Genomic DNA, 72,089 nt, shown 5'->3' on the forward strand with positions numbered 1-72,089 from the left:
GAGCTAGGATACACATCCTTCAACAGGAGAGCTATTGAGCCTGGGTGAGAGGACAATAGCCTGCCTCTGAGCCCAGGAAGAGCGGATGGGTGATTTTGGGATTAGCTATCTTGGAGTGGACCAGAAAAGCTGGCAGAACAAAGGACAGTTTAGCACTATCTCTTTGTACTTAGAGAGGCTAAGGAGGGCTTCTCCTATTCCTTTCCCAGACCCTCCTAGATAGCCAGGCTCCACTCACATGGGTGATGGGGGGTGGGGTGGAGAACCGGTTTGTACCCTCTTAGGTGGGAGGAGAGCTAATCTAAATAGAGGTATGGCTAAGGCGCCAAAGACAGGTCTGCCTGGTGACAGAATGGGTCTGCCATTTTGAAGCAAGGGATCCTGAGTAATTATGTAGGAAATCAAAGGGAAACTGCTGCAAAATGGGATGGGGGGACTGTGTATGAGATAAGCCTGGCACCTCGGCCACCACCTCCTCAGTACATTCCTGGACCTAGAAATACTCCACCTGAACAACAAGGCTCTGCTGGAAGAAGGCTCCTAACTACCAGAGGCTTCCTGGCTCCTACTGCACCCACGGCTGGAATAGCTATCCAGGGTCATATGGTTGATCTCCTGTGTCCCTGTTGCAGGGACACTGAAAAGTAAATGAACTCCTGACTTCAACAGGGCCCAGCTGATGATAGAGGACTGAACCCAACAGGAAAATAATGGCAGCACAATTGCTCCCAACTTTATCCTATGGTTTGGAAATAGGGCATGGCCAAGAAATTAACATTTTAAATGAACTGCAGAGTAAAGTATTTAAAGCAGTTTTCAACCTCTTTAACCCCTTGGCTGCGGGGCGTTTTCCCCCAGCTGTGCGGGGGGAAGGGGGGCCGTGCGCGGCGCCGCTCTGCTGTTGACGAGCTTCGGCTCGTGATGAGGCACAGCGGAGCTGCCCTCGTGATGAGCTGAGCTCGTCACACCACACTCCCGTTTTTAGAACGTTCAGCACAGCGTGGAAATTATCCCCGCGTGCGAACGTTTCAACGGCTGTGACTAGCTCAGCTCGTCATGAGGACAGCTCAACCGTCCCTCATGACGAGCTGAGCTCATCAACAGCTCACAAGGGGTTAAAGGATCATCTCCAGCACAGATACGCTTGGAATTCGGTCTTCAGAACCAAGAATATCAAAGAAAAGCAATGTTTGCAAAACTGAGCTGGAAATTCAGAGCATCGGAACCGGGATCGTTGAACAACTTATGTTGGATGGAAATAAAGACGCATTTGACCAAAAAAAGCAAATACTTGGGGTTACTGTGTACAGCCCTAGAGGTATTAGAGATCGAGGAAGCCTGGAACAGCAACCTGGAAAGAACAACATTTAACAGGGTGTGTAACACCAGGGCCAAGACATTATCCTTCGTGGAAGATAAAAGAAGACTGACCAAACATCGTCACGCCTGGGTGGTAATAAATTCATATATAAAGCCAAAACCGCAACTTTATTTAGCGGCCCACTTTTGTCTATCATTAAAAAGGGGGTTCATGGCATACAGATTAGGTGATTACAACTCGAAGGACCTGGTCCCCACCTGGAAAAGTAAACAGCAAGCGAAGATTTGCCGTCTATGTGGGTATCATACAGAAACCATATGCCACTTAATGTGCGTTTGTGAGACCGTAAAAGTTGAAAGAAGGAAGCTGCTAAAAATAGCCTTAAATGACTTAAATATTCGCACTTGCAGACAGGCGGTAACAAGCTGGATGGGGGGCTCATCAAACATTTTAATATGCCGTGGAGTAACACTTGTGGATAAAATACTAGCGAAAGTGGAAAAAGATCAAATGCTTGGGGTTGGAACGGGTCTGGGAATTTTACAGAAACTGTAAATATTTTTAAAGTATTATTGAAAATATGTGATTTTTTATATTCTGACGGTTACACATTTTTACCATGTGCTTTATGGTTGTGACAAACCAAATAAAGTTATTTTTTGACTGACTGACTGAACCCAACAGGAGATCTGGCTCGAAAGAAACCTGGAAGCTTACCCAGGGAAAAAGGGGCTGCAGGACTGACAAGGAAGAACTATTCCAGAACTATTAAAAAAAAAAAAGGAGGACTTAGTCATTTGTTGAGGACTGGGGCAAAATTAAAAGCAGGTTTGTCTCACTCAAAGCTTTGGTTTGTCCCCCTCGTAGCTTTTTTGCCATGCTTAAAACTGTTTCAGCTGGACCTGGCGACGAATTTATTCGGCTGCATGTAGATGAAGACCTTTGCTTTAACAACTTCCAGCCCTGATAGTGTAATATCGAACTGGGTATATGCTTGGAACCCATTGGGTCCTAAATAGAGGTTTGTGCTTAGGTGCTGCACAAGTGTTGCGTAACACACTGCATCGAGGCATCCAGCAGGGGTTTTCACCTCAATGGAGATGCTTATTTAATTACTTAACATTTAGGTATGGACTGATGGACATAACCATCTCAGATTTAGGAAAGGACTGAAGACTCTACTCTTCCCCTGAGCGCTCCCTCACTTGACTTCCCACCCTTCAGGATGTGTTCATCAGCGCCGGGATGCCTAAGGGCAGCTGAGCGCTCTACAAAACCCTAAATCAAATCAAATCAATCAAATCAAATCATGTCGAAGAGGAGGGCACTTTCAATGCAGAGCAGCAACATGGACATCTATACGCACCCTGATTCTATTTTGGGTCAAGTCTAACTCATTAGCGAGTTTTAGTAGAGTACTGTATTGCTAAAGTCACATTTCAAAAAGGTGTTAACTGAAGGGAATACTAATTTAAAGCAAATTACTTTAGAGTGGATTGCATTAATTTCTAGAGAAGGAAAAGTGTTTCCCCTGTACAATAGTTTTCCAGCGTTGGTGATCTTCTCCGCTTAATATGACCCACCCTGTCTGTCTGGTCCCCGGGCAGGGAAACAGATCATGAATGCGGCAAAATCAAATTGTAAAAAAAAAAGAGAACTCCCCTCACCTGCTTTAAAATATTTCTTAAAGTAACAAGAGTTCAGGAAAAATGGAAGCACGCCATTTGTTAAAAAGACCATCCAGTGAATAATATCACAATACATCTCAAAACCCAAGCAGACGTCACCAGATAAAGCAACATTCTAGAATGCCTATTCTTGCTGATTGCTAGAGATGCAGGGCTAGCTACAGAGACTCGTATTTGTTCTCTACATTGGATGGCCCCTTTAAAATTATGAAAGTGTAAATACATAGGGCATTATTTAGAGTTTGGGGAGGCTATATACTGTAAAAACATGATGGATATTCATCCACCGCATTACAAGTGCCATAGGTAATAATGCACTTATAATACCACAGATGGGGCTTCTGCCATGTTTGTGATCGAGTATCCTTTCTGCCAAACTCTAAATAAGGCCTGAAGTGTTGGGGAAATGTCTTGGTGGCCCCTCCTTAACTGAGGGAGGGGACCTGCACATCTTATATTTCTGGAAAGGGTACCCACACTCTTGAACCAGTCTTACAGTTGAATACTGTTCCGTGCTATCTAGTCACTAAAATAAGTAAATGCATACCAATGATCTCGCTCTACAATGGTGAAATGGGTGAAAATAATGGACTGGCATGTGGCTCAGTGTGGTCGTCGGCCCTGATTAATTCAAGCATTCATTCCATCATTTTGTTGTATATATTCTTATGGTATTTGTATTGCACGAACCTAGACATCAAGCATCAAAACACTTTTGTTTGTCTCCTAGGGGCAAACCAAGTCAGAATAATAATTACTACACAGTGTAAATAGAAGCCTCCATGTTGTGGCTAAAAACGTAAACAAAAATACGGAAGAAGCCATAATAGCAAGAGTGGGTGTTACTGCACGGACTGAAAGGGAGCCCTGTGCCCTTGTATCACTCATAGGCCCAGCCTAGACAGGATAGAAAGAGCAGGATTAGGGTTTATTGAGTGTTCTGCTCTCTTAGATATTTGGCCAGCACTCAAGGCCAAGCCTAGATGGGATGCTTAATTTGTGCGGGTGGTGGGCACCATCAGTTATATTTGGGACCAGAACTTATTTTTCATCATCAGACTTTGACTCAGCATGAGAGAGAACAGCCGAAACAGGTATGGGATGGAGAAAGAGAAAGACAGGACAACAGTGAGAAAGGGAGTAAGCGGATAGACAAACCTGTAGGAGTAAGATAGAGGCAGGTCGTTTAGGGTGGTGGAGGAGGTAAGAACTAGGCAGTGGATTTCAGACTAGGTAGTCTTGATGTCAGCAAACCTAGCATTTGCTGCAGGCTCCCAAAATACTTTTGGCCCATCCACTTTTTTCCCACACAATACGCATTCCCTGGAAGGAGCCATTATTGTAGAATTGGGGATTACTTCCGGCCCGGGGAATAAGTGAAGGAAAAGGCACAGGGTGCAAGGTACCTTGTGCCAAAGGCATTCTTAATTCTTCCCTCCCATCAGACAAAAATGAAAAGGCATTGTTTAGGCACTAAATTGCACAAAGAGGCAAGTCATCTTACCCGTCTAGCACATTGCCACTTGGGTTGGGGGTCACGCCGGGGGCTGCTGGCCATTCCCTGTGGTCATGGCACACATGAAAGGTGGGCTGCTTGACCGGTGACCCTCTGTGAATCTCGGCGTGCTGGAGACTGTGGATGCTTGGACCTGCTATCAAATCCCACCCCACTATAAGCAATGTTAAATTTAGCAACAACATCTCTGCCAATATTCCTCGACTCAAGTCTCTTGTTCGGGGGGGGGGGGGACGAACGTGAGAGCGAGTTGACTGTCTTCGCTATTTTGAGGCTAGGCATAGGCCAGCACAATATATTTACTGAATAGCAGAGCTGCTTAGAGCAGTAAAAAACACACATTCACTGTGAAAACTGACAACGCACAAATCCCCCGTAGATCCTCTGTTAACACATTTCCCATGAGCTTTCCTCAAGTGATCGAGTACAAACAAAATAGGGAAATCTGTGAAAGTTGTTTATTTCCGGTTGATAAGTACTGGTAAATAAATATTCTTTCACTCAGGGAACGATTGCAAAAATCATTGTTGTTAAATGAATAAATTAGAGACTCTTCACAAAATTTATAGAGAGAGTGGGTGTAGGAAAGTGCCCCTTTTTGCATGGTTGCCCCCAATTTTGCCTTATGTTGATGTACTTTGTCAGAGTATGACCTGGGTTCCTGCCAACCAGGTACCCAGGGCCTATGTTCTTTCCCTAAAATGTACTGTTGCAAAACCCAATTGTCAACTCTCTGGTCACATGTAAGTCCCTTGTAAAGGGTACCATAGGTACCAAAGGCACTGTGACCAGGGAAGGCAGCTAAGGGCTGCAGCACATAGAGGCCCTGTGCCTTCACACACACACACTGCCATTGCAGGCTGTGTGTTTTGGTGCAGAACAAAGTGAAGAGTTGACATGGCACACTTCCCTGTGGGCCATGCCTACAACCCACTGCCCTGGCATAGGTAGGCCACCCCTCTGGCTAGGCGCCCTATACCAATGGTGAGGGTACAGGTGAATGAGCTCTGTGGCCCGACAGTGTCTAAGTCAGTTCTTGGACATTGTGAATGCAGTAATGCCATAAAGTGTACATGGTAGGGGAGGTCAACATTTTGAACTCCACAGCACCATAATGGCCTTACTGAAAACTGGGAAGTTTGGTATCACACATGTCAGCACATTAAAGCCACTGTTGTGTATCGATTTAGACTCCGTATGCATTTTTCCACATTCATGCCCTTATATAGGTATAATTCACATTGCCCTTATGTAGGCATAGAAATCCAGCCCTTATTTAGGCATAGCACATGCTACCCCAATACAGGCATGGCTACTTCCATCCGTTTATCGACGTCACAACAAATTCTAGGAAAACCAGACTCTTAAGCTGTTAGGGACTTCCCCTTGCTTGAATATTGTTTTCTCCAAGAACTCATTTATTATGCATGAACAACTATTCCTTAGGGGTTCATCCATGACGTTCATATGCCCTACTTTACGTCAAAGCTGGCATTCCTAAACACCTTCAAGGTATAAATATACCTTCACTTGGTATAGCAAAGCACGGTGTGGTTCGGTGCAGTTCGACTACCTACTTGCCCGACGCAGCTCGCTACAGCAAGTGCAGAAGGAAGCCGACTCTCCAGCTGATGCACTGATCAGAAGCTGACATCCTCCTGCCGAGAATCCAGCTCCAGTGTTTCTGACTCCCCTTGCGGGGAGTTGGGAAATCGAGTCCTGAGACAGAGATATCAACCTCTTTCATTCTAAAGGTATGGAGCTGATTAGAACCTAGAGAAACCTTTGGCAATTCTTGGCAGAACTAAAACTTATGCTAAGCAACACTTACTTCTTCCCTGGTACTAGACCTAGGTTAGGTACATTGGGGTAGGCGTATTTTAGAAGCACCAGTTGAGTATTTTAGCCTGTGTTATTTATGTATGTATTTTTTATATATATATCATAACAGCAGGCAATGCTATTAGAGTATTATTTTATATTACTGTTTGCGCTGTACGCATTATACTTTGCATTCTGGCTAACGATTATAGCAGTTCACCTCTCTTGCACGAGAAAGAAGACTGTTCAATAAACCCTTTTATTGAAAACGCCCGTCTCACTATTTCTCTGCAACTCTGTAGAAACTAAGCATGCACGATTAACTGAGTAAAATAGTTATCTATTGTTTCCCATGACTCTGAAGATATTTGTTCCAGTCCTAGGGAAACAAAGTTGTCATGTTTATGTGGTTGTCAGAAACGAATCCCTTCTTGTTTATTCGAGAAAGTTTCTAGTGACCTCTGAGTTAGTCGGCACACACAATTAAGATTAATATACTTGATAGAGACATACTGTCCTCAGTCCTATGTCACATCTATAGTGTATATTATTCCAATGTGCAGAGCCTATTGGGAATATAGGAACTACACTACAGCACACTGATGCCAGTGTAGGATTTAATAAAAAATGCACTCAGAGGGCATCTTAGAGGTACCCCCTGTAAAACGACTCAACTCTAGTGTCCTGGCTGGGTGACTGCTCACCAACTGCAACCACCAGACATGTTTCTGGACCCTTGGGTTGAGAGCCTGCCACTCTCATGGTCCTGTAACAAAACACATCCTGGATTGAGGTACCACGCCTTCTCCCCCAGGATGGGCAGGGTCCACCAAGGGGAAGCTTCAAAGGCTCACCACCTTTGTGAGCTACCCCAGCTATTTGCTGCTCTCAGCAACTGGCTCCCACTGGTTCAGACCCACATTTTGGGCGGGAGAATCGGCAGGAAAACCATGTGGGGAGGAGACATGTACCCACCTCTGCCAACCCCAACCCTAAAGTGGGGCAGGCGAAGTGAAGCATAACTCTCAGTCCCTGCCATCTTGCAGATAGGGGGACCCAACCAATTAGAGTGAGGCCTACACCCCCCACTGGAGGGTGGCATAATAGGGGGTGTACCTACGCCCAAGGAAGGGACCCACTGGTCCTGACCTGTACCTACCTGTAACACCCCTAATTTATTATTTAGGGGCAACCCTGAACGTTGCCTCCTCATATCAACAAGAAGAAACCAGAAGAAGAAGTACTGAACAGCCACGCAGAGAAAGGAAGAGGAGGACACCCACTCACTTGGCCTCAGCTCTACTGGCCTGTCTCAACCTCAGACTCCTCCTGCAAAACCTTGATGTGTCCTGCAGCCAGCAGTCCTCAAAAACCCAGAGAACCCGCACTGCCTTCAAAACCACACAGACTATGTTTCCCATGAGCACCAGACTTACTCAAAACCAACCGACTCCGGCGGATTCCGAGAGTCTCCAACACTCCGCTCCCGGCGGCCTAGCCTGATTCACCCAATAACCTTGGAAGGTCCTACTGAGGATCCTAGCCTGGATCGGAGTATCCCCTGGACTTTTACTAGCTTCAAGATCAAACCTGCAGCCAACAACTGAAAGGTCCCCTCAACCGCGAACGAAGGTGAGACCCGGACCAGCTTTGTAACGGAATCAGGCCAGAAAAACCCAACCGCGGCTGTCCAACCGACTCCATCCTCGAACGCTTGTGGTCACAAAACGATGACTGCCAAAGACCCCACTCGCCTCGTCAGCCAATGACTGACTCCGAGGGATCCTCGAACAAACCTGCAGCTTCAGCCTAGACCGCATCCTACACCCGGCCGCCTCTGTACCACTGGCAATGTAGTTCTTGTATTGGCCATTGGGCCTCACCGTGCTGACCTTGACCCCAGAAGCTTTTGTTTCCTAATCTGGAGGCCTGCTTGCTGCAGTCCCCAAGCCCCGACCGTACTTAGCCCGTTGGCTAACGTGTGGTCCCAGCACTCTGAACCCGGCTGCCTCTGTGCCGCTGGTGGTGCAACTCGAGTGCCCATTTGACCTTATCCTACCCACGGACCCATAAATCCAGTTCTGTTTTCTTAGGAATAAGTGTGGCTCATGAGTACTGTAAACCTGTACTGAGCTTAAAAAATGCATTACCTCCTTCTTCCTTTCCTCAGGAAATGCACCAGCCTAATATCTAGAGATACTCGCGTAAGAAAAGTAACTGAAAAGTAATTCTGCCTATTTGCAAAAACAAAGTAAACCTTCTTTAAAAATTCCTTACATTCAAATTGTATTTTAACTGCATATGCTTGCAAAGTATTTTTATGCTTACTTTGTTGGTTGTAGAAAATAAATATCACTAAATAATATTTTATACAAAACAAATTGGTCAAAGTTCAGTCCTTGACTGTGTGAAATAATTTGTTGCCTGAGTGTGGATAATAAATGCTTAGCACTCCCCTCTGATAAGGATTTTCTGCTTTCCCACCCTACCACAAAAAGAGAGTAAGGTACTATCTACTTTAACCTCTGCCTACCTTTGGGGTACCCATTGGACTCTGTGCAGCCTAGCCCTTACTTTGGTATAGTATATACAGAGCCAGCTTCCTACAGTGGGGAGTTCCACTTAGCTGTAAAAGTGTATGAAAATTGACAAGAACAAAAATAAAAATGTAGACTCTTCTGCTTCCAGGCCACAGAGAGTATACATAACTTTACTGTAGCTGCTAAATAACTCCATATCATGCACGATACCTCTCCCCATTCTCTTTCCTTGCCATCTTCTATTTATATAGTGGTTGTTTAAAACGCGTATTTTGAATGAGGTACAAAAACCACAAGTTTCAGAAATGCAATTCGTGTTGCATTGTAATCCAGGACTGGTTAAAAGAGTAACTTGTTTAATTTTAAAGTTTACGAAACCACAAAACATACATACAATGTATACAAGCAGACATTTACAGTACATAGTGGACTCCAATTTATTAAAATGCCACATCATTAATCATATATAAATCAACATTATATTTGGGTACGTTCTTGATATATGCAATCTTGTTATAGAAAAATTATCAATGGCTTTGTAACAGGGAAATCCAATAAAGACATGTATAAAAAAAAATGTAATGTTTGATTAACATTTGTTGCAAAACAGTAATCATATTAAGTTCAAATTAGTAACTTAATTTTGGATAATGTTTGTAGAAAACATGCATAGCTCCTTTCCTTACAAAAGGGTTCATTGGGAAGTTTTGAAAACACGTGCGCCCTTCTCTCTCACTGAGATCGACATAGCCACTTCAACCCACCTCATACTGTCAGATCAACCAAACTCCTTGTGTAGTTTGCCGTTTGGGAGCTCCTTCTAGCAACAGTGCAATGATTTCAGTCATTACTAATCATGCAAAAAGTAGATGTCCTCGGTGCTGTGCTAGTTACTAAATGTCAGGAACCACCTAAACAAAGTACCCTGGTAGATGCGTTTTTTTTGTTTGTTTTTTACAGAAGTCAACAAATTGTTCCTATGCGGGATACAGTTGAGAGGGTAATCACGAAATCAGTACCTCTGCAGTTGATTTTTTGTGTGTGTCTGAGCTTAAAAAATGCATTACCTCCTTCTTCATTCCCTCAGGAAATGCACCAGCCTAATATCTAGAGATACTCGCGTAAGAAAAGTAACTGAAAAGTAATTTTCAATGCTTTCAATAGGAAAGTATATTTAGTGCCATACAAAGTGTAATGGCCACGATGTCAATCTTTGCATGTGCTGACCAATGCACTGTTGCCCTGTTATCATTAATATTGGCCTTTCAACGTGTTGGCACAAATGGGTAAGAAAGGTGTCCTTTCTACTACTCGCGCCCAGCAGTGAAGCGAAACACTCTTTTTCGAAGCGTCCTCCTTGATGCATCTGATCTTTGGGGGGAGAAGTTAAGACTTCAGTAGTTTGTGTAGGCATCTTTCTCATGCTAAGGTTGTGGATTTACATAGTAAAGACTCATTGTTGGCCATTAACCCATCAGATAATTAGATGGATTTAAAATCATACGTGTTAATGCTCTATGTTAATGGCTGAAGTGTAACGCACGCTGACAGGTACATTTGGCCTCAATCAGCTGGAATTTGTCTGTGCTAAGAGCGAATAAGATAAAGTGTGTTTTTTAGGTTTCTCAACTACAAGTGTGAAGATGCTATTTAGGGGGTGGCATCAATAATGACAGTGCACAGGGCAGTGTGGCCGCAGTCTGCTCGCCTGGAGGGAGCACACCCACCAGGCGGCCTACCCTGGCACCGCCATGGGTCCGTCAATGTCATGATGCCCTCAAGAGACAAATATCCCCAGGAACATACGCTTCTGGCAGATAGAGTTATATATCATACATAGGGCATACTTCACGCCAGTAAAAATCGGGCGATTCTTTAATCGCGGAGATGCTAAAGGTCCAAGATGCGAGGAACTAGGGGCTGACTTTACTTCACACGTTCTGGAGTTGCCATAGAGTGGGCACATACTGGAGGGAGGTGGCTGCATTGTTACACACTTGCACTGGTCAGGAGTTGCCGTTCGAATGGCCTACATATCTATTACATAAGTTATGCAGGACACCAGCCACGAAAGTCACGTCCAGGTTTCTAGATCTGGGATTGATATTGTCCAAGAGACTGATTAGTAAGAAGTGGAAAGCACCTGACTCCATCTCCCCAACCCCCCATATACGCGCTTGGCGTAATTCTATGCTTGCATGGCCCAAAACAGAAAGTTTCGCAATTAAACGCGAGGAAACTCTGGGGATACGTAAGATCCCTTTCGCCACGTACTGGGACGCTATATACCCTGAACTGCAGCATAATGCAGGCATGCCGCCTGTAGATCTACCCGACCCCCAGGCCATAGACCACTACTGCATGTATTGATTGTTGCAGTGTATGCACCACACCACACTCCTCAAGTCAAGCATATACTGGTTCACATAACACACATATGCGCCTCTTAGAAACGGAGAAGCAGCTTGTACATGTACATCGTCTGGACCACATGAAACGCTGTCTATGCAACTATGAGGGATTACGGGTTATATAAATGTTTTATATGTTTTGTTGCACATGTTATTCGCCTGATTATCTGTGAATCTCTTACTGACGCCTAACTGTGCACGAGCGCCAGTGCAACCAAGGACTTAGCATGGTCACATGGGAGCACGCATGCTGAGGCCAAAATCTTCCAATATCCATGTTCCAATGGCCACTTAAGACTGCGAGATATGGATGGACTACCATATCCATATGAGCCCCCTCTTCCCTTCCCTTTTTCCATCTCTTACCAAAGTATTGGAAATGCGATGGTAATGCACATATTGACATTTGTCCTAGGTTGCTTATGCTGCTTTGTGTCATGTACTGATATTATGTAAGCATCTACATGCGGCGCAAACTGTAAAAGCTGAAACGCCAAACTGTGTGCATATATGTAATCGTCATGATGTACTTATGTGAAAATTCACCCAAAAAATGATGCCCTCAAGAGCAAGATCACTGACCTGGTCAGTGTGACTGCTCTCCCCCGTGCAGTTCTACCACTAAGTGCTGCCCCCTGAGCTCTGTTGCAGGGTGTTCTCAGCCCTCCTCCACCCGAAGGCTCCTGCCTGCACCTCATCCCTGTTGGTCCATTGGGAGATCACTCTGCTCTTCTGCTGATCTGACTCTGCCTCTCTTGCCTCTTTCTGTTTATGCCCCTTTTCCTCTTTCCTTCGTTCTGCCCTAGTGTCAGCTTTCTCCTTTTCACTTCTCACTCTTTCCTTCTTTTTCCTTTGTTTTCACTTTTCACTTCTCACTCTTTCCTTCATTTATCCCCCCGCCACTGCTACCCCTGCGGCCCCTCCAATGTGTCCGTCCTGCTCCCGCCTCCCAGCTGACCCGCCCTCCCCGATCCCTGCTTAATGGACGCTGCTGCGCGACCTGACTGAGACGAGCGCCAGGGACCCTGGTCCTCTGACCCGCCTGTACTACAACTCCAGAACCTTCCACGATCTAAACCCCGGACACAAAATAAATCTGCCAGCTCTCAATGCTGACCAACATCCACGTCCCTCTCTCCTGTCTACACTGATGTCTCACCTTCACCCACCTCCTTGCCTCAGCAGCATCTCCCAGCCTACCAGATATCACCGCTCACAAACCACTCAACTGCATCCTCCTCAACGTACGTTGCCTACACAAACACGCCATAGAAATCTGTGATATCCTTAACACCTTCACGCACAACGTCGCCTTCCTCGTGGAAAACTGGACCAATGTCAACTCAGCAACCGACATCGCCACCGCAATTACTGATGGATACCAGATCTTGCACAAGGACTGCCGCATCTGTCCAGGAGGAGGCATCACCATAGGTCACAAAAGCACCCTCCGCATGACCACCCTCCTGAACGTCACAACAACCCTCATGGAGCATCTCCACTTCCAGATCCAAACCAACCCCAAAACGACTATCTTACGGAATGCGCATCTACAGGCTGCCCAGCCCCGCGCTCCCTTTACCGACACCATCACAACCTCATCGCACCCCATGCCCTCGCATTCACAGACTACATCCTACTTGGAAACCTAAAATTCTACCTGGATAACCACAATGACTCAAATACCGCCTTTCTCCTAGAGAACCTCGCCAACATAGGACTGAAACAGCTAATCATTGCCCCCACCCACACAGCAGGACACACACTTACCTCGTCTTCACCGGAGAAAACAGCATCTTCTATAGCCACACCACGGAACTCCTCTGGACAGACCACCACTCCATCAACTTCTCCTTCAAAAAACCCAGCATACAAAAGCACACAAACCATCTCCCTGCAGAATCTGGATCAAAGTCACTGAAGACCAGCTCACCTCTGCCCTTGTCAGCACCCCACCACCGACTACGTCAGGCGCAAACATTGCAGCACGCAACCTCCAACTCTGGATGATGAACTGTGCGGAAACACTCGCCCCCCTCAAGAAAGCCACCAGAAGACACACCAAGAAAGCAAGCTGGGTTACCACTGCACTCCAAGAATACAGAGGCTCCCACAGACGACTCGTAAAGACATGGAGGAACAACAAAACCCTGGAAAAACTGGCCGCTTACCAAGCAGCCACCACTGCATACCACCAACTCACCAAATCCACAAGGAAGAAATTCATACAGGACAGAATCTTCATCAACGCACACAACACCAAAGAGCTCTTCTTCATCATCAAGGAATTCGCCAAACCCTGCAGCGAAACAACAGACATCCCACCCTCCCACGACCTCTGCAACAGACTCAGCACAATCTTCCACCACAAGATTAAGATGACCTTCGACAACCAAGACCACCTCACCGCTGCAGCTCTCCCCTCATGCGATGCCACCCAACAGACCCTGCTCAAATCGATCCTCCTCACGACAGAAAACACCTTGGAGACCATGAAAAGCATCCACTCCGGAGCACCCTCAGACCCCTGCCTACAACACATCTTTCAAAGAGCCGCTTCTGCCATTGCACTTGAAGTACGTCGGACAATCAACTGCTCCTTTGAGACTGCCACCTTCCCCGATGACTGGAAAGACATTGAAGTCAACCCCCTCCTGAAGAAACCCTCCGCGGACCCAACAGAGCTCAAGAACTTCAGGCCCATCTCCCTGCTTCCATTTACAGCCAAAGTCATCAAAAAGGTCATCAACACCCAGCTAGCAAACTTCATCGAAGCTAACAACGTCCTGCCTGGACAGATCCCAATCTGGATTCTAAAGCAACCACAGCACTGAGACCGCCCTACTCCCCGCCACTGACAACATCTGCTCCCTCCACGACCAGGGCGAAATGGCAGCCCTCCTCCTGGACCTCTTGGCTGCATTCAACCCCGTCTCCCACCGCACCCCAGCCATCAGACTCCACGATGCCGGCATCCTCGGCATGGCCCTCGACTGGATACGCTCCTTCCTCATCTGCACAACTCAGCGGGTCAGACTCCCTCCCTATTGCTTAGAACCGTCAGAGACCAACTGTGGAGTGCCCCAGGGCTCCTTCCTTAGCTTCACCCTCTTCAACGTCTACAACTTCCAAGAAGGGATGAAAGCCTTCACCACCTGGATGAAGAACAGCTGCCTGAAACTCAACTTAGAAAAGACAGAAGTACTCATTCTTGGCTCCACCCCCTCTGAATGGAATGACTCCTGGTGGCCCTCGGGAATCCTGCTACCCTGACGGACCACGCGCGAATTCTCGGCATCATACTAGACTCATTGCTTACAATGAACCGCCAGAGCAACGCCATATCCTCGACCTGCTTCAACACCCTCCTCATGCTTTGAAAGACTTTCAAATGGATGTAGTAGTAGTAGTAGTACTTGTATAGGGCCCGAATCGACCCCCGAACGGGTATCTCAGGCGCTTGTACGCATACCGCTGTGGAACCCTTCCTGGCTTTCCATGTGAAGTGCCCACTCCTGGGCACCCCCAAGGTGAAGCCAGGCATCCTAGCGTTGTTGGGGCTGTTGTGGAGATTAAGCAACCTATTGCCCAGAGTTGCAGAGTGGGACCCATGATTAGAATAGGCACCGAGGCAAGAAATATCAGGTTCGAGGAAATTGAGCCAAGACCCTGCCGAGGCGGGAATTGAACCCTGGTCCCATGCTAGACCTCTTTTTAGGAAAAAATAGGGTCCCCTGCCCTAAAGGATGAACCCTAGCAAGGAAAGAACTGTTTTTTGAAAAAGGGGGGGGGAAATTAACACCGGGTTTTGTGCATGTTTTAGCACATCCTATCAACGCCTGTATACATATAAGGTAATTCAACTGACACTAATGTTTTCTGATTTAATTTTATTTTATTTAAAAATATTTTTTGCTTTTTATCTTTTATTCTTTTCTTTCTTATATATGGTTATTTTGTTTGTGCATATTATCAAATCTTAAATACATTTCAAAATCCACAATTCATTCAATACAATATTTTTGTTCACAATTATATACAGAAAAAATGTCCTTCATTTCAGAATGCACAATTCTTTAGATCCAGTATTTTTGTTCACAATTATATACAGAAAAATTTCCTTCAACGCGTTTCGGCAGAGCCTTCCTCAGGAATTCTGTATATATTTCCTGTATCAATGATAACTACAAAACAAAAATTGTGCCAATTAATTGTCACTTCCATACTTTATCAGCGTCAAATGGATTGTTATCTTTTTTCACTGTGCACAATTTATATCATTATTATACTTGACAGTTAACAAACCTAACAGGCGAGGTCTGGCCTTTTACTTCAAACGATGTCAGTTTTTAACTTAACTGCATTTTATATTGTCTACTAATACACCTCTATTGCATATTATGTACACATGACATTACCTATGTACAATACCCATTTAGAAACCCACCACATACTTTGCTGTACAACTTGTATCATACTTATTTACACTATGTTACATACATCTTACATCATAAATACATATTTAAAACATAGGACACTTAATGCTATGTATAAAACCTTATGTAAATACTAAGGATTTTGAGGGAAGTTCCATCTCTATCTCATGCTAAATATACAATTCCAATTTTAGAACAACAGTGATTCCAAAGACCAAGATCAAAATCTCTGACTATACAGGACAGAGATTATAACGGCATAGCAACTTACCAAAAATGACCAACATATATCTGCCCAAAGGTTACAAGTCTCATAAATTTAGTCTAAGTCCTATAAACAGGACCTGAGGTTCTTATCTGAAAGATTTTGACCAAATGTTCAAATATTGAGGCAGGGTTCCTAAAATAGTAAGCTAGGTGTTGATCCCACCTCTATTTACCTGTGCATTAGTAACATTGAGTCCAACTTCATAAAAGAACGCCTGTGATTGCAGCGCGATAAAAAGGTAGTCTTAATAGGCCTGGGTGCGTGTGAATTGTAACATCATTTTCGAATCTAGCAGGCAAAATAAAAATAGAGACAAATTCTTATTAGTGCTGTATAAGTAAGGATGCGAAGGGCATGAGTGGTGATTATAATTCTAGACATACATACCTATGATGTAAAAAAGCAGGTATGTCTTCACTGCATGAAAAAATGCCCTACAGCAGCTGGATTGTTAGTATTCCTGTTCAAGCTATAAACCAAGGTAAGTAGCGATATTAGTCCACTTAAATTAAGAGGGACTTAAGTCTTATACTATCTCTCTAGTTCAAATCAAACAGATTTACCTCTTAATCAGTCGGTTAATAAGTCCGGGATTATTTCACATTCGGAGATGTACAGGTGTATCGTTGTCATAGGCTTCACCTATGAAGGATACAATCAACATCATCTCAAATCTTTCAGATAAAAACCTCAGGTCCTGTTTATAGGACTTAGACTAAATTTATGAGACTTGTAACCTTTGGGCAGGTATATGTTGGTCATTTTTGGTAAGATGCTATGCCGTTACAATCTCTGTCCTGTACAGTCAGAGATTTTGATCTTGGTCTTTGGAATCAGTCTTGGTCTAAAATTGGAATTGTATATTTAGCATGAGATAGAGATGGAACTTCCCTCAAAAGCCTTGGTATTTACATAAGGTTTTATACATAGCATTAAGTGTCCTATGTTTTAAATATGTATTTATGATGTAAGATGTATGTAACATAGTGTAAATAAGTATGATACAAGTTGTACAGCAAAGTATGTGGTGGGTTTCTAAATGGGTATTGTAAATAGGTAATGTCATGTGTACATAACATGCAATAGAGGTGTATTAGTAGAAAATATAAAATGCAGTTAAGTTAAAAACTGACATAGTTTGAAGTAAAAGGCCAGACCTCGCCTGTTAGGTTTGTTAACTGTCAAGTATAATAATGATATAAATTGTGCACAGTGAAAAAAGATAACAATCCATTTGACGCTGATAAAGTATGGAAGTGACAATTAATTGGCACTATTTTTGTTTTGTAGTTATCATTGATACAGGAAATATATACAGAATTCCTGAGGAAGGCTCTGCCGAAACGCATTGAAGGAAATTTTTCCGTATATAATTGTGAACAAAAATACTGGATCTGAAGAATTGTGCATTCTGAAATGAAGGACATTTTTTTCTGTATATAATTGTGAACAAAAATATTGTATTGAATGAATTGAGGATTTTGACATGTATTTAAGATTTGATAATATGCACAAACAAAATAACCATATATAAGAAAGAAAAGAATAAAAGATAAAAAGCAAAAAATATTTTTAAATAAAATAAAATTAAATCAGAAAACATTAGTGTCAGTTGAATTACCTTATATGTATACAGGCGTCGATAGGATGTGCGCTAAAACATGCACAAAACCCGGTGTTAATTTCCCCCCCCTTTCTAAAAAAACCCATGCTAGACCTCTGCATCAGGGTCTGCCACTCAAACCATTGAGCCACACTTGATTCCAGTTTATTCCAGAAACACTCACTCATCAGCAGCAGACTGGACTATGGCAACACTCTCTACCCCAGAATAACAAGAAACTCCTTCACAAACTCCAGACTGTCCAGAACACCGCAGCCAGGCTGATTCTCGACATCCCCTGCCGCAGTCATGTCACCCAACACCTCCGTGATCTCAACTGGTTTCCAGTCAAAAGCAGAATAATCTTCAAACTACTCACTCACGCCTACAAGGCCCTTCACAACACTGGACCTGTATACCTGAACAGCCACCTCTCCTTCCACGCACCCAAAAGACACCTCCGATCAGCTCAGCTCCCCCTGGCCACCATCCCACATATCAACAAGATCAGAAAGGAAGGAAAGTCCTTCTCCTACCTCACAGCCAAAGCTTGGAACACCCTTCCCTTCCACCTCTAGTAATCTCCCACATTGCCCCAGTTTCGGAAGGACCTCAAGACCTGGCTCTTCTTATGACCCCAGCACTAAACTGAGCTGCCCTCCCTTCCCCAGTGCCTTGAGACCCTCATGGGTGAGTAGTTGCGCTTAACCAACCCTGATTGATTGATGCCTTCATCCACCCACCTCACCTCTCTTCATCTCGTGATGCAAGGTGTGTTACTACTGGTCCCCATGTGTCTAGGGTCTGATACGCTGGGCATAAGGCCCCAGTAGTGCACATGCTGCTTGTGGCAGTATGCTTTATCTCTCAGCCAGTCCAACAGCTTGGGCCAGAACCCCTCCCCCAGTGCACCGCTTTCCTACACTAAGTAAGAAGGAGTAGAAGCGATGTCAAGCAACGGGTACTAGCCAGTACAACTCCGACTCCAATAAAACCCAAATGCACAACTAGTGAGGTATTAGGAATAGGACCAGCAGTAATGTAGTGTGTGGGATCAAACACAGATGACCAGTACTGGGAAATCGATGAGCACCACTATGCCAGGTGCAGAAAAGCCCACTTCAGGAATCAGGGGCCTTGCAACGTCCACAGCATGTGTACTCAGCTATACCCATTTTATGAAGTGCCACAGTGGTACAGTACCGTCTCTGTAGGAATTTGATTGTCACAGTCTATAGTTGGGTGAGAGGGCTCTGGTCTGGGAGCAACAATATTGCTGCTGTTTCTCATGAGAGAGAGACCTTATTCTCTTTGCCTTTCCAGCAGGGCCCATGAGGTACGTATATGGGCATTTGCTTGCATGTAAGTGTATGGGTGGGTATTGAGCTTCTTGGAGGAGAAGGAGTTGAGCATCAGCTTCAATGCATGTAGCGGGTCAGGGTCTTCGGGAAGGAGTTGTAAAGGTTCTTTCTTACACGTAGCTTGAGCCTGAAGTACAAGAAGGTGTCTAGGGGTGTGCAGTGTGGACTCTCCTGTATGGCCTGCAATGGAATAAAGCTGTCGCTGGAGTAAAGGTCAGCCAGGGTGGTTAGTCGGAGGCACTTTAGCTAAAGACAAACTCCACACTCTGTCGTCAGTGGTAGCGCTGAATTCTGAAGAATGGGGAGCGCGACAGAGATCAGAGTGGCAAGTCTAGCCCAGCATCACAAGCGGACCCAAGCCCAAATGGTACATCTGGCTGTGTCAATCTCTTGGGTTGGACAGCGCACCGGAGAGCAAATGGCGGTCACCAACAGGCGTGGAGCCATATTATTGGTTTCAATAGCGACATGGAGTTGAAAGGGCGTTGGATGGAGCAAATAGTGTACATACTGTGCCTGGGCACAGTAGTAATAGAGCTCCAGAGCTGTTGCACAGAAACAACTCTCTTCAAATGCCAGAGTTAATGCTTCCCAGGTGAGTCTTGACCCAGGTAAGGTAGATAAGGTTAGACCTGAGTTGGTGAACGAACTGTCTGGTGAGTGGAACAAGCCTATTAACAAATAAATAAAGAAACTTAGGAGGGACCACCATTTTAGTACAAGCAATCCTGCCAGCCAAGGTCAGAGGTAGCTAAGGCCAAATTGGTACCCTATCCTCCAATCACAAGGCGGCTCTGCCATAGTTGTCGCAAACGACTGTTTCCAAATTCCTACTGATCCTCATGCCAAGGTATCTAGTAGTATCAACTGACCATTGCAGCAGAAACTCCTGGGCACATTTTGTTGAAGTTGCAGTGAGGGGAACCATGTCAGATTTAGACCAGTTAATGTTGATGCCAGTAAGACATCCAACCAATCTAATTCCCTCAGTATTGGTGGACAGTAGTCGCCAGATTTTTTATCTAAAATATAGCATCCTCAGGAAGCATGGATACCACTGGATGCCTGGTTGTAAAATGTAATCCTAGCCTGGCCGCTAGAGGTTCCATAGCAATAGCAAACAGGAGATACAGCTAGGGGCGCCACTGTGTAGCACCATTCTTAATGCCAAAGGCTATAGAGGTTATATCACTGTTAATTTGCAGCTACACAGTGGGTTGGGTATAAAGTAGTCGGATACATGGCATAAACTGGTGGCCTAAACCAATCTAGTAGTACAAAAATATATTTTTATTCAAGTGAATCAAATGCCTTAGCCACTTTCAGAAAGATGGCAGCTGCACATACTTAAGGGTCTAGGTCGGGTAACAACATAAAGTGGGTACGTAAGATTATGGTGCATGAATAAAGCTGATCGATCAGGCTGGAGTATGTTAGGCAGAAGCAAGAGGAATCTGTTGGCGATAAGTTTGGCTAGAATCTTATTTCCATTGTTTATCATAGAGAGCAGCCTATAGTAGTCACATCTTTCTGGAGGCTAGTCCAGTTTCAGAATTGTACTAATCAGGGCCGGTGATGCACCGTTACATCGCAACTTTTACAATGGGAGGCTTTTACAACGGAACTTTTACAACGCAGGATCCATTACATCGGATGCCATTACAACGCATGGCATTACATAGCAGATGCTATTACAACGCATGGCATTACATCGTAAGTATAGGTAAGTATTTAATTTTTTTAATTTTATTAATATTAATTATAATTAAATATATTTATTTATGTTTTTTAATATTATTAATTTATTATTTATTATATTAATTAAAGTAATTTTTAAAATAAGTACAGGTGTACAGGGGTGTTTTTAGGTTTCAGGGTAGGGTTTGGGTTTTGGGGTACAGGGGTGTTTTTAGGTTTCAGGGTAGGGTTTGGGTTTTGGGGTACAGGGGTGTTTTTAGGTTTCAGGGTAGGGTTTGGGTTTTGGGGTACAGGGGTGTTTTAGGGTTCAGGGTTGGGTTTGTGCTTAGGGCTAATTACATTATATTTACCATTTATAAATTAATTAAAATATATTTATTAAATTAAATTAATTATATTATATTAATTACATTTTTTAATTAAATTAATTAAATTAAATAAAATATTTTAATTAATTTATTTTAATTATAATTTTTAAAAATATTTAAATTAAATTAATTTCATTATATTAATTAATTAAAATTAATTACAATTTTTATTAAAATTAAATTAAATAAATAGATTTAAATTTATTAAATTAAATTAATTACTATTTTAAAATGTATTTTAATTAAATTAATTAAATTACATTAATTAAATTAACTTAATTACATTTTTTTTAAAAAGATATACTTACCTATACTTACGATGTAATGCCATGCGTTGTAATAGCATCTGCTATGTAATGCCATGCGTTGTAATGGCATCCGATGTAATGGATCCTGCGTTGTAAAAATTCCGATGTAACGGAATGCGTTGTAAAAAACCGCGTTGTAGTGACACCAATCCATCAGGGCCTCACTTAGGGATGGCAGTAAGCAGATCAGCATCAATGGCCTCCTCATACATGGTGAGCAGGTGTGGAGCCAGTATGTGAGAAAACTCTTTATAGAAGAGGGGAGTAAAGCCATCCACGTTCCAGGCCCTATCTCCCAGCAGACTGTGTATGATTGGCTACACATCTATAGCCGTGAAGGGGACATCTAACTTTTGCCTATGAGCGTCATCCAGCCATAGGAGTTGGAGGAGTCAAAGTGTTCCCTGTTTTGATCTGAGGTGTGGCTGACACTTGAGCAGTATAGATTTGAATAGAAAGATCTGAAGGTGCACTCTCTGTTATCTGTGCCTAAAACGGGTATTCCAGAGTGGTCAACCAGCTTTGTAATGTAGAAGGTTATCTGTCATCTGCGCAAGAGGCATGCTAGAGTTTTCCCCTGTCTGTCGCCTTCTCCATATCGTCTTACAGCACCTTTGTCAAGGTAATAAGTCTCTCGCATCACCGCCTTCTCTTATTTGGTCAGCTTGTCCTGAAGAGAAAAGGTAGGTGTGCCTTCAAGGAATTTACTTGAATACTCAATTAGGTTATTTTATAATCGCATTTAGGAGCAAGTTAAGTTGTATACTTGCCAATTAATTTCTTTCAGCAGCTTATTCTACTGCACACTCTCTTCATAAAGTGAAACAGAGTCACAAGTAAAACAATATATATCATATAGAATATATATCTAAAAAGGAAACATAGCGCAAAAAACAAACAGAAGCGGGTTTATATAGAAAAATATTCCCTTTTTATCTTAGGATTTCATCAATGGTACTTATAGATAATACAAACAATGAAACAAGAAGAGAGGCCAGAAGCTGCTGGTCTTTGGTGGCATAAATGTTCAACTCCAATGAGCAGATTCTGCTCTCTAGCCTTGCCAGGTGTCCCTTCAGCGATTTTAAGATACAGCACTGCTCTGAAAAGCAGGCTCCTCTGATAACAGCCTTGAACACGTCCCAAAAGTACCCACAGAGGTCACAGATTTGGAGTTGTTTCCAAAGAAGGCAAGGATTTCTTGTTTATTTTTCTCTATGTAGACAGAGTCTTGCAGTGCACTCAGGGGAAGTCTCCTGGAGAACGCCCTATTCTGGAGATCCAGCTGATTACATTTGAGCATCACTGAGGTATGATTTGAAAGCATCTAAGGTAAGTGACAGACCCTAGTCCCCATGTCCCTGGTGAACAGCCAGTAGTCAATTGTAGACCAGGCTGCATGCACATATGCAATGCATGGTCCCTCCTGGGCATCCACATGGCATAATGTTCCGACATGATGGTATGAAGCTCTTGTGCCAACTGTGGATGCGGCGTCAGGCGGTGCATTGATACCCCCCTTTCCCAAAGGACAGAGGGAGGCCATAACTACCGGGGTCCCATAAAGAACTCCCTTGATATTTTTATAACCGCCCTACCTATCACAGATGGCGGCCTCAGGCACAACACCAAAACGGATCACCACGTTTACTCCTCTGGCATAAGCCAAATATGGAGTAACATGTGCTTCAGCAATCCAGCCCAGTGCAAATTCTGGACCGCATGCCAGGGATAAAATCCACCTCCTGAAGCAAACCACTGTCTACCTGCTGCCAATGGAGATATGCAAAGACTAGCCCCTCCTTGCGCAGGTAATTCAGCCCCCGTTTGTTCCAGAAAATTAGTTTCACAGGAAGCATTTAGTAAGTGAGTGTGTAATGTGCAAGGCCTTGGTGTAGGATAGAAGCAACTGGTGTGTTGAACATTTGAAATAGTAATACCCATAGTGACAATGCACGTAAACACTTCTGCGAAGAGAACGAAATATAACACCCATCCCCTGTCCCACGCCCATCCCCTCCAACATCCCAATCCGGTTGAGAATACCATTCCCTCCCACTCACCCAGCACAACAAAAACAACCCAACAGGCTGCAACGTGGTCAGTAACATTCAACCATAAGAACAGTAGTTGGGAATATCCATGGGGAGCCAATGAGGCGGGTGAGAAGATGGGTGGTTGAGCTTACAGTGAAGAGAGCTCAATATTACATCCCAACAGCAGGCATGGGCAGCCGCAGTCCGTGCAGGTAAGTGCGGAGGGAAAATGTATTATTTATTTAATTTTCCCTTGTGGTCGTCTGTTGAATCCCCCCCCACCCGGCCCCACTGCTCTAACCTGCACAGACTGCAGCTGAGCATGGGGTCCATGCTCTGGGGGAATTCCCCAGAGCGAGATGGGAAAGAGGAGATCCACAGAGGCACATGGAGCTCCCATATAAGCGCTGGGTAGAGGGGGTAAGAACCCCAGACCTGCATTGGTGCCATAAACTGAAGCCATTGTCAGTCATTATCACTGAGGGGGGCCACTGGTATCATTGTAATTGGTGGCACTACCCATGGAGAGACTACAGGCGTGCCTACAGTAAGAGTTGACCGCCTGTTTATGGTCTGTAAAGACATGGGGTTTTCCATTCATGAGGAATTCTCAGCTTAGTAGGGTACCAGGATGTATTTGATGCTAGCCTTCATTAGCAACTGCTTGATAGGACGGAACTCCTTCAGTACCACTTGCACTGCAGTCATGAAGCCTGGGTCGATGGAGAGGGGGTTAACCAAGTACTGCAGCTCACTGCGCTTCCGGGTCAAACACATGATGGTGTCTTGATCCTTGGGCCCACCCGGGGGAGGACTTGCGACAAGGGATTAATGAGCATGCCTACGAGAAAATAGGTGTAAGAGTGATCAGAGCATTGTTTCTATGTAGACCTCAATCCTCTCTAAAACGGTCTATTCAGGAAGAACAATGATGCGGATATTGTTGTGCCAGGAGTGCACCTCCAGGTCTTCATTCTTGGCTTTTATGACAACAAGTGCCTTTTCCATGCAGAGTGGCATTTCGTTGCGTGGGGTCACACGGTCCTCAGCCTCATAGGTGCACCTCTCCAACTGGTCAAGCTAGCCGTTGCACTTACCTATACGCTCCTTCATATGATCCAATTGGGCAGTGAGAGAGTTGATGTTGGAATCGATCCTGCTTAGCCTTCCTTTCATGTTGGTTAGAATGGTTCTGATATCTTTCGCTATGGGGTTTTCTTAGAATTCTGCAGGAAGAGTACTCCGCTCATCTTGCGCAGTTCTTGCAGACTTCCTACTATTGAACTGCAGCTAAAACTGCCATTGGTCCTGCTTGCTCATCTCGGCTGTCTGGAAAGCCACTGACCAGCAACCCTAATGTCCAACAGGCCTCTCCAGAACACCGGCTAAGAAGAAACTCACTCGGCTTGTACCAGAGCCATCAGGATGGGGGTCCGTTCTGCCCAGCAGTGAAAAGTCAGGGGGGTCGAGCAAATCCCCAGCACCTGGTAGCTCCGGGCAGGCTGGAAAACGAGGATCAAGAGGCGTGTTGGCCTCTCTGGCCCAGGCAGCACCAGGGGCATCCCAGGCGCAGTGTAGCCAAGTGGAGACCCATATTCAACAGCAAGGCAGAACTAGGGTAAATCAGGTGAATCCCAGCTCAGAAGACCAGTTGTGCAGATGAAAAGAAGGATAATGGAGCCAGTCAGATGGCACATGTGTGGTCTCCCGCCATGATCCAGCTGTAAGGAGCAGACTGGCAGTGCCAGGGCCTGTGGGCAGGCAGTCAGCTTCACATCGATGGGGACGGGAGGGCAAGTAATTTTAGCTCAGACACTCAGTAGCAGTCCCATCTCTTCTGGTTGAGTCAAGCCACGGTGATATCACTGATGCCATTCAAGACCCAGCAATTGCTGGTTATCCCTCATGCTCCTCACCGCAGGGCGAGTAAAGGTCAAACAGTCTGTCCAAAGGCCCTGCTCCAGCCACGGTCATCTGCTGAAGATGAGCGCCAGGCAAGTGCACATGCCCACCGGGCCGCCAGTGAGTCCCTCTTGTATCTTCAACCCAAGCACTGGTGTCAAACCTTCTACCTCTGTTGCAATCAGGCACCTGAGCAGAATTCCGGTTGCTTGTGTGGATTGAGACTGTGGTCCGGCTCCAGTCCCTGCGGGCCACTATCACAAGCAGCAGGCCCCAGTCGGTGGAATAACCTTTGTCAGCTGGCGGGAATATGAAAGCAGCCCTTAACAACCACCGTCCCACCCACCCACCCACAAGGTCCAGTCTGCCTCCACACCTCCTGCCCGTGGGCTGAATGTCAGATCAGGCTCCTCTGACAAGGATTTCTGACAGATTAGGTGCTTGGCTGGCAGAGCCTTACAGATGCGTAGACATTTTGCACCCCGACTCTGAATCCCCCATTAAGTGTGTTTAACTACAAAGAATGACCTCTTGAAACTGAATGTTCTGTAGCAAATGATATGCAATAAAATTATTAAATAACAAAGGAAATCTGAGAGGCTCATTCATTCATATGACTTTATGCAGTGATAGTGGAATACTGGAGGAGAGTGTTCGACAGCCTTAGTAGGACCTCAGGCCACAGACTACCATTATCACCTACACATGCCTCTTTAACATAATCCCCATTTCTCAAATGGAAAATAAGATTCTCTTTTCGTTCTTTCCTTCTTAACTTTTTTGTATAAAGAGCGTGGCTTCCTGACAACAGACTTCCCAGCACTATCAGTCTAGTCGAAGTGAGCAAGTCAAAAGATAAAAAGATAAAATTAGGGGAAATGATACGTCTTCAGCTTCTTTCTGAAACTCTTGAAGTAGTCATCAATTCTTAGGCCAATGGGCAAGGAGTTCCAAAGCTTAGGTGCAAGATATGTAAAGGACCGGCCTCTGCTTCTTGCTCTCTTTATACTGTCTTATTTTGGTACGGTGTACAATTGTCATACGATAGCTATGTCTGCAGGGTCTACCAGTAGCAGATTTGGAAAGAGACTTTGTTGAGTGGGCCGTGGCAGAGGAGGTCTGTATGGGGGCAACGAGACAGGAAAAGAAGGCAGTGGACGATTTGGCTTACTTGACCAAGATGCTGGATAGGTTCAGCAGCCACAGCAGGATGTTCCCCATTTCCCAAGTAGTCTTCCATACCTGAGTTGGGGCTAGGATGCTACACTTATAAAGACTGGGCAGAACTGTAAATCTTCATACAAGGGGATGAAGAATGTTGTGTTGTAAGACTATGTGTGCTAGGACCCTTGTGGTTCTGGGCAGAGTCAATAGAGAAGTATATAACTTGCTGGGAGGTGTTAAGGTGTGGTTATTAATGGTTATGACTTAAACAGAGAGCAGAGCGAGATTGTATGAGGAATAAAGATTCACAATCCAGACTTCTGCCTGTGGTGTATTCATTTGCATGCCCCTGGGCTGGGGAGGATGCTACAAAGGATAGACATGGGAAAAAATGAGGGGGGCGGATATGGATGGGCAGAAATAGAACCCTGATGTTAGGGTCGGTTGCTACTGGGAAAGATGTAGCATTGTGTTCTGTTTCTCTCCTGTCAATTAAGAAAATATTTATAAACTGTGTTAAACCAGAGGTGTCATAAGGGGGATCTGTGTTGTACAATCTTGGTTCTGTAAACTTTAAGAATACGTTCTCATAAGTAAAAAACAAAGACCTTAGAAAACAAAAGAAATACGCTTTCAGATGGTGAGTACCAAAGTCAGTTCCCTTCATCCATAAAAATGTTAATTAACAAAGAAGATTTTAGACTTCCCATAAATTAATTAGATATTCAATGTATATGTTACCTACTTGCACTCACTAGTAAGTACTTCTTATTAGGACCTAGCTTCAATAGGAAAAGCCTTTTTTACTTTAGCTAATGACTTTGCTGTCGTTTGAGGAATCTTCACAAACTTTTCAAAACTAGTGGGCCAGTCACTTCAGCGGTTGTCTCGAAGGTTTCGGGGAGATTTGTCAAGGGGGGGACAGAGAAAAAGGGAGGGTCCCAAAATGTGTTTTCCCACTGTACTTTCTCATAGAGAGTTTAGACATGATTACAGCCTGAACCGCTGGACGGAATTACACCAAATTTGACAAAAAGGCTAGATCTTGGTCCAGAAAGAGTGTTTTTTGTATTTTGGTGTACATCTGTTCATTAGTTTTGGAGTAATTAAAAAAGGATTTATGTATATCTAGAGATGTGGTGTGTCCACGGATCAGAAGGAGCTCATACAGCGCTGTGAGACCTAATTGGTGAAATGTGCGCTTTACAAAAATAAAAATACATACAAAATACATACATACATACTGTGATCTGATTGACTGCCACCACTTCAGCCAGGAAGTGGTGGCAGTCATCTTAGGACTTCAGGACTAAGAAAAAAGTTGAAAAAAGACACAAATGACTAGGAATGGCCTGACTACTTAGGTCTGGTGGTGTGGTCCCACAGGGACCCACACCTGATCCCAATTTTTTTTTTTTTTAATTTTGTCGCAAATTTGCAGAGTATCCGCAACAACATTGTTTTTTTACAAAAACAAACATGTTCTCCCGAGGAACCAATCAAATATATTTTGGGAACAAGGCAGCATGCAATGCCCCTCCTCTGGGTCGGTTTAGGCAGCCCCCCTCTCGGGCCTATTTGGGCCCGGGTACCCAATCCCCTGGGGCCCAGCCATATTCAAAAAGGGGGACACACAGCCCCCCTCGCCGAGTTGATTTCTGCCACCGGGACCCCATCCCCAAAGGCCTGTCCGCAACTACAAAGGGGAGGGGGCCATGCTGCCCCCTCCTTGAGCCATTAATGGCCCTGAGAACCCCATACCCCAGGGTCATCTCATGTTGTGTCCTGGGGTACTCGCCCCAGGACATAGCTGTTTCCGTGCCCGCACTGGCAACTGTTTCCCTATCTGAAATGAAGCGGGCAGGAAAACATGTAAAAAGATTGCTCTCGCCCACAGAGAGCAGCATTTTTAGCTGCTCCCTGTGGGCAGGAGCAATGCCAGCTCCAGCTGGAGGCAGGGGCAAGGCTGAGGCCCTAGGGGCCTTGGGGCTCACCCCGCAGCTCCCAACCATAGTGTGGTAGGTGCCCTGGATTGGTACCCACCCTTTGTTGGCCGGGCCCCAGTATATGGGGTCCCCCTGGATGAAATCATCCCAGGGAGGGGGGCAGTGTGCCCTGCTCCCCCTTTGGACATTGGCCGGGCCCTGAGAGATGGGGTCCCAGGGCCAAAATCGGCTCAGGGAGGGGAGCCACATTCCCCCTCCCATAAAAAATGCACGGGTCCCCAGGCCAATATCAGCCTGGAGTGGGGGGGCATGTACCCCCCTCACCCACAAAATGTTTGATTGGAAACCTGGGCCTAAATCAACTGGGGATGGGTGCCATATGCCCCCGCCCCATTAAATGTAGTGTATATAATAATCAGAGAGCAGGTTCCAACACAAAAGAATACAATATACAATAGGGTGAATTACAGTTTACAAAGAGTTCTCTTAAGACACATGTTTTTTTAGTAGTAAGGCTTTAACTTCTTTCTTGAAGATCCTGAGAGATGTAATTGTTCTCCTTGAGGGTAGTCGGAAGTTCCAGATTTTTGGAGACAATCCTGCTTCCGTGCAGCCATGTGTTTTACTTTTTTTTAATCTGGGTGGGTCTAGTATGAGGGATTTAGCACTTCTAGACACTCTTCCACCTTCCGATAGCTTGATTCTATTCGCCAAGTATTTAGGACTAAAATTGTGGAGAGCGTGTTATGCACGCAACCTTCACTTGGATCCTAGCTTCAACTGGGAGCCAGCTGAGGGCTCTGAGTGATGGGGAAATGTGATCATAGTGACAAGTGCCTGTTAAGAGACTTGCTGCTGGGGGAGGAGCCAAGCTCGCGACCGTGATGGCCGCGTTGTAGCTCGGCTCCGTCAACCTTCCTGCTTGAACTGTCTATCCTGCGCCTTATCCTGCCCCGAGAAGCCTTATTTGATGGAATATGGAATTATGACGTTTTGCTGGCACTTACCGTCTGCTCCGGATGATCCTAGGTGCCGCGGATCCTGAGCTGTGCCCTTGTTCGCTTCGGAAGCCTCCGGGGCGGGCAGGCCTGGGACTCGTCTGCGGCGCCCGGGCGGGGCGGAGCGCCGGGGCCAACCCCTTGGTGGAGGAGTGGGGTCGGCCGGAGCGGCCACTGTGCGGTTGGACCGGTGGCGACTGACCGGGCCTGGTCTGGCTGTCCGGGGACCTGGTGGTGGAGCGCTGCCTTCCGCGGACGGGGGTTGACCGCATGGGCGACTCGTCTCCCCTTTGTTCTCCTGTCCGGCCATCTTGAAACCCTCCGCCCGGTCTTGGCGGGCGGCGCCTGTGGGTCGGTGGCGCCGGCTGCCTCAATATTCTGGTGGCCCGCCTTTCTGCCCTGGAGGTTCCATTGCTTGTCGCCGGCTGGATTTCATCGAGCCCCGCCGGTGGCCGGATTGGGGTCGGAGATTGCCGAGGCCTCGCCGGGCTAAAAAGATGGCGGCCTGCGCCCTGTATCTACGCCCAGTTGGAGATGGCGACATCGGCTGGCCGCACGGCACGTTTGCTGAATACCGTAAAGGTGAGCCTACAGTTGGCGACGTCTTCGCCGCCTTGTGTTCCTGGCGTGCTTCCATGACTGTACCTGTCGCTGGGCCGGATGGTGGTCTTGGTGCCGGGCTCATTGGGCCGTCCCCTGCGTGTGCGGTTCCACCGCTTCAGTGTGCTGCGTGGTCCTTCCTGGAGGTTGAAGACACCGGGGCCACCGCTTGTTTGGACGTACAGATGCCTACTGCCTTGTATCGCCAGGAGTTCTTCCCTGTGGTGGATGTACTGGAGGGCCTCCAGCCGAGATCCGTCCGGGTCTGTCTAGCCGGGTCTCCCGGTGTTTTTTTGCCTCGCCCTGCCGAACGGAGATCCTGTAACTGTCTCACCGGGGCGACTTTTTCCCCTTGGTCGGCGGAGCTATGCTTGAGTTGCTTGCTGCTGTTGCTGTCCTTTCTTGCTCATCCGGTCCGAAGCCGTTATGACTTGTGTGGTGTATCGACGATTGGAATCCCTGCTTTTCACCTCTGGCCCCTCATGTTCTGGTTCTTTGTGCACTCTGTGCCTATGGCACTGGACAGACGAGGACAGGGGTGAGTTACACTTGTACCGCCGGACTATTACTTCGTGGCATGGCCGATGACCACCTTGCAGCTGTACGTGTATGATCGATTACTCTTCATATTCCTGGTGCCTGTTTTTTTAAATGACTTCATCTTCTCGTGCGATCTAAAATGTGTTCGAACGGGGGGTTGGGAGCTGATAGTTTTGATTATGTGTCTCCTCTCCCACTAGAGATTTTTTTTTTTCTTCCCTTCCTTTCCCCTTCCTCTCTTTTTGCCTATGTGGTTTCTTCCTTACTTTTTGACTCTTCTATATTTTGGGTTTCCTGTTAGGGCGACAGGCACGCTGCTGGGGGGTAGGCCGTAGCCTTCTGCAGGGGTGCAGGGTGGGTGGGTGGGGGGGGGTCTGTCTTTTTGTTTTTTCTTTGTTCTTGGTTTTATGGCTCTTATGTATCCTATTTTCTGGACGCTGCGTCTACATGTAGGCCTCTTGGGGTGTTTTTGCCAGCGTGGGCCTCATGACCTCCCTGCCACCGATGTTCATTGTGCATCCACTACTCCTATTTCCTTCGGTTCCATTGGCTGACCTTTTCTTTTGTATGCTTTGCTTGCCAAGGGGCGCATGATGTGGTGCCGCGTTCTCTTTTCCCTGTTTTTTCTACCCTTTTTCTTGACGTCCTTTCCCCTTTTTTTCCCTTCTTTCTCCCTTTCTTTGGGTTGATGTAGCGGATGGCTCTTTGTATTGCAATCCTGACTTCCTTTTTATGTATTGCTGCGTATTTTCGTAGTAACGGGTGGGCGTTGGGCAGTGGTTGGACTTGCTTGCAGATGTGGGACTTACGTTTTGCTCTTGCTATAATATAGCTGTTCTTTTTGAAATTCGCTGTGTATTGTTTTACTGCTTGCTGACAGCCCGCCACGGACTTTTGGACCCTAATAACTGCACTATTCCTGCTATTCACCCTATTGTATTATAAAATTAACCTTCACTTTTCCTACTCATGGTGGTTTCCTTGTGGCTTTCTGCCTCGCCTTATTGCATCTGTTATATCGGAGACCCGCTGGAGCTTCTTTCCTGGCCTACGTGCTAATACAGTGTGGTGGCCGGCCCGATGGGTTGTAGGCCCGTATTTGTAAGCTACATCTGCACAATAAAGGTTTTCCCCAAAAAAAAAAAAAAAAAAAAAGAGACTTGCTGCTGCATTTATTGTCGCTTTCTTTGGGATTAGGTTGGTTTTAGGTAGACCTATGAGTGGCTTTCCCATAATCCAGTCTTGAGAGCACTAGAGATTGAACTGCTGTTTTGAGGTATCTTGACAGTATAAATGTTTTTTGTTTTCTCAGAAGGTGCAGCTGTAGGTTAGCACTTCTGGGTGCAGCTTGTATGTGTCCTTTTATGTTTAGATATTAGTCTTTTGTAATGCCTAGAGATTTTACAGAGTTGCAGATGGTTGGAGTGCAGTTTAGCGATTTGATGTTATGGGACCATGATTTAGGTTGTTGGGGTCTAATAGATGAGATGAAGAGAATGAATTTGTTTCAGCTGATTTAGTATTAGTTGGTTGTGTGCCAGCCAGTCCTGTGTTTTCCTTATGTATCACCCAGTCTCTGTATATCCTCTTGAGAGGACAGTTGGATGTAGAGTTGTGTGTCGTCTGCATGCATGTGGTACGATATTTTTGATTGTTTAAGGATTTCAATGAGTGGTTCCATTTAAAGATTGAAGAGCGATGGTGAAATTGTAGATACTTGCGGAACGCCGGTTGTGCAACAACTGATAGCGAGTTGCTGATTTTGATTCTTAGTTGTCGGTTTGCAAGAAGAATTTGACCTGTTAAGGGCTGCTCCAGTCCCATTCTGACTTCAAGAGTTTCTCTGAGCCGTTCATGGCTAACCATGTTGAACGCTGATGATAAATCGAAAACTATTAGGAGACAGGAGACACTGTCATCTAGCAAATTTCGTATATCCTCTAGGATGTTTAAAGTGCTGATCTCAGTATTGTGACCAGGTATGAATGTTTAATAGGTCGAAATTATTGATGTGTTTACCTAGCTGATCATGGGGACGTTTTTCAATTAATGTACCACAGATAGGCAGGCTGGAAATCAGTTGGAAGTTATTTAAGTCTTTCTGGTCTGTGCCTGTTTTTTTTAGTAGGGTCGACACTTGCCCCATCCTCAGGCATTCTGGTAGGGCTCCTTGTTGGAGAGATTCGTTCACAGTTTTTGTCTATAGGGGGAGGGTGACAGATTTTAGGATCTCTTTCAGTAGGTAGGAGGAAATTAGATTGTTGAAATATGTTGTTGGTTTCATAAATTGAATGGTTTTCATGATTTCCACCTCAGAAAGAGATATGAAACTGTTCGAGAAGCTCAATTTTTCCTTTGGACAGTTGGGGTGTGTTGTTCAGTATTCCTTTCGTGTGTTGTGAGTGTATGATTGTTGGATTCCCTAGGTTGTGCACTAGTTTGACCGGGAATAGAGTTGCTTATGGTTGCAAGTTTGTTTATCTTTGAAGAAACATTATATTTAGGTTCAGATTTGACTCACATAAAACCATAGAAATTCAGTGGTTATAGTTATAGTTATCTCAAGAAACTATAACCCATGCCCTAAGGTAACTCTAACTTACACCCTCACCAAGCACTGCTAATTACCCAATATATTACATCAGTTATGACATCTTCTATAACATCATTGGTAATATTACTGCAACAGTTGCAATAAAATTAATGATGAGAAAACTGTACATGGCTGAGAGGCAAGTTATAGTTTCTTGAGGTAACTGAATGAATGGCTTTATTTCGATATGAAAATATCATAAAAGCAGAAATACAACAATTTTAAGATCAATAGGAACAGTCATTTCTATTTACACAGATAAAATTATGTAAAAACAGATAATACAAGCAGGTAACTATAACTGCTGAATTTCTATGGCTTTATGTGTGTAAAATCTGAACCTAACTATAACATCTCTATAACCTTTAGTTTTTTAGTGAATATATATGTGTGTGTGTGTATATACATATATATATTTTGAACGCAAAAGTGCCCTGAAGCATTAGGAGCGCACTCAACACTGCCTGTCATCCGACTTTAACCATGCAGCCTGCATTCCTGGTTTACTTTCTTTCTTTGCCAACGCGTTTCGAGGTTCACTGACCTCTCATCCTGGGCTGAACAAACGGTATCAGAAACCCCACCTTGTTCGTTTACGGCTTTTATTCATTTGCATATTCATTTCTGCTCTCAGTGGGCGTGAATTAATTTACTCACAGTTCGAATGCCTGATGGGAGATGGAGTTCCTACTGAGGTAAGTGTTACTTTTGTAAGTCCTGATAATCCGTTTTCATTTTATTCCATTGTTGCCTTAGTAGGCTGTGTTCCAGGATGCAGGCTCAATCTGCATAGGAAGTGTGCTGGTCACGATTCAAAGGTTCAAACCGGCAGCCTCGCACAACTGGACGGTATTTCCACCACCTGCGGTGTACTGGCAAAACCGACGAAGGCAGACAGCCGAAACGCGTTTGTTCGTGAGATAAATTCCTCAAAGAACGTCACCCGAGAGTGCTTACTTTTTCCAGAAGTGGGCAGAATTGAACTGTAGTTATAATTAGGACCTAGTTACCATAGGAAAATCGCAACATTCTATTCCCAATAACTTTGGCGGGGTGATTCGGCAAGTGAGACCGAGAAAAAAGGGGGGTCCCAAAACGTATTTTCTCCATGTTAATTTCCATAGGAAATTTTATACACGGCTACAGGCTGAACTGCTGAACGGATTTACAATAAATTTGGCAAAAAGGTAGCCCTTGGTTCAGAAAGAACTCTTTTTGTTAAATGGTGTAAATTCGTTCAGTAGTTGCACCCTGCCGATCACGAGCTGCATTCAAATTGGCTGTCAACACTCCAGACCAGGAAGTGTTGGCAGCCATCTTGTGCCTCCATAGGACCGAGGCAGAAAAAAACAGTCAAATAAAGGCGCAAAACAAGAAAAGGGGGCAGCGTTGAAACACCCTGACCCCCTAGGCCTGCTTAGGGGTCCCAAAAGGACCTCCAGGGCCAAAAAAAACATTAAAAAAACATGCTAAGATGCGCGCATCCAGCCGCAAAAAAAAAAAAAAAACGAAGCGCAGGTTCCCACGCTTTGTTTAATTGAAACCCCTGGGTGGGCCAGGTCCCGGGAGCCGTAAAAAAATATGTGGGTGGGCACTCCCCAGGGCCGGCTCCTGCAGTGTCCCCCGGGACACTGCAGTTTGCTACGTGTCCCGCCCTACCGTAGCAAACTCTGCTTTAGATTTTGGAAGAGAGAGCAGGGAAACCAGCTCTCTTTTCTAAAATTCAAAGCAGAATTGCTTTTCCACATGGGGAGCTACATGTTAGCAGCTCCCCATGTGGAAAAGCAATACCGGCTGCCAGTAATATACAGTTTACATACTATTATGGGTGTTTTGGAATAGGGGTTGCTGATTATGACTGATTGTTTTAATGTGTGTATATATACATTAGTATTATAGTGCATAATTTTAGGTGTTGATTTCAAATTGGAAATGTACATGGGGAGACACATCGCGTTGGTGTGTTGTGCTGCGGTGAAAGCGGCGCTCATTGGACCCACATGCCCCAGGAGCCAGCGGGGCCTACAGCGGGCTAGCAGCCCCTCCCCACTTGTCACCGGGGGCTCAAGTACCTCTCGCGCCTCCCGCTTCGCGGGAGACGCATCGCGTTGGTGTGTTGTGCTGCGGGGAAAGCGGCGCTCATTGGAACCACATACCCCAGGAGCCAGCGGGGCCTACAGCGGACTAGCAGCCCCTCCCCCCTTGTCACTGGGGGCTCAAGTACATCTCGCACCTCTCGCTTCGCGGGAGACGCATCGCGTTGGTGTGTTGTGCTGCGGGGAAAGCGGCGCTCATTTGAACCACATGCCCCAGGAGCCAGCGGGTCCTACAGCGGACTAGCAGCCCCTCCCCCCACGTCACCGGGGGGATTTACCAACTGGTTTTTCCCGCAGCGCGGGACTCGCACGGGCGGGCGCCGGGCTTAGCCCGGGCAAAGGGCGGGCCGTCTGTGGCCGTCAGGGGCCGGAAGAGGCTGAGCTGGGCCACCCCCCTTGTTACTGACTCTAAGGTACTGTTGGCTTCCTATAAGTGACTCAAGGCAACATTGATATTGTTAGGCTCAAAAGGACCCAAACTATGGGAAAAAGGAAATGCATGTAGGGAGGGGGCGAGGGCCCAAGTGTGTTGATTAAGGGGTTAAAAAGCAAGAAGACAAGGAAACTAGCCACACATGCGGGGACAAATTGCGTTATGGATTGCATTGATTAGCTAATTGAGGAATGTGGAGTCGTACTTACGGCTAATCCCCTCCCAAGTATGATGCCAGAAAAGGGGTGTAAAAGTCCAGTAATAGTACCAAGCAAAGCCCAGTGGTCCCTGACATGTTTGTAGGGAGAAAAAAAGGCGACAGATGTTGCAAAGGGCCAGACCAACAGAGTTCTGAGGAGGAGAATGAAATCTCCAACACTAGCACAGAGCAAAGAGCCATCTTTCCCCTTGTGATTGATCCTATCATTGTCTGTAACAATAGATTCTCTGCTCTAGCTAATGTTGAGAGTTGTATGTCTGCGAAAAGCCACAAAATAGCCCAACCTAGTGTATGTGAGCCTGATGCCCCCCAGGGTGACAATGGGCTAATATTGTGTGGTGTACCTGATTCTTTAGTAGCCACAGAGGTTGGTCGAGTTGATCTGACCACAATGGTCCAACTACTATGTAAAGCAGTTGAGGGCATGAAAATTAAGATTGATAGTCTTACCTCTATAGTAAGCAGTAGCCTATCGAATAATGGCCAGTGTCCAACCTGCTTAGCGAATGAACAATTAAGTGGCAAATCTATAGTCCAGGATAATGCGCCAGTGCAACGTATTGTGCCTGATATGTGTAGGGATAATGACTTGTCTCAAGCTGCTGCCTCGTATAGTGAAGTGTGCAGAGGCAGGAAAGGGTCGCCGTATGCTCATAACACTAAAGATGGCAATCAAAAAATTGTAGGTCCTGGAAAAACATTGCCTAGAGAAAGGAGTGGCGGGCCTCAAGTAAGTGGCAGGCATTGCATTAATCCTAGTACACCTAAGCAAGCTAATAGCAAAATTGCCACGTTAGCAAGGAGAGGCCACCAGAGTGCTGCTAAGTTGAACAATGTAACCAAAGTTTATATGGTAAATGTCCCGAAATTGGGCCCAGGAACGGATATAGAATCATTTGATTTCTTAATAAACAAGGCTATTCACTGGATTAGGCACACCAGGGGCTGTTGCTCTGTGATTAGAGAAGATATTATTAATGCACATAGGCTTACACATCGAGGGGAGAAAAATGTTTGTATTGAACTGACACTCAAGCAGGCGGTCATGGCCGAAAATCTAGTATTACTGGAGTTTAGAAGTTGTTCTCCAGATTACTCTGCTATACAACTTAGATCCTCACCTCCCCCCCAACACTGGCCCGATAGACCGACAAAGTGGGCCACTGAAAATGTTAAGGGCTGTTCGGGCCTAGAGCTCAATGACTGACTAGTGGGGCCAGGTGACCATTTTGATCCATCAGAGGGCAGTATAGCTGAAAGACAGAGCCAGCATGTAGTCCACAATCCAGGCACTGTCAGCACTTTAGTAATACCACGGTTATTGGAAGGTTCTCTATTTTCTAAGCCAGGAAACTGCTTAAAAGGCTCAAACTTGAATGAGAACCCTAAATTCCCTGATAGTTTAGAAAAGCCAGGTTCAAACCTATCATGGAATGTTGCAAGATTGAACACGAAAAGTTCAATCCCGGAATGGGCTACTTTTATTAATTTGTACAACATTTGCCTATTCCAAGAAACATGGCTTCTTGACTCGCAATTTTTTGCAGGGTATTTACATTTTAATATACCCGCAGAAAAGGGCGAAAAAGGACGGCCCTCAGGGGGATTGACTATTTGGATCAAACAGGACCTAGAAGTTAGTGTGAAGACACTCCCATCAAACCACAGGGATATCCAGATTGTAAGCCTTAAGCAAAGGCAGTCTAAACCTGTGGATATCTATAGTGTTTATGTGAGGAGTACGGGGGCAAGAAATCGGAGACCCTAGTTGCCCTAGAAGAACTCCTAGAAAGATATTCCACACAATCACATATATTTGTAGCTGGTGGTTTTAATGCGACATTTGAGCAGCTGTCAAGTTGTGACTGGAATCTTACAGAGGAAGAAGACACACAATGGGGTATCCCAAAATTAGAACTTGAGCCAATAAAAAGATGGACTGAGGTGGTAATCCAGATTAATTCAATCTGTTTAAGCAAAGGTCTGAGGGCATCCAATGGCAGGACTGCGCAGGATAAGATGGGGGCAAATACTTACAGGGCTTTCGCCCCGCACACTCTACGGAGTCCGTTGTCCTTTCGGTCCTTGACAACCTCAGGGAGGGCAGGGACACCAATCAATTCCAGGCATTAGTCCTCCTCGATCTCTCTGCCGCCTTTGACATGGTGGATCATACCATCTTACTCTCTCGTGTCAGGGCGGCGGGGATCGGGGGTACGGCCCTGGTATGGTTGTCCTCCTTCCTGAGGGACCGAACCCAGGCGGTTCGCCTGGGTGACTTCTCTGCGGACTTCCGGAAGGTTCAGTGCGGGGTTCCCCAAGGTTCCTCCCTCTCACCTCTTTTGTTCAACCTTTATATTTCTCCCCTTATCTTTTCTTTAGAACAAATGGAGGTCACCGTATATAACTATGCGGATGATCTCCAACTTGTTTTCAACCTCTCTGCATCTTCTGCCTCTATTTCTAATTTCCAGTCTATTATGATTTTTATCCGGGACTGGATGGATTTCAACCACCTGAAACTCAACCCTGATAAGACCGAGTTGGTGTTGACGGGTGGTTGCTCCAGTCCCTGGTCTTCACTTTTTTGGCCCCCTTCCCTTGGTCTCCCTCCGGTCCCCTCTTCCTCGGTCAAAACTTTAGGCATCAAACTCAACTCTCACCTTACCCTTCACTCCCAGGTTAGTTCTGTGGTTTCTTCTTCTTTTCTTTCACTCTGTACCATCCGCAAGGTTTCTCGATTTTTCACCTTCGAGGCCTTGAAGTTGATCGTCCTTGCGATGGTCATCTCCCGCCTGGATTATGGCAACGCCCTATATGCAGGCATACCTGCATATAGTCTCAGGCGGCTGCAGATGATTCAAAATCAGGCGGCTCGGTTGGTCTTCAACCTTCCCAAATCCTCACATGTCACTCCCCTCCTGAAAACCCTACACTGGCTCCCGGTTCGGGAACGTGTCCAGTTCAAGCTGGCGACCATCACCTACCAGGCTCGACTGGGCACGGCCCCTGCCTTCATTTCCTCGGAGATTGTCCCTTACCTCCCAGCCAGGGAGCTCCGATCCTCTTCCAAATTCCTCCTGACAGTTCCCCGGTTTCGTCGGAAAAAGTGGGGGGGATCAATATTTGCGACCCTTGCCCCAGCTCTCTGGAATTCATTACCCTTGGAGCTCAGATCCCTTACCTCATATTCCCAGTTTCGCAAGAAACTTAAAGCTTATTTTTTTAGCAAAATGTTTATGTAGTTCCTTTTTTCCCTGTCCTCCACCCCTCGTCCCTTGTGGAGACCTGCCAGTTACAGCGCCATGAAACCGCTGGTGAAAGAGCGCTATATAAAACTTTTAAAACTCAAACTCAAACTCAAACAGGAGTGGGCTACGCCAAAGTAGAATAGACTATATTCTAGTGAGTCTTGGGTTGTGGAACCACCTAGAGGATATGTCGGTTGTTGACCGCTTGGAGAGCGACCACAACCCCTTATGTATGTTTCTGTCCTACTGGACGCCGTCCAAACCTGGAAGTGGATCAGATGAATTGTACCCCCCAAGTATAGCTCTCACAAACGATATGCGCCATTTAAAATGGGTGCAACTGGTAGAACACCAGGAGAATTTAGTTTTTATTTAAAGCAAGCTAGCGCATGCAACAAATGAGATGGGGATTATACCTAGTAGTGGCTTAGAATTAGAGTCTTTCACCAGGACCCATGAAACGTTTTTCCAGCAGCTAAAAAGCCTGTTTGTTAGACCACTTAAAACAACCAAGGTCTCGATTAGTAATTCGCCACGCTGGTATACCAAAGAATGTAGACAAGCATGCTTTGCTTTGGGACAGGCTATAAAGCTAGGTCCTAATAGTGCTGTACGCTCTGCAAGGTCTGCTTACAAAAATGTAATGTACAAATCAAAACGTGCCTGGGATGAAAATAGGTGGCAAGAGCTCAACGAAGCTAGTGCCCCTAAGAACTCTAAATGTTTCTGGAGTATATTCAAGTGGGGCTGTGGTGGGCAACCGGAAAAGCCACAAAACTGGGTAGCCCAGGATGATTGGGTGGCTTATTTTAAACCCCAATACGCAAAAAGTGAGGAACCAAGTGTAAGGGCTGAACTTACACACACACCCTTTTTGGAAGAGGCATTCAACATCGGGGATGTAAATCTTGCTCTGGAATCCGTGGTTGTTGGCAGGGCACCGGGTATAGACGGGGTCCCAGCAGATATTTTTTTTGCATGATAAAAATTCTTGGGGTAGGTATATACTGCTATTAACAAAAGCAGTGGCTAAAAGAGCACCCATCCCAGACTCATGGAACAGTGCGGAAATAATACCAGTTTACAAAAAGGGGGATAAGTCACTCCCCGGTAATTACCGCCTGATCAGTCTGATAGACACAATGCAAAAGATTCTAGGCAGAATGATCCTAAACAAAATACAGGAATGGGAGCGAGAGAAGAACATCCTATTGCATATCCAGGCAGGCTTCAGGGCTTGTATTAGCACTGTCGACCAAGTATTGCATTTTGCAATGCTTTATTGGAAGACAGTGCAATTAGATAGGGGTAGTTTATACGCTGCCTTTATTGATTTAAGGGCAGCTTTTGACCTTGTTCCACGTTCCACACTCTGGTCGGTTTTACATGACTTGGGCATGCCCTGTGCCCTTCTCACACTAGTTATGAAACTTCATGAGAACAATTTTGCACAGATTAGATGGGTCTCTCCTGGAAACGTTACCAGTCAGTTTCCAGTGGAGAGAGGGGTACGACAGGCTGCGTCCTACCCCCCACCTTGTTTTCTCTATACATTAATGACGTAGCCAAATTAATGATCACAGCCAACACTGACGCCCCTTTTTTAGCTGGGGCGAAAGTACCCATTTTAATGTTTGCAGATGATTGTTTAATTATTTCAAAGACCCCAAGCGGATTACAGAAAGCACTAGCTATCTTTGAAGAATTCTGTACCACACGAGGCCTTGAAGTAAATGTGTTAAAATCTAAATTCAGGACTTTTAACCAGCATAAATCTTTTAAGGGAAATCTTTTTATGAATAATTTACCACTCAAACAAGTGAGGGCATTTAGCTACCTGGGTGTTAATATTCAACATGATTTGCATTGGAACCTGCAGTCTGAGTTGGCAACGCTTAAACATCACCAATTGGCTGGAGCATTGTGCTCTGGGCATGCAAAATCACTAACCAAGCCAATCACTCCTGTTCTCCGAGTCTATGAGGCAAAGGTGGTTAGTTCAGCCCTCTATGGCGTAGAGATTTGGGGATTTGAGAATCTAACAAAAATGACTGTATCTGAGAATAAGTTCCTATGAAATCTTATTAACTTACCCCAGAGTACTCCCATGTGTCCTGTTTTCTATGACTTAGGAATGAGGCCAATTAAATCCATTGCTAATTTGCATCCGGTATTAAACTGGAGGCGCCTGTGGACAACTCCTGAATTAAGAATATTTGCCACAGACCTTATGGATATTATCAAGTGTGAATCCTTTCACAAAATTAAATGGTTATCTGGTATTAGGGGATTCTTGGAGAATTAGGAATGCTAGCTCTATGGGAGGATCCTCTTAGTGCTAGGTTTTCATCCAAAAAGATGGTAGCTTCCAAAACTTTTAGGACAAGTGCCCCACTCTCGCTTACAGGGATCTTTCTCGATTTTAAAGATGTGACCGCCCTAGAAGCATACTGGGATGACATATCCAAGCCACCTGATAGAAAGCTCTATTTTCAGCTCAGAATTGGAAGCTTGCCAATTAGAACATTTACATCGAGATGGCCCAATGACGGCATGGTTACTTGTCCCTGTTGTCACCCATATGTTATTTGGGTGTCCGGCATACTCTGCCCAGCGTAGGGCATGGCTGCGACCAATGGGTAAGCTACTAGGCACCAGGAGTGGAATGGTAGCAGTTAGAATTATCTGTACAAGTACCAATCCTTTGGTTTATATATCAGTGGCAAAGTACCTAGGGTGGTCCTGGATTCTAAGGAGTAAAATGATTAGTGGTTAACTTGGAAATACCTGTTTTTTAATTACGGTTTTTGTAACATATTAGGAATCTCATATATCATGAAATTATCGTATCTGCAATTTTGAATCATGTGATTTTATACTGTATAATATTATAAATGTATCTATAATGTATGCCCAAGAAAAAAATCTTTTTATCTTTTTATGACAAAATATATGTATTCTGCTTTTATGACAAATGTCGAATAAAGCTTGCTTGACTTGACATGTTGAGTTGAGGTATTACTGATGAGAGTAGTTTTTATAAGTGTCTACAGAGGTATAGTTAAAATATTCAACATACATTTTGGTGTGTGATTTCAAATTGAAGCTTGTATTGAGAATTTATGTGGTGTAGATAGAAATCTGTATAGACATACTCATTTATGTTTTTCAGTCATATGGTGGGAGTTATAGTAGAAAAATGTGAAAGGTTTCTGATTTGTATTTGGCAACATTTAATATTAAAAGTAGTTGTAGAAAGGTAATGTAGCAGTAGAGATTTATGCACGAGTTTTATTCTATAAAGAGTTTGCTTGCTGAGCAGTTATTGCTTTGTTAGCACTGAGACACTGCTCCAATCACCCATTGAGCACAATACAATAATTCATTCAGTATAGTAATACCTATGTACTTAAAAATTCTCCATGCACTGTGCTTGGTACAATTCAATGCAATGCAATTTCGTCTTTATTCGATCATAATCAATCATAAAAGACACATATAAACAATAAAATTTGATAAAAAGACATAAAATCTCATACCAGAGTATTTTTAAATGAACATATCATTTTAAAATCCCAAAACTGTTTAAAACAATGATTATGTTTAAAAGAGAGAATTCAAAATCAAAGGGTGTTAGGGCACATTTACACAGGGCATAATTATAGTCACCAATGTTTAAAATAAATATTTTGGGGGAGACTTGGGAACACCCACATATAGGAAAAAAAGGTTACATACTGCCTCGCAAATTCTTTCTTCTAAGGACCTAAGTCCAGCTCAGGAACTTAGCCATGGCAATAACTATGACTTCAGTAGTTCCGGTTTTTAGAATACGCAAGGCTATTTGACAAGATCTTGTACCAAGCATTCTACAAACCGGCTTGAGCCATTTCTGTCGAGGGCTCTTGTAAGCAGGGCACACAAACAGGACATGCATTAAAGTCTCATCCTCTGTTAAAAAAGTATCACATTTTATATCCCGGGCATCCCCCCACTTATTAGTGAAAGATTTTAGGGGGAGTGTTCCCACTCTAAATTGGTGGAAGAGTTTTCTATCACCAGGACATGTGATAATGTCCCAATAGGCCTCAAACTTGTACTCACACTTAAAATCTAGAAAGAGGCATGTAGAGAACCACTAGTAACTAAGGACAGAGACTTTACATAAACCTTGTCCCTATTTAAGACTTTTAAGTCTTTTTGGATGGGAATAAGTTCCCTTATGGGTCCTCCCACTGGTGAATGAGACCCATATCTATTAGCAATGCCTTAATCTTTAATAACCAAGAGATTTTATTTGACTTGTCTGCTTCGCCAATAAACTTAACGACTCTTGCATAGGGTGCAAGCTCCGGGGTAGTCCAAAGTCTTCGCCAATTGACAAGTGGTCTAAAACCCGCAGCCTATTTAAAAGGGAATACATCCCAAATCTAAAAGAAGGGGCCTATGAGGCGAAGATTGAGGAAGGCTGGTCAATGCCCTCAGAAACTTATTCTGAGCTAGGACTAGTGGAACAACATTTTCGAACCCCCAGAGTTCTGCCCCATACATTATTGAAGCTCTATCCTTCCCTTGGTAAATGGATAGAGCCGGTCCCACTGGTTTGGTTTGAGACAACCGGAATTCTTTTAAAAGGGCCCCTGCTAGTTGATTATGCTTTAAGACTAATAGATCTAACTGTGGCTTCCAGTTCAAACGTTTGCCCAAACTAACGCCCAAATATGCAAAGGAGTCAGTTTGTTCCAGGGGCACATTATTAATTTCCACTCTAGCTTTCACTACTTTATGCTTATGCAAGACCATGAACTTTGTCTTATCGATGTTAACTACTAAATCATGGTCATTGCAGAACAAGATAAATCGATCAAGGGTGCGCTGCAGACCAGATTGCGTCTTGGACAAAATTAAAGTGTCATCTGCAAACATTAAAAGCAGAACCCTGGATCCAGCAAGAGTAGGTGCGTCCGTGGGATATTCAGTTTAGTATGAGATTACATTACTTATGAGCAATGAGAATATGGTAGAGGCCAGAACACACCCCAGCCTTACTCCCTTGCTCACAGGAAAACGGTCTGTTAACTCACCCTGCTGACCCCATCGTACTTGGACGTATGTTGATTCATGTAGTTTTACAATAAAAGATAAGATCTCAGCAGGCATCCCTGCTTCCCTCAGGGTATTCCACATCTTAGGGCGGGGGACTAAGTTAAAGGCAGATTTAAGATCTACGAATGCTGCATAGAGTGTCCCCCCTGCTAAGACCATCGTGTTCCAGTATATCAACAGGAATCTAAAAACTTGGTTGATAGTGCTAACATGGGAACAAAATCCCGCTTCATAGGTGGATAGTATTTCGTTCTCATCTATCCACCTGTTTACCCTACTTAGCACTAATCTCGCCACGATTTATTGAAGAGTGTCTATAAGGCTTATGGGCCTGTAATTAGATAAATGGGGATTATTTCTGCCCCACTCCAGGATTCTGGAATGGGGGCGCCTTCAGCCAAACCATGTACAAGGATATGGATATATTTTAGCCAGTTTTCCCGATCTGATTTATATATATCCGCCGGAATACAGTCCGGTCCAGGTGCTCTGCCTGAAGCCACTCGATCAAGAGCTCTTTCAATTTCCCCTAGTGTAAAGGATAGGACTGAGTCCGTCTCTCCCCAGGGCTGGTGGCCAGAACTTTCTGCGGGCGATGAAAATTGGGCCTGGTATTGTGCGACCCATACTTCTGGGGGAACGTTATTAACAGGAGCCGGGCCAACACTACCATTGCCTCATTTTATTAAGTGCCAGAACCGACAACAATTTTTCCCATTAGTTGCATCTAGGAGGTCGCTCCATCTATTTTCGTCATAGGCCTTCTTTGCCCTAAATTGAGTGGTCTTGTAAACTATCCTGAGTTCCCTTATCTCCTGCGTGGATCCCACCCTTATTGCCTGGCACAATTGTCTGAAAGCGAGCCTGCATGCCCCATCATACCATTTTGCGGCTCTATAGTGGGGGCACATTAGATCTTTTTGTATTCTTAATGAAATGGCTTTTCAGCTTAATAAACAGGGACTCATGGGCTTCTGAAAGGGTTGTAAGACGAGCCTCGCTGGAGTCAAGATGGGATAGGGCTACAAGAGACTCTTCTAGAGTGGACCTTATCTGTGCCATAGTGCCCTCATGCTCAGATACCCATGCCCATTTTAGTCTTCAGCAGTCAAGAGACATAACAACATCTGCCGTAGCAATCTCAGTGCCGCCCCTGCCCAGTGGGCGTCCCTTAACCTCTAGAGTCAATGACAATGGGTCGTGATCACTCTCTGGTCTATTTACAACCTCCATATCCTTTAATCTTGACCACAATTCTAAGTTAATAAGAAAGTAGTCAATCCTGCTACTTCTTCTCCCGTTGTTAAAGGTGGGATTACCATCCGATTTGGTTCTCCCATTGGCAGCCAGGAGCCCACCCTCCATTGTCAAACTTTTTAATTGTAATACTGCCTCCGTCCATTTATTGATTGGGGGAGCGTTAAATACGGAAAACCCCAACTCGCGTCCTCATCGCTAATAAGACTAGCGTCTTCTAGGCCAAGAGGCTCAAACATAAAATTAAAATCCCTCGCAATAACCCAGTTACTTGTTGCTTCCAATGACTTAATAAAATGATCTAGGCTAGAGATGGTCGGAGAGGCTTTCCCTCCGGCCATGCCTCTAGAGTAGACATCAACCAGTATAAAACCAGGGCTGTATTCAACATTTATTTTTAAAACCTGAATGTCTGGGTTATCAATCCCAAGTTCTTCAACCTGGAGGCCCACCTGATGTCTTACCCAAACTGTTAATCCTCCCGAGGGGTGGCCCCTAGAGTTTGCAATAGCGGGTTTACCAAAGGCCAAATAACCTGGTCAAAAAATAGTACTCAGGGACCAGGTCTCGTGAAAGGCGATAATATCATAAATCTCAATAAAAGTAGATCAATCAGAGGAAGTAATCTTCGGTAATAAACCAGCAGTGTTCCATGACAGCATGCTTAGTGGACTCGTATCAATACCTTCTCCCCGATCTAACAGTATCAAAGCCTCACAATGCTCAGACCCCCCGGATGTAACCAGCTGAGGGCTTAAGGCGATCACAGAGGAAGGTGCAGGTCGGCTATTTTGAGCCTCTGTCACAGGTAAGACTACAGGAGACAGTCAATCACATGCGTCTAAACCAGACAAGGGAGCAAATCTATTAGCAAGGTTAAGATCGAAGGGGCCACCTATAGGTCTTTGTGGTGCGAGGCTGCTTCCGCCCCCCTGCGGAAAAAGGTGATTCGGTCTATAAAATAAACCCAGAGGCAAAAGAGAAATTTTCCCGGCTGGACGCCATTGCTTTCTACTCCCCAAGTGACCAAATAGGAATCTAACGACTTGGGTGTTATAGTTGGCAACTACACAGTCACCCCACCCTTACTTGGTGGAGTGTCCAACCCAGGATGCACGTCTGGCCATAAACATTTGGTTGCAGATATCCCACCCCGGTACCCCCTCTACCTTCAATTGAGCACGAAGCCAGTGCATGGTTTTAGCCATTAACTGCTCAGTGGATTCCGATTGCCCCTCTTGTAGAAGCGGTAGATTCTTTAGGACCACCACCAGAGGAGCAGCGGCCGGTGAGAGATGTAAAATCCTAGAGCCATCGCTGCGACCCAAAGAATTATGTACTATTAGGAGGTCACGATTAGTGTGCCCATAGGCGGAGTTGGGCTGGTTTCCAGACCCACGGTTAGAATGATGTTGGTTGGGGTTACTTGGGGACCTACACTGAGATCTACTACCCGCCCTCCTTGGGGTACTCGGAATAAGCTGAGCGAATTCACTTGACAGGTTCCCTATCTATCCCTCCTGACCACCCAGTGGGACAAGGTCAACCTCAGGGACACTGCCCTCCCCACTGTACCTACAAATCGGACGATTAGTTGAAGGAAGCATGACAGGAGGGGATATGTGATTTACAGGAACTCGCAAGGCAGTAGTTACAATTTCAGGAGGGCGATTAGTTTTCCGCAAAATGTCCTCAATGGTAGAGAAATTGAATGCGACACGCATTTCAAAGTTGGATAGTCTTTCCTCAATCAGAGTCAATATGTCAAGGATCGGGGATAATGATAGGAGAGCCCCGACTTTAACCAGCAACGCCTCATGAGCATCGGAGAGGGGGACACCCAATGAATCAACATTCGGAACAACAGATGTGGAGGTTACAGACTAAGGGACTGAGGACAATGGGGCTACTACCCCACCATTCCTATTAAGCCTTTGCATTTTAGAGTTTTTCTGCCTTTGAGGGCCCCCTCCCCTCTTCCTCCTTGTGTCCGGCTCTGGGGTTGGGACCGTGGTCAGTATAGATGGTTTAGGCGCAGACCTTGTGGCAATGCGTGGATGAGTACCACAAGGTGCAACCTCTTGGGCCACCTCGTCAGGTACGGGGCTGACTGGAACCTCCATTATTGATTAGAATTCCAGAGGCGCCTGCAAAGACAGACTTTCGCCTCTTAATGGATCAGGAGAGTCAATCACTGTGGCCAGGGGGCATTCCGGAGAGCGTGCAGATACCAAGACACCCAGCGACGATCGTTTGGTTTGCAAGAGATCTAGGGAAAGTCGGCGCTCGGTCAGAGCAATCTCATGAGCTAAGACTGAGCTGGCTCTATTTAGAAATTGATCCAATGTCCCAGCGACACTTCCCCCAGTCACTGCCGCTCTGCCTTTTCCCTCACGAGTCAGGGAGCAAAGAGAGCAATCTCATGAGGTACGACTGAGCTGGCTCTATTTAGAAATTGATCCAATGTCCCAGCTACACTTTCCCCAGTTGCTGCCGCTCTGCCTTTTCCCTCATAAGTGTTCATTTTAGCGAGGGGCACAAAAATTGTACAGTTCAAGGTTCCCGCAAAGTTTGTAACCAGGGTGTAACAAATATAGGCGGACAACAACTAACCTGGGCAGCCGCAGAGGTTAGAGAGGGGGCCCGGGACGGCCTCCTCTGGTCTCTAACAGGTTCAAATGGGCCAGCCCTTGGCCCGGGCTTGGCCCGCACCTGCCCGAGCGTGTCCCGCAAAGCGGGGGTGTTGATTTGTTAAATAGTCTCCGGGCAAGGCAGTCTCAACTGCGGGCAAAAAACCACTGGCCCCCTGGGACTTGCAGTCCCTCGGTAGAAATCATCCTCCAAGGCAAAGCACCGGCGTAGCAGCTCCTGCGAAGTGGGAGCGGCAAGATGTTATGTTGACTCCGGGCAAAGCAGGCTCAGGTGCGCGCAAAAGACCACTGGCCCCCTGGGACTTGCAGTCTCTCGGCAGAAATTGTCCTCCAAGGCAAAGCAGCGGCGTAGTGGCTCCCACAAAGCGGGAGCGGCAAGATGTTATGTTGTCTCTAGGCAAAGCAGGCTCAGGTGCGGGCAAAACACCACTGGCCCCCTGGGACTTGCAGTCCCACGGTAGAAATCGTCCTCCAAAGCAAAGCACCGGCATAGTGGAATAGTCATGCTTGTCTGGAATCACACTGTGAGTCTGTGTACTCCTACAATCATCCTGACAGAAGCATGTCCTTTTCTAATCTCTCTGCTGAAACATAAGCGCTTATAAACTTATCCTGCTGTCAACTACTAGCACTGTAGGAACCCAGTCACTGTCTGTGCATGTGGAGAACGACTCAGGCATTGAGAGAAGCAGTGGTACAGTCAAATGTGCACAATGTATGTGGTCCTTTAACCCCTTGCAGACTACTGAGTCAGTCCTGCAAAAGACCAGGGAATAGTCATGTTTGTCTGGAATCACACTGTGAGTCTGTGTCCACTCCTACAATCATCGTGACAAAAGTATGTCCTAATTTAATCTCTCTGCTGAAACAGAAGCGCTTATAAACTTATCCTGCTGTTAACTACTAGCACTGTAGGAACCCAGTCACTGTGTAAGCATTTGGAGAACGACTCAGGCATTGAGACAAGCAGTGGTACAGTCAAATGTGCACAATGTATGCGGTCCTCTAATTCCTTGCGGACTACTGAGTCACTCCTGCAAAAGTCCAGGGAATACTCATGCTTGTCTGGAATCCCACTGTGAGTCTGTGTACACTCCTACAATCATCCTGACAGAAGTATGTCCTTACTTAATCTCTCTGCTCACACAAACGCTTATAAACTTATACTGCTGTGAACTACTAGCAGTCTGGGAACCCAGTCACTGTCTATGCACTTGGAGAACAACTTAGGTATTGAGACAAGCAGTTGTACAGTCAAATGTGCACAATGCATGCGGTCCCCTAACCCCTTGTAGACTACTGATTCAGTCCTGCAAAAGTTCAGGTAATAGTCATGCTTGACTGGAATCACACTGTGGGTCCGATTCACAGAATGAACTTAAGACTCAATCCTAAACTTACTACTAGTTTGGTATTCACAGAATGCGCTTACTACTTTTGGCATTCACAGAATGAACTTGCTATTTCTGGTATTCACAGAAAAGACTTACGATTACTAACGTTACATCTGCTCCCAGGCTGTAAATTCCGCTTCCGGGCCGCAATTTACGGCACTGCAGCAGACTTTGCGATTCCGGCCCGCAATTTCCGGCTCTGCTTCGGAACTTCCGATTCCGGACCGGTATTTCCGATTCCGGGCCGGAATATACGAATTATGGCAGTTGATCATGTTAGCCAAGGGCAAACACCTGTTCAAGTGCCTACTATCCCCCGCCATGGATCAGCTGATACACTGCAGCCGATCGCAGCCAATAGCTCCATTTTGCCATGATGAACGTTGCAAGTGCCTACCATCCCCCAAAACGCTCCAGCTGAAGCCAATTAACACTAATTGACCAGCACCACAAAACACATAAAAGCAGCACTCATTCAAGGAACAGGTTTGGCCGCAGAGAGTCCATGTTCACAACGCTCACGTTGCCAGAGAAAAATGGAACCAATGAGAAGAAAGAGGAACTTCACTGCAGAGGAGACCACCATGCTTGTGGAGTTCATAGTGAGGTACCACAAACGCCTATATGGACTCCTACCCTACTGCACTAGTGGAACACAGAAGGCAGGCCTATGGCAGCAATTAGCCACTGCTGTCTCAGCATTGGGGGAGGAGAGGCGCACAGTACAGGCAGGGGCGGTGGGTGCCATTTGAAAGTGGTGAGGCGCAAAGTGATTTGCATACAGCACCGTAGCGAGCGAGCGCAGCGATCGAGCCCGAACCCCAAAAGGGAGGTCTGGGGGGGTTACCCCCCCAAGAAAAGTTTTTAAAAAAAGAAGAAAAATCGTGCATTTTCAAGCAAATTTGAGAAACCTGGAAGGTTAATAAAGCAATTATGAAAGTGCAGTTATTACATTAATAGATGGCATAACATAGGTAGCTGCTTATTCAGTATAACCACAGAGCTTCATACATTCCGTCCTATTACGCTGCTGAATTCAGACTATACGACTTTCATGAAAATCTCAGCTCTAAGAGTAGCCGAAGTTGCACAGCAGTTGGGAAACAGCCTTTAGAAATTCAGAAACAACTGCATGGAGCAAGGAATAGCAACGCCAGACAGGGAGGGTGGTGAACACAGACACAAGTAGGAGGATTTAGCCACCACCTCCTCCAACATAGTCAATCACTGGGCAATATGTTAATCGGGTCCATCATGCCAACCACTATCCAGTAAGACTACTCTCCTCAAGAGAACAAAAAACTCCACTAAATTCCAAATCAACAGAGAACAGCAAAGACGGCAGCATTCACAATAGGCGCTGAGGCCATAGTTATGGTGGGAATGTGCCATGAAGGGTCTAGTCTTAGGCCTGCACACAGACCATAAATCATGTATATCAAACCGTCCATTGTTTGTCCTACATGCAAACTATAAGCCACATATGTGAAATTATCAAGTCTTTGGACTGCACATGGTCCTGAAGTCACATGTATGATAGTTCCAGTCTGAGACCTACAGACTGACTACAAGTGACAGATATGAAAAGGTCCAATCTGAGACCCACACATTGAGCATAAGTCACACAAATAAAAAGGTTTTACTCCTTTACTGGCACTGACCACAGGCCACGTGTATGAGCTTTTCCAGTAACAGATCTGCACATTTGCAACACATTACATCTATCAAAACATCCAGTCCTAGAACAGTACCCTGACCACAAGACATATTTATGAAAGTGTACATTGCTTGACTGTGAACTGATCACAGGTCACACATATAAAAAGGTTTAAACCTTGACCTGCATACTGACCAGAGTCTACGTATAAGAAGAACATCCTGTGTTATGCATGCACACTCTCTACTGTATACTGTCTGACTAATACACACAATGCAACGATGGTATGAAATATTAGCTTTGAGGTCACAGAAACCATGTGAGGGTGTAAGCAGCTGCAAGCTAGAAGGTAGAAGGCCTGCTTTGGTAAATGCAGAAGCACATTGTTCATCCAGCACTGCACTGAGACGGATAAGAAAGGAGGAGCAAACAGTGCTGGTGAAATTCTGCCTTATAAAGATCTTTGCCAGGAAGACAGATGGTTTAAATTAATATGGGAATTAGAAGTTAGCAAAATAACACATTAGACACTCAATCGTATGAAAGGTTATCAATGCGAAAACATATGTAAGTGGTATTAAAAAACTATATTCTCTGTACTAATTTATGAAACCTATATCTTAGTGTAGTTTCCTGTTCTGAGGGTAAAGTCAATTTGGATATGTACGTGTGGTGCAGCGTGAGGGGTGGGTGGGGGGCGGACAGAGGCAGTTGCGCTGGCGGCTTGCGTAAAATTCTTAGGGGCATTTTTAGAGGCGTAAATTTTTTAACGAAAAGTGAAAGAATACTTGCCCTGCCCCTGGCAACCAACCCACGCTATTCCGATGTGTAACTGACATTCAATTCCACATATTTAAAATGTAATATTAGAACTGAAAGACCCTGCAGTGAAAGTGAAGGTGCTGCTGGTGCATTGTGGCGGGACATTACGCTCTCTTGCTGCTCCAAATGAGACTGGATTTAAAACCCTCATATGGATGCAAGATTAAGTAAAGCATGTGAAATGTAAGTAGAACAACATGGCTACCTTAACACTTTTATACTCATTATCCAGAAATCAAGAGTGTTTTTTACTGAAACTTTAAGCACTACTACAGATCCCTGGAGGGACCAGTATCACGGCCCATTGCTTATATCCTATGAACCGTGAGCAGTATGGTTTAAAAAGACTACATTCCTAAACACAGAGCCGTGGTACGCATTTTATAAACTAAAATAAGGAAAAAAACGGATAAGGATCACATTAATCGGTTTCCACTCCACCCATCTACCAGGTATTGCAGTACCTCCAGGAATGGTGCACCTCATCACCCAGGGAAAACAATACTGTTCAAAGAAAGAGGAGAAAACAAAAAGCAGTGCTTCGCTGGCAAACTCTGTAAAGTGGCACTGCTGTGTTTGGGTGTTAATAAAAACTAATCTGGCCACTTTGTGAACGCTCTGTAATGCTTTAGTTATTTATTTTTCGTATTTTGAACCCTGAGAGTGCACATAAGATGATCAGAAAGATAGAGTTTGAAACATATGGGTACAGATGGGTGGATGTCAGGCAGTGGAATACATTTATAGACTTTTTTTCCTAGCTACTTAATCTGTTCCACATAAACTAGTAAGAGGTTTGAGGTAGAAGAGCTTACTCAGTTTAGTATGCATAGTCCGGGATTACAATTAAGGTGTTCTGATGTTTATTTCTACAAGCCAATGAGACTCGTTTTGAATCTCCTCCACAGGCACCTGGCACCAGTTTTTTTCTAGACACTTTAATGGATATCCAAAGTGCTCTGTTCAGAACTTTCAAAAAGTATATTTTGCAGTATTTTTTAAAAGATGTCTCCCCACAAACATTTCAGGATTTAAGCCACACTGATCCTGTCTCAAGCAGATGTTCCTTTTTGTCTGCCTGTGGTGCAAACTTGTGCAAGAAATGTGGCCTCAATCAAAGTAAGGTCATCAAGGAGCAAGAGGCCCGAGGCTGCACTTTGGAAAATGTCAGAAACACTTCCAACAAAAGTTTTTCTTTCTTTTTTGGATCCATTTCACCAGGGATCGAAGCACCGTTTCAGCGAGTGAGACAGAAAGAGACGGGGCAGCTGACAACGGCAGATGAGGAAAAGTGGACATTTCAAAACTAAATTAATCCTAACTTAATACACTGGCACCTAAAGAACCTCCGCAACAGAAGCAGGCTGCACGACCAGTTCTTTGCTTGCCGCTCCTGAGACGCTACACGAATGATGGCCCTGGCCCCCCACATTGGCAGGCCACAATCAGTGATGGATGCCAGTGCCAGACAGAGACGGTGCAGACCGGGCTGCCTTCTGCTCTAGGGGTGGGCGGGGTAATCATGTGCCTGCGGCCTGAGCAGAGGCAGGCCCATCAATCATCGGACCTCCAGGCTCCAGTTCGTGGCTGCTGTGCGCGAAGCGCTCAGAGAGGTGTGTGTCATTGTGGGCGCCCGCCCAAGCCACTTTTTTGAGCGCAAAAGTAGCCCAAAAAGTAGCTCCCCGCCAGGCATGTGTTTTTCCCGCACAACTGGGAAAAAAGTCGCCCAATTGTGCGGGAAATAGCCCAATCTGGCAACCTTGAAAACTACTGAAAAAGTGACAACGACGTCATGGCGCGCGCACATCCCGAATGGCCAATCACTGCAGACTCAGACCATCACTCATGCTGGCCAGCCCCACCCCCTAAGCACTCCGCATTCCAGCTGTTTTTTTCCTGGTCCCGGACTGAAGCACAGCTCTGCGGCGCTTTATTATTTGTAATTATTATTAATATTTCTATTTTATTGAGGTGCTGGCTGCTCTTGTCACGGTGCGTCCAGGGCTTAGTGGCGCTACGCCCCTATGCCCCAATGGACGCACCGCGGCTGAGTACAGGACATCAAGAAAAAGTAGCAGGACGAAAGGCAGACGTGAAGGAGAAGTACTCCAGAATTGAATTAAGCAGGATCCTCCCTGCTGCATACCCAGGACCACGCATCCGTCTCTCCCCACTGGAGGAAGATATCCTTACCACAATACACCCCCACTTGCTCCATGGGCTGCCTGTCCGTGACGTCCGCTACATGGTACCAGGTAAATGGAATGAAAAGAAAAAGTGCATGAAAAGATTGTCTGTGTTGCACTGTCATCGTGAGTAAGGAACTTATCCAAAGTGTATATACAAATATAGTCAGTCAGAGACTCATGTGTCACACTCTGTATGTAGCACCACAAGTCCCAGAATCCTTTGCATTAGAAATGGTGAATCACTCCCCCCTTTTGAAAACACGGGCACAGTACTCCTGCCGTACATACACAACCCTGCTAAGTAGCAATTGACAAATATTAGCAGTGAATCGCCAATACCAATGTGACATGCAATTCAACCCTTGCTCAACCACGGATGCATCGCATTTACTTTGCGGTGCACTGTGGCGCAGGGATATAAAGGTGTGTGTTACATCTGATGGCATTAGGGGGGGTGCTTTGCTGGAGTTGTGTCGCAAGTACGATGCAACTCCAACAATGTCCATGGACCGCCAATACCTAACGTGCTGCGCCACTCCTTACGTCTGCTTTAAGCAGGCGTAAGGTTGCGTCGCAGTGGCCTCTGAAAAGTGACTCCATGAAATCTTGTAGATTTCACTGCATCACTTTTACGAGGCATATCCCAAAGGAATGCCCACCCTGCCTACATCAAAGCTGATGCAGGTTCAATGTTGCGCAGGGCTACACAACATGACGCTTCACCATAGATGCGTCACGTTGCGAATTATTCAAAATGTGTTGTCTGTTGTACACCACTGCTGTGTCACAAAAGTGACGCAACAGCAGTGTATACCTTTTACGAGGGGCTTGTAAACCTGCCACAAATTATCCAAGAAGTAAATGACCCTGTGCCAGCCTAAATCACAAAGCAGAAGGTGAGAGAATCATCAGATCTAAATATGTCATACACATATTCTGTTGTTCATTTCTCACTCTGCATGCCATTACATCCCCAACACACCACTGCTCCTACCTGCCCCGTCTGCGGCAGTACTTCACAACACTGTTAGCATGCAGAAGATATGGGGATATCCTTGAAAAGTTCAACAAGCACATTTCCCATATGGGTCTTTTCTCTCCTCTCACCCATTGACACAGTCAGCCAGAGCACAGACAGCTGCAGTAGCAGAGGTCCCTTAACCCCTTCCATGCTCATGACGGAACGGTTCCGTCATCAGCGTCGGTGCTCCGGTGCTGATGACGGACCATTTCCGTCATGAGTCAATGTGATTTATGACCCTTCAGCACTGCAGCGAAATTCGCGCAGCACTGAAGAGGTTAATCTCCTGGGAGGAATCGACAACGTTTAGAGAAAGGCAGTACAACCTCACTAACTGGTAAATCAAACTGGCCAGGAGATGGTCAAAATGCATACATTGTCAGGAGATGACAGAGGAACATATAGTGCCACATACAAAAGTCAACCAGATGAAAAATGTGCTTCATTACAATTGGAGTTGTCAATGGACTTTCACCTTTAGCATATAACATATGTGAACAGCGAAAGTCAAAATATAACATGTCTTGGGCATCATACCCTTGTAATTGTGGAACATAACATGTATTTCACCAACAGTCCCAGACCTGGGAATACAATCCTGTAATCGAGTGCCACAACTAGTCAAAAGGGTGTCCCCACTATATTGTAATAGTGTCTGTAGACCTAATCAAGAAATCCTATTTGCACAAATATGGTAATGATGAACAAGCAGTGAGATACCAGTCTCAGTAGTATTGACAATGCATCCACTGTCCAACTTCAAATCTTTCCAATATACATAAAATTGCACAGTCAACACCGCTGGCCATGTACTTCTTACTGTGGTGTAACATTTTAGGACCCTATTGTAATTTTCCCGATTCATGCCCTTATATAGGTATAAATCAACATATCCTTATATAGGCATAAGAATAATTACCATATTTAGACAGCTCATGCAGTTCAAATACGGCAAGGCTACTTCCACTAGTTCTGAAAATCTACTAGGATTTCTTGGAAAACTCGGCTTCAGCAGCTAGGGACCTCCCCTTTCTTGAATACTGACTTGTCCAAGAACTCCTGGAGTTTTCAAGGAACTGAGACTCTTTGATGATTTTATTATGTCCACCTTTATGTCAATCTCGGCACCTTCAAGGTATAAATATGCCCACACTTGCCATAGCAAACACACGATGGTTTGGAGCAGTTCGACTATCTACTTGCCCGGCGTGCCCTGCTACTGCAAGTGCCGAAGGTAGCCGACCCTCCAGCAGACGCACTGAGAGAGACGCTGTTTATTCTCCTGCCGAGAAATCCAGCTCCAGTGTTTCCAAGCTACCCTTGTGGGTTGTTGGGATATCGAGTCCTGAGCCTGACCTTCTTCATTCCAAATCAAGGTACAGAGCTGATTAGACCCTAAGAGAAATCTTGGACAGATTCTTGGCAAAAGAATACTACATTTATGCTACACCTCACTTACTTTTTCCCTCGTACTAAGCTTAGGTTAGGTACATCGGGGTAAGCGTATTTTAGAAGCACCAGTTGAGTACTTTTAGCCTCTGTTATTGTTATGTATGTATTTATCTGAGGTTTAGGAACCATACAATGCTCTTACTGTATTATATTATTCTACTCTTTTTACTGTATGCATTATATTTTGCAACCAGTCTTACGATTGTAGCAGTTAATTATGCTTGAGAAAGAAGACTGTTCAATAAATCCTTTTATTGAAAACGCCCATCTATCTATTTCTCTGCACATCTGGTGCAACGAAGCATGCACGATTAACTGAGTGAAATATCTATCTATTGTTTCCACAACTCTGAAGATCAGTTTATTCTTGGGGAAACAAAGTTGTCATGTTTATGCGGTTGTCAGAAACTAATCCCTTCTTGTGAACTCGAGAAAGTTTCTAGTGACCTCTGCGCTAGCTGGCACTCACAATTAAGTTTAATATATTTGATAGAGACCTAATCGACATAAGTCCAATGTCACACCTATAGGATATATTATTCCAATGCGCAGAGCCTATTGGGAATATAGAAACTACACTACATGGTGCCCAACGTTTGGTAAGGCACTAATTTAACACTAGATACTAGAGTAACTCAGTCGTGCTTTTCACAGAGATCCCTTTATACCGTAAAAACTCCAATAGACGTCTGGAGTGGGTTAAAGGATAAAATATCCGCCATAACTAAGTAGGACGAAAAATCCTATGTATTGGGTTTTGGTTTTGTTCAACGTTGAAGGATACAGTGTTCCAAAATATTGTGCACCTTATCTTTATTTCCTTGAAACTTGCCCTGCAAGACTTTCAACAAAATGTCGAATAGCGACACCGAGAACGGTGGAGCTGCAGGAACTGCAGCCCGAGCGGGTGTAGACACCACAGGGTTTAATGAAGATGACATGGATGCTATAATCATCCAGGAAAATGTGCGGAAAGCCATAGCTATAAAACTTATAGAAAATGGCCTATCACCAAGAGGTGGTAGAGTCACATGAATATCGGCAGACAGAGGTATTCTATTCATGGATTATCTTTCCACACGCAAAACCGACAACACATGTGTTCCACTTCTACAAGATGGAGGAACCTCCAGCGGAATACGCCAAGGACATTGAGATTCCACTAACTTACCAAGAGCATCAGCTCTAGTTTAAAGGCGCCCTACAACATCAAAATCACATTACCAGGCTCGGTCCACTAGGTAGATCAGGAACACCATGGCCGGTACTAGCTAGCTATACACCACATCCTGTCATAGAACAAATGACAGGTCCAGGACTGTTTACACAACTAAAATAATTGATCAAAAAACATAGACAATTGCTACAATATGTCATGCAGACTTTAACAGTCCAACCTGCTATAAGAATTCCACAGCACACCCCTCATCAGGGGAACACAAACAAAATTACACCACAGACTATACAATCGGTCATTGGTAAATTGCCCGCAAAAAGGGAACAAATTCCATTCTGGTTAGCTCAAAAAATGAATCAAATAGAGGCAGTATTTCCAGATAGTACACCTCATGGGAAACACAGGATCTTAATCTGTTTACCAATGGGGCTCGCACCACACGTGGAGGACTGTGACACTTGGGGTACAGTCTTTGCTTCAATCTACACAAAAACACATGGCGTTCTGTCTATGGCGGTAATACCTGACGTCCTGAAAAAGATTCAAAATGAATACGGACCAGAACCTGCCTTGAATCTTGGTATGAAATTACTAAAAGATTACATCTCATTAGCTAACATCAAAGGTGAAGCAGCATCCGTGGCAATCCGCCAAAAATTAAAAGAACTTGATATTACTGAACAACCGTATGAACTGGCTACGGAGTGTGACTCACTGATTAGAGCGGCAGACCCTGATGCAGAGGTCTGGCCCGGGACCAGGGTTCAATTCCCGACGCGGCAGGGTCCTGAGCCCAAAATGTCCACGGACTCGATAATTCTCGCCTCGGTGCCTATTCTAATCATGGGATCCCACGCTGTAACTCTGGGCAATAGTTGCTTAATCTCCACTACGGCGGCCCACCCCGCTGCGGGATGCCTGGCTTTCACCCTGGGGATACCCAGTAGGGGTTATCTCACAGGGAAAAGCCAGGACGGGTTCCCAAGGCAAGCGCCTTGATGCCTTCGGGTGATACGTGCGCTATATAAGTCGCAATACATACATACATACATACATTGAAAAATCCTATGAAGAACTAGGAAGGGATAGTTTGGGTGGGAAACCAGTAAAACCTGAACTGACAGAAAATCCGGAAAAGTTTTTATCAAAAACAATCTCACTACACCTAAAAAGAAGTAAAATAGTAGACAGTCACTTCCTAAAGAGAAGCGTTCTCAATCTAGAGGTAGATCTCCTCAAAAGGAGCACTCTGAAAAGAGGTATAACCTTAGAAATAGGGATAATTTAAGAAAACCTGATAGATATCAAGATACTGATACACCCTCCTCTCGTACCTTTCAGACTTCCTCGCAGAAATCCGAAGGAAGAGGACAATCAGAACACAAAGAAGAACGCGTGAAGTTCATAGACGATCAACACGTTCCAAAAAATAAGAAAACTCAATTCACCAAAAAGAAGGTAGCAAGTATTAAAATCATACATGCCGAGGATCTTGAGGACACAACTCAAGAACGGGGAGTGGGTCCAGACAATGCTGGTCAGTGCAGCAGAAGTCACCATAGCTCGCAGGATCCTGAAGGATCATCTGGAGACAGGGGATCTGAATGAATGTATTCAAGTTGAAACTGCAGATACCAGGGTTAGTGTACCACACAAGTTATATGAAGTCACACTCCGAATAGAGGGGGACATAACTAGGAAAATAAAAACACTCTTTTGGGAAAAACTATCAAAGGGTTATGACATTCTTCTGGCTGAAAAAGACTGGCCACCTGAATTTGTCAGGGAGTGCCCACATGGCGAAGAGATCATTATGCCAGCCTTCTCAAATCATATTTCTATTCATAAGAAATACACCAATGCCAGAAAATGGGCTGTGGCTCAGGCTCCAGCATTATATAAAAATCATGTGGGATGGAATTGAGACTCTCCTCACCATAAGATCCAGTTAAAAAATCAACCGACTGCTCAGAGTCAGTATCCAGTTAAGCAGGAAGCTAAAAAACAGGTCAGGGAGATCTTAGATCAACTTGAATACCAAGGGGTAATTGAAACATGCACCTCGTGCATGAACAATCCTTTGTTTCCTGTCTCCAAACCAGCCAATACATAGCGTCTAGTCTTGGATTACAGACATTTAAACTCCTGCTGCAAAACGTTTGCAGTACAAAATTCACACAGTGCAGCACAGATGAATAACATTGTTCGCAAAAAATACAAAACGACATAAAATATTTCAAACGGTTTCTTCTGTCAAAACATTGCACCTGAAAGCAGGTACTTGACTGCTTTCTCAATAATGGGGACAAAACAACACTTTTGTCGTCTCCCCCAGGGATTCAAGAACAGTCCTGGATTGTTTTCAGCCAGAGTAACAGAGTTACTACAAACGCATGATGATGAGGCATTATCTTATGTCGATGACATCTATCTTACAGATGATGATTTGGACAGGCACGTGACCAGGGTGAACACCATAATACTTGGATTCGCCTCTGAAGGGTATAAATTCAACTTTAAAAAATCAAGAATTGCCCACCTCAACGTCCTATTCTTAGGATACGAACTTTCAAATTAAGGCAAGAGCTTGGCAGCAAACTTTTTAGAAAAATGTGCGCTGCTCCAACCTCCAAAAACTCAGAAAAACTTACAGTCGGTTCTAGGATTCCTGAATTTCAGAAGAACTTACATTATAAACTACGCGGAGAGGGTTAAACCTCTCTACAAATTAATCAAACCTGATTTCAAACAAACTAATTGGACACAAAAACACACAGAAATTTTGCGTTCAGTGCAAACAGACATGTTAGCAACAAAACATTTACAAACACGCGACAACGTAAGGAACCTTGTAATCCGAATCATCCCAGGAAGATGCGGATTCACATACCTAACCTTTAATGAAGGTGAAAAGGTACCAATACCTTACAAATCACACTTGTACACACAAGCTGAAATGAAATTCACTTCAACAGAAAAAATTCTGACAGCGGTTCAGACTGCAGTGGCAAGAGAAAGAGCACTCGCGCAGGGAAAACGCATAAAAATCGTTACTCCTGTACCTGCCTTAGAGGCAGTGACAAAGACAAGCATTCCGAATGCAAAAGCTTTACAACCAAGATGGATACAATGGGTTAATTCTCTTGCTGCGACAGACGTTAAATACGTTTTTGATCCTTACTTGAAGACACAAGAATTTCTCCAATACGAACAAGAATGTCCTCTTGTCATATAGATATGCTTTGCCTTCACACTGTGTTAAGTTAGCATGAGCTTGATAGGAGTTTAAACGCCATTTTACCTTTCTGCTGCTTCTGCACACAGCACATATTGTTATTAGAGCTTTGAGCCTGGTAGAATATTTTGCTTCACACGAGAATAATATGTTTTGCTATTGTATCAGCTTTGCTTGGTAAGCTATGTCTGTACAGTGAGTGCCGAGGCCTTCAAGGTTATTTCAACACAGTGGTTGTTGTGAGGTCTGATCTTCGCACGTCCTAGACATAACATATATGCAGCTGCGGCCAACTCTGGCTTTAGGCGCGTTTAATATTGCACTGCACAGAGCATGCCAACACACTTGATGATGCTTCGCTACCTGAGAGCTAGTGGAAGATGATGTGATCCCTTTCCACTAGGACCAGAGGTCTGGGGCCGCCCTTCTAAAACCCAAAGAGACCTTCTTTAGATATAATATAATATACTAGCAAGGGAGGGTAAGACTTAGGTGATATTTAGCCTTTTCCCTGTAGCATTTTAACATGCTTTCTCCCTTTGTATTTTATGGACTAGTAACTATGCTGATTACTTTGTTTCTTATAATATGTTTGCTTGTATTAGCTAAGATACTGCGCTTGAGAACACTGCATTAGAAATAAACATTTCAAACTTGCACGTGTCTTCATTTACTCCTCGTTCTGGATTGATATGTTGGTATAACGAAAGATTGTTCATGTGTTCCACGTTACCTGAGGTGTTCTAAGTCCATGTTCTGGGTTGTCTAAACATTGGGAGTTTGTAAGAACCAATGAGACACTGATTGCTAGTCTGATAGGGGATTTTGGGTACTAAGGTGAGTTTTGGCACACCCTAATTCACTGAGGTTCCAAGTCTCTATGCACAGTTCTGTGTGAGAGCAGGATCCCTGTGACACTCTGCCCACTGAAATTCTGCCTCTAGAACATTATGGCTGTATAATATATACAGATGGATCAGCACAGCCCGCAATTGGGGGAAAACAAGCTTATAGTGCAGCGTGCGCGATTTTTAAAGGGTGCTGGCGCAATGGTAAATTCAGACCTATGGTCACAAAAAGTCAATCACTAAGAGACTGTACAGCTCAGCGAGCTGAACTCTAAGCTTTCAAGATGGCGCTGGAAAATACCGATCGCGAATTCCCCACACTCATAGTGTGCGATTCGTATTACTGCGTCCAGTCTTACAATGAATATCTGCAGAACTGGGGTCAAAATGGTTTTATAGTCGCAAAAGGGGGCACAATCAAGCATAAAATGCTTTGGGAACAAGTAGCTCTTTTGCAGAAAGAACTACAAAAGACTCACGTGATCCATACACTGAGTCATCAGCATGATGGCGTTCACGTTGAAGGGAATTCATTGGCGGATGAAGCCGCAAAGGCAGCTGTGCAAACGGCTTCCGTAGCTGCAATCACTCGTTAAAAAACAAAAATAGACAGCAAAATAATGCAAGCTGTCACTGCTTCAATAAAAGACCGTGGTAAAACATTACCAAAAGGCTTTCCACTCAAGTACTCATATATAACTGATGCGAATAATGTTCTGTTTGCTCGAATCCCTGGAGTGGGGGATAGAGTAATCCCAAACATGGAACATAGATTAGGACTAATCTTAGCAGCACATGAAGGGCTTGCCTCTGCACACGCAGGTGTTTCTGCCACAGTTTCATTATTAAAACAGCGATACTGGTGGCCGCACATGAGGAAACAGACCAAAAACTATTTTTTGGAATGTGAAATCTGCCAGGAAATGACAGTTTCAACAGTGAAACGCCCGGAGCAGACGTCCCTTCTAATTTCAGATAAACTATTAGCATGTGTTTACCTGGACCACTGCAGTTCCCTTCAGAGGGACGGTAACTATAAATACATCATGGTCGCAGTGGATTCTTGCACGAGATTCATTTGGATGTGGCCTCAGCGCTCGGCTGACGCCCAAACTGTTATAAAGATTTGCGAGTCTTTATCGTCACATACGCAATCGGCACGCTACATTCTGGCCAGGGTCCTGCTTTTAGCTCTCAAGCTTACAAGGAGGCCATGGCCAGCTTGGGCGTTGCATTGCGGTTTTCAAGTCCATTCCATCCAGAGGGAAATTCGGTTGTGGAGAGAAAAAAATGTCACGTAAAGCAATCTATAACAGCTAGGGTATTAGGTTCCGGTGATGGGTGGGTCAAACATCTAATAAATGTCCAACATAGTCCTAATAACCTGCCAAGAAATTCTCTGTGTGGAATCACTCCATATGAAATCCTTTTTGGTACTAGAATGTTTGTTGAAGACCTCGATCGTCATACTTCAGTGGTGCAACAAAAACCCTTTGATATCAAAGATCGTTTGGCTGTTTTACAGGACTTAAATTAAACAAGAAGAAGTCTAAGCAACACCAGCGAAAAGCCAACGACCTCTGAAGAAAAACCACCTGTCCCAGCAAGACCTGTCTGGATTCCAAAGATTGGGGATCTGGTCAGAGAAAAAATAGCAGACAGGAAGGAATTTGAGCCTTTTTACAGAAAACCAGTACCTGTACTAGCAGTCCATGGATCAAGAACAGGGTTACTGCCACCCCTTGCTGGAAGAAAGGAAAACCGGTATGTATCAATTGATCTGGTAAAACCACATCATGTGGCCGATAATACGTAGTAGGCCCAATGGACTCCCAAGATGTAGCAGACGACCAAATCTTGCTACTATCCAAGAGGTTCAAACTGAAAGACTTATCACCTTTGAAGATTCTGCAGTAAGAAAAGAAGGTCTATGCAATAAAGCCATGGAACTTGTGCCTCTTGAAACCCAAATTACAGTTCGTGAAGAAACTCCTGTCTACAATGAAGTAGCATCTGACTATACAAACATGTCAAGGGAACAAGCAGCTCCAGCGATTTCAAATAATCCGGATGCAATACCAACAATTGACAGAACTGCCTCTGGCTATTCCATCAACTTCAATACCTTTTCTGAGGATCCCAGTGAACCTGAAACAGCACAGACAAACAACACTTTCAAGGAACAATTAACGGAACTTGGTCAAGAGCTTGCAAATACATATCTGTTTTCACCATGGGTTGAATTTTGGAATGGGTTATGTGTATTTTATCTCCTGCTATGGCTCATTCTTGTTTTAAGTTTGGGAAAGCTGATAGATGGAAAACACATTAAAATGGAAGGAAGTAAGAACATCAACTTGCTCCTGAAACCACACAAATCATCTCATCGTGAACAACGAGACCTGTCATCAGTAAACATCACAGCGGTTCCTCTACCTGGTGGAATAGCATGGGATAGACTTGATTATTACATTTATGGCTCTGTCGAGCTGCTGAAAATTCCACACCAATTTAAGGTTTTCTCGAGTGATTTTGTTTCACCTAGTACATTTTCTGATGATTGGGACTTTGAAACTGTTAATAACATGATGGCAGATTTAGAAATGTCAGCGAAATTTGCAAAACTTGAATACTTAGAAGATTCGTCAAATTACTAAGAAATGTATTGTTTTAATCATTTTGGTCATCATTATTTGCATAAATCTGCAAACCCTAGAAATGTTTTAACTTATAATCAATGGGAACATTGTCCACCACCTCCAAAAGGTAGCTCTAAAACAGGGGTACTCATAGTATGGCCCGCGGGCCGCCAGCGGCCCGGCAAGCCTTCCTTGACAGCCCGCGGACCTTGCAGACAATCGTACCTGTACTTAAAAAAATAGTTTATTAGTGTTAGCAAACACCACTGCAGCAGCGCTTGACTCAGAGGACTCAGAGACTGATAATCACTGCTCCCCCAGCCCCCACAGAGCAGAGTGGAGATGCAGGGGCGCTAAGAGGTGAAATACGACAAAGCCTCTGCTCTGTGGGGGCCGGGCGAGCGGTGATGGTCAGAGTGGAGATGCAGGGGCGCTACAACAAAGCCTTAATAATATGTAAATGGTCTTTTAAAGACCTGCAAAGTACTTTGGTGCGGCTGTCTGTGTGCGCGCGCTGAGGAAGCTGTCTCAGCCCGGGCTGAAGGCTGACACAGACAGACAGACACACACACAGTCAGATGACAGAGGGAGAGGGAGAGGGAGGGCAGGAAGAAGAGGGAGGGCAGGAGGAAGAGGGAGGGCAGGAGGGAGAGAGAGATGGAGAGGGAGGGCAGGAGGGAGAGGGAGGGCAGGCGGAAGAGGGAGGGCAGGAGGGAGAGAGAAATGGAGAGGGAGGGCAGGAGGGAGAGGGAGGGCAGGAGGGAGAGAGAGATGGAGAGGGAGGGCAGGAGGGAGAGGGAAGGCAGGAGGGAGGGCAGGAGGGAGAGGGAGGGCAGGAGGGAGAGGAAGGGCAGGATGGAGAGGGAGGGCAGGAGGGAGAGAGAGGGCAGGAGGGAGAGAGGGCAGGAGGGAGAGAGAGATGGAGAGGGAGAGAGAGGGCAGGAGGGAGAGGGAGGGCAGGAGGGAGAGGGAGGGCAGGAGGAAGAGGGAGAGAGAAATGGAGAGGGAGGGCAGGAGGGAGAGGGAGGGAAAGAGGAACAGGGCGGGCAGGAGGGGGAGAGAAATGGAGAGGGAGGGAAGGAGGGAGAGGGAGGGCAGGAGGGAGAGAGAGATGGAGAGGGAGGGCAGGAGGGAGAGGGAGAGGGAAGGCAGGAGGGAGAGGGAGGGCAAGAGGAACAGGGCGGGCAGGAGGGGGAGAGAAATGGAGAGGGAGGGAAGGAGGGAGAGGGAGGGCAGGAGGGAGAGAGAGATGGAGAGGGAGGGCAGGAGGGAGAGGGAAGGCAGGAGGGAGGGCAGGAGGGAGAGGAAGGGCAGGATGGAGAGGGAGGGCAGGAGGGAGAGAGAGGGCAGGAGGGTGAGAGAGATGGAGAGGGAGGGCAGGAGGGAGAGAGAGATGGAGAGGGAGGGAGAGGGCAGGAGGGAGAAGGAGGGCAGGAGGGAGAGGGAGGGCAGGAGGGAGAGGGAGCGCAGGAGGGAGAGGGAGGGCAGGAGGGAGGGCAGGAGGGAGAGTGAGGGCAGGAGGGAGAGGGAGGGAGAGGGAGGGCAGGATGGAGAGGGAGGGCAGGAGGGAGAGGTAAGGCAGGAGGGAGAGGAAGGGCAGGATGGAGAGGGAGGGCAGGATGGAGAGAGAGATGGAGAGGGAGGGCAGGAGGGAGAGAGATATGGAGCGGGAGGGCAGGAGGAAGAGAGATGTATGTATGCTGGGTCTGGTAGCTCAGTGAATGAAGGCATCTGCTGCAGGGACCTGTGTGCAACCTCATGGTCACAAGTTTTTGTTTTAGCCCTGCCCCCTCCCCCTTTGACCCCGCCCCCACCAGTGCGGCCCTTGGCCAGAAACCACACTGTAAATTTGGCCCCCGAGTGAAAGTTTGTGAGTACCCATGCTCTAAAACATTCTATAGAACATTTCCATATTTTACAGGTTTTAATGTCACAAACCCAGAAAGTTTTTACTTAAAAAATGTTAATAAGACAGGCATGAAAAGTATGTTGACAAATACTAAACAGATTTATTCTGCGGCCTTTTATGCTCAATTATCCACATTAGGCTTTAACTTTTGGAAAGAAAACATTGAGACAAAAACTATTAGAGGCACAAAAGACTGGCAGGTACAAGGTTTAGAAGCATTATTCAGAGCCTGCATCATCCCAGAGCAAATAATGTTCTTAAATGAAACTGTTCAACAGACATCTTGTCTTGGCCTGGCTAAGATAAAAGATTTAAAGAAACCGTCCATACCTAAGCCCACACCTACACATTGTTTTACTTCCCTGGGACAACAATTGGACAATGACTAGGCCTTGAACCTATCCCCTTGAACCTATCCCATAACCTCCCTACACATCAGGACTTGGAACCTGCGGAACTTACCCCAGACTGTGGAGACCTAGCGATTTGGCTGATGCCCGGTGGAGCTACCATATAGCTAAAGAGGAGATGGGTTGTGGACTCCCCCTCCCTGCCGTCACCTACCCAGCCCCACCTTGGGCAGATTTTCCCCTCGTCTCTACGTCTTATCATCCTCCTACCCCTTTACCCTATCCCCTTACCCTTCCTGCACCATCACCTTATCCCCTATGTTCTTTAAATGCTTTTCTTGATACTTATGTACCTTTTAATTGATGTAATTTGCAACATTATTGCCCCTCATGTAAAGCACTCTGATTCCATCAGGTCTAGCCAGCGCTATATAATAACTAATTAATTAAATTTGTTCCCATTTAGTACTCTTTCTCCCTTTGTCTACCTCCCTAACTCCTAGCTTCTATCCACCCTCCCCTGAATCTCTCACCTTGCCTGCTAGTCTGCCCAGCCCCTTGTCCTTCGTGCCCTTTGACTAAGCACTCCTTCTCGCCTTGTTGGGGAAAGATCCAATATTTATACTCTGGAGTCTCAGCGTACCCGCTGAGAGAGTCCACTGCGCCAAGGGAGCCACTCACAGCTGAGGTATGGTATGGCACCCCTTGCTAAAGCACTCCCTCTCCCCTTTTTGGGGAAGGATCCAGTATGTAGGCCTTGGAGTCTCAAAGACCCCTCTTAGAGAGTCCACTGTGTAAAGGGAGCCTCCCGCAACAGAGATAGGGAAGTGATACCACTTCCCCTGGGATCACAGCTTACTGGACTTTGGACGTTGCTTTGACTCATCTACCGGTTTGTGTCCCCGTCGCCCTTCCACTCCTCTCCATGCAATGTCCTTGACCCTCCCCTCCTCTTTCCCGCCTTCATTACATGTCTACTTTCCCAGCTCCTTCCCCCTCCCCTGAATCTTTCCCCTTGCCTGCTTTTCTCCTTACGTATTTGTGCTTATTGTTTATATCGACCTTACAAGTAACTATGTTGCCATGCTCTAATAACTGTGTAACCTTTGTAACGATGTAACCTGTAACTATGATCTGATGCTCATGTAAAGCGCTCTGATACCTCCGGGTCTTGCCAGCGCTATATAAAACCTTAAAAAATATATATAATGTCGCCTAACCCCTTGGAGACTACTGACTCAGTCCTGCAAAAGTCCAGGGAATAGTCATGCTTGTCTGAAATCACACTGTGAGTCTGTGTCCAGTCCTACAATCACCTTGACAGAAGCATGTCCTTTTCTAATCTCTCTGCTAAAACATAAGCGCTTATATACTTATCTTGCTGTGAACTACTAGCAGTCTGGAAACCCAGTCACTGTCTATGCATTTGAAGAACAACTCAGGCATTGAGACAAGCAGAGGTGCAGGCAAATGAGCACAATGTATGCGGTCACCTAACCCCTTGCATACTACTAAGTCAGTCCTGCAAAAGTCCAGGGAATAGTCATGCTTGTCTGGAATTACACTGTGAGTCTGTGTCCACTCCTACAATCATCCTGACACAAGCATGTCCTTTTCTAATTACTCTGCTGAAAAATAAGCGCTTAAAAACTTATCCTGCTGTCAACTACCAGCACTGTAGGAACCCAGTCACTGTACATGCACTTGGAGAACGACTTAGGCATTGACACAAGCAGTAATTTTATTGATTGATTATTTAAAATCTTTACAAAGAGTAAATACACAATTATGGACATTTCTATTACGATACCTCATTAAAAATGGTTTTTAAATAACAATAAACCTTTCAAATTACACACACACATTATTGAGACAAGCAGTGGTACAGTCAAATGTGCACAATGTATGCGGTCCTCTAACCCCTTACAGACTACTGAGTCAGTCCTGAAAAAGTCCTGGGAATAATCAAGCTTGTCTGGAATGACACTGTGAATTTGTGTCCACTCTTACAATCATTCTGAGAGAAGCATGTCCTTATTTATCTCTCTGCTGACATATAAGTACTTATAAAGTTACCGTGCTCTCAAGCACTAGTACTCTAGGTATTCATTCACTATGTATGCATTTGTATAAGATTTATTCATTCTGACAATTACTCAATTACTATCTGTGTACTTCAGTAAATTAAATGTAATTTTAAAAGAAAGTGTTTAAATGTTTTTTATATATAATGTGTTTGTTTAGTAATAGAATAGTATAGTTTAAAGATTTATTTAAATAGTATTATATAAATGTATATTTTACAGATATTGTTCATCATCATTAAAAAACTCTACAGCACGAATTATATGAACAACAACATGTGGGCAAAAAGAAAAAGTCTTGCCGTAAGAGAACAAAATAATTTATTTTAAAAAATTCAAAGCCTAGGAACAGTGTGCATATTGTGGAAAGTACAAAGAATGCCTCGATAACCAAAAATAATAAGAAGAAAAGAAAAGTAAAAAATGGGAAATCACATTCAAAAGACACAATGTATGGTAAAAGGAGGCAGAGTCAGTATGAAGAAATAAGAAAGAAGATGTTTTACAATAGAGTTGTCTTTGATTTGTTGAAGGATGAGAAGAAATAGAAATGAAGAGCAGCATTTAAAAAAAAGAAGAAATAAATTGAAACTACTGTTGAGAAGGCTTTTGAATTAGAAAGGAAATTATTCATTTTAATTTAAACAGAATTCGATCGCTAGATAAGCAGATACAGTTTATGAAAACCAAAAGTAAGAAGAAAAGAGTAATTAACAGAACTAACTTTTATGATATTTTTATGGGTGAATGGAAACACAGTTCAATTTCAGACCCTTTTTTAAATGAAGACAGTTATTTTCAAACCAATACATTATTGCTTGCAGTTGATACCAGTGGTCGAGCTTATGAGGTTAGAAATGGTTGTCCAATTGAGAAAGAGAAGATGGTTCCTAGAAATATAGAAGAAGTGATAGCTGATGACGTTCTAGGGAGTGGTCATAAAGCCCCAGTGTATACTTGGGATTGTAGTAGTATTTGTAGTATACAACAGGAATCTAATGATATTTTACGCAATTGTTTACGAAAGTATAGAAAAAAAAAGTCTTAAACAAAAGATTAAGATGTTGCAAGGACTAGATCCTAGCAGAGTGAGAAAAAATACTGGTTTGCAAGGTAATTCTCTGGCTTGTCTTTCTAGGAAAGTATGTCAAAGTATTTTTCATCATTTTAGAATGTTAGCAGAACATCATTCTCAAATGCGGAAGTTAGTCAGAAGATTGTATTACACAAAAAGTCCAGCAATAATTTTAAATGAGTTGAACAGTGCTCTTTTGTGTGGGTCAGTATCAGATGTAAAAAAGGTTTGTGATGAAATAGAGTTTTGTTACTTTGGTCCTGAAAAAGGGAGTGCAGAAAGTGAGCCATTAATAGAAGTAGATGTTGAAGAGAATGTGGAACATACCAGTACAAAAAAAATTGAAGAACACATTTTAAGGTGATTTCATGTGAAAGGCCAAATTATTCTTGTATTTGTTGCTGACGAACTCACTATAAAAATCAGACTACGACTGTTGATCTATATTTAAAAAGTGAAATAGAAAATAATGATAAGTGGAAGGAATTTTCAACTTATTTGTTGGTAGACGATTGCTTTGATATGGGTTCTGATCACCTTATTTGTAAATATTGTTATAACGAATTAGACGAGAATAAAATACCTGCTGGAGCTGTCCATAATAATCTAGAGTTCATAACTATTACTCCAGAACTGATACATTTAAATACGTATGAGTCTATTCTAATTCAATGTGTGCACCAATTTCAGGCTATTGTTCGTATGGAGCCTAAAACCGGTAAATTGCCTCCTACAGATTTACAGAGAGGATTAAAAGGAAGAGTTGTATATTTACTTCTACATTTAAAGAAAAATATTGAAACTATTGGTGTAGAGAATGTAGAAAGTGAACCACTAGGTATTCTAGTTATTGGTGTTCCTACTATGAGTAAGAAAATCTGGCAGGAATTAGTGGATGTCAGGAAAGTGCAAAAGGCAACATTATATCTTATACAAAATGATGATTACTACAAAAATGTGTATGTGGGAGAAGAAGAAATACATTTAGGAGATGATAGTGAAACGTCAAGTGGTCAAATTAAAAAAGTGGACATGTCCAAAAGTGAAGAAATGTATGAACATTATAGTGTACATCCACTCCATTTGAAAGAAGTGATGGGGAATACTGTTGAATTATTCCAAATGAAGAAAGCCAAGGGTACTCCCATGAGTGTATGGGAAAAAAGTTTGAAGCTCGTTGTTTTCCGCAGCTGTTCCCAACTGGAAAAGGTGGACGATATGACGAACGATCAGTGCAGATTCCTGCATCAGAATATCGGACAATAAGATTATATGCAGAAGATCCAAGATTTTGACAATGTAACCCATATATATTTCATCTTTTGTTTGAGAGTGACTTGTCTGGACTTTCATATGCAGTCAACTACATATTAAACACAGGAGTACATCTTCAAAATATTTCTGCAAAGGGCTTTATGGATGAAGTACATCATAGAGACGATCATTTAGAATCTCAGCTGATTAATTTGATGGCATGTCAGCTTGGTACTAATGAGTATAGGTACCGTTGTCATGGAGAACTTAAATGTATGCTAAGGAACTTAGGAACTCCTACATGGTTTGTTACCCTAAGGCAGAGACCCCCCTGTCAACATTTTTAGGCTTGAGGACCCCCTCCTGACAAAAATTTCTAAACCTGTAGGCAGGGCTACTGGAATTATGAGGCAGGTGAGGACCAAATTATGCAACAGGCTTGACTAAATTGTGTCGGTAGAAAATGTAAATAATGTTCTATGATGCTGTGTACTTTGGGATGCAAAAGGGGGTGGTGATGGACTGTCAAGCCATGCCTTCCCTGGACCGGAAACAAGCTTCCGAGGACCGGTTTCTGGCATTTCAGCCGTCTTCAGCCCGGATTGCTTGAATCCAGTGGCAAAGTGAGCAGGGACTCACGTCTGAGCATACCCTGCCAACTTATGGCGAACAAAGTGGTACAAAAGGGGGTGGTGATGGACGGAGCATCTGAACCAATCAAACACTCACACCCAGTCAACAGATCTGGGTTTAATACATCACCATTCTTTAGCCCACTCTGCCACCCCAGTTCAGACATGGCCATATGCAAATCAGTCTGACCCTGTGCCTCATGGGAACAGTCCAGCCCG

This window comes from Lissotriton helveticus, chromosome 7, assembly GCF_964261635.1.
Source record: "Lissotriton helveticus chromosome 7, aLisHel1.1, whole genome shotgun sequence".
In the NCBI taxonomy this organism is placed as follows: Eukaryota; Metazoa; Chordata; class Amphibia; order Caudata; family Salamandridae; genus Lissotriton; species Lissotriton helveticus.